General features: G+C 48.6%; 2 protein-coding genes and 1 pseudogene across 4 annotated transcripts; all 3 read right to left on the bottom strand.

The window, feature by feature from the left end:
• Positions 1-48,663: 48,663 nt before the first annotated feature.
• On the bottom strand, positions 48,664-51,016 carry LOC125506330 (hydroxyphenylpyruvate reductase). The gene is made up of 2 exons (XM_048671174.2): positions 50,452-51,016; positions 48,664-49,570 (listed from the first exon to the last, which is right to left on the bottom strand). Exons 1-2 carry the CDS (start codon positions 50,881-50,883, stop codon positions 49,052-49,054), a joined length of 951 nt encoding a protein of 316 aa, XP_048527131.1. The 5' UTR covers positions 50,884-51,016; the 3' UTR covers positions 48,664-49,051.
• Positions 51,017-51,405: 389 nt separating this feature from the next.
• Positions 51,406-51,982, bottom strand: LOC125506329 (defensin Ec-AMP-D2-like). The gene has a single exon (XM_048671173.2). It carries the CDS (start codon positions 51,909-51,911, stop codon positions 51,657-51,659), a length of 255 nt encoding a protein of 84 aa, XP_048527130.1. The 5' UTR covers positions 51,912-51,982; the 3' UTR covers positions 51,406-51,656.
• A 3,137-nt stretch (positions 51,983-55,119) lies between these two features.
• On the bottom strand, positions 55,120-56,178 carry LOC125506328 (defensin Ec-AMP-D2 pseudogene; annotated as a pseudogene). 2 transcript variants are annotated; one of them, XR_015602993.1, is made up of 2 exons: positions 55,736-56,178; positions 55,120-55,657 (listed from the first exon to the last, which is right to left on the bottom strand). The product of XR_015602993.1 is annotated as a defensin Ec-AMP-D2 pseudogene, transcript variant X1 (transcript). The 2 variants fall into 2 exon arrangements; XR_015602994.1 differs by having other exon boundaries at positions 55,120-55,633.
• Positions 56,179-72,089: the final 15,911 nt, after the last annotated feature.

Here is a 72,089-nt window from a genome sequence, read left to right as displayed (position 1 = left end):
TCTAGTTCTTTGGGGGTGCCTTGCCTTGTCCCCGCCTTACGCAATGTGCGCCTGCCCAAGGATTTCAAGGGCCCGCGCAAGGTACCAAATTACACGGCGGATCAACCCCTAGAGACATGGGTGGAGAGCTATGAGATGGCCATGGAGATGCTTGATGTGGATGATGCGGCATGTGCGAAGTACTTCACCATGATGCTTGAAGGAACGGCCCGCACTTGGTTAAAAAGCTTACCGGCCAATTCTATCGGTTCATGGGCCCAATTACGAGCCCGGTTTATCAGTAACTTCAAGGATACATGTAAGCAGCCTATGTCGATAGTGGACTTAGCTGCCTGTGTCCAGGAGGAAGGAGAATCGACGACTCATTGGGTGCCCCAGGTCTCGCAGGTTCTGCATTCATCAGACCGCATCAACGCTGACACCGCGGTTATAACCCTAGAAGGCAATTGCCGGTTTGGGCCCCTAAAGCTGAAATTAGGACGGATGAAGCGCCATTGCACTGACATGGGGACCCTCATGGCTGCCTTGGTAAAGTATGCTGATTCTGATAGTACCAAGGATCCCGAGTCTGATGATGACAAGACAGGGAAGGGAAAGAAGAACAGCAACTCCAAAGGTCAGCAGCATCACTCGACAGGTAACGGTAGCAGAGGCAAGCGTAAAGCGGATGGCAACATGGACTTCGTGGCTAATACCAACGCGCAGGACAAGGGTCAACGACGCAAGGGTAAACCCTGAATCGCGGTGGAGCGCCTAACCCTAACCCGGACCGCTTAAATTATCTATTGAACCAGCCCTGTCCAAAGCATGGGACGAAGGAGGTGCCAGCAAACCACCTTTGGAAGGATTGCTTCATTATGCAGGAGTTCAAGAATTCTAATGCTTTCCGGTATGATCACGGCTCCGGCGGTGGTTCAGGATCCGGGCCGGGTTACGGTGGAGGAAATTCCGGTTCAGGATTTAATGGTAATCCGGGCGGACATAACAATCAAAATAATCAAAATAACCAGGGTGGTTACAACCAGCAGCAGCAATAGTCGCGTTACTAGAGCAACCCAAAGCAGTTGAATAGTGGGCAGTACCATGTCTTCACCACTAGCTTGGACAAGCGAGACCGGAAGGTTCAGAAGCGGGCAGTCAACTCTGTTGAACCGACCATGCCCCGTTACTTACGCTGGTGTGAGCAGCCAATTATATGGAGCAGAGAGGATCACCCACCCCAGGTTGATAACCCGGGTCAGCTAGCATTGGTGGTGGTGCCTCAGGTGGGAGGTTATAAGTTCACCAAGGTACTCATGGATGGAGGGAGCAGCATTAATATCTTGTACTATGAGACCTTCCGTCGTATGGGACTAGCAAATAAAAATCTCAAACCGTCCAATATGGTGTTCCATGGTGTGGTACCTGGCAAGTCAGCATATCCTGTTGGTAAGATAGCTCTGGAAGTGGCCTTTGGAGATGATCATGATTCTAGGTCGGAAACATTGACGTTTGAAGTGGTGAAAATCCAAAGTCAGTATCACGCCCTGTTTGGGCGACCGACCTACGCCAAGTTTATGGCACGGCCCTATTATGTGTATTTGCATCTCAAGATGCCGGGTCACAAGGGGACAATAACGGTTCACGAAAGCCAAAAAATCGCTTTGGAGTGCGAGGAAGGAGATGCGGCCTACGCAGAGTCGGTTTGTGCCACCGAGGAGCTGAAGTATTATAAGGACAATGTTGATCCAGCGGACATGACTTCATTAAAGAAGCCAACTACGAAGCATGATCCGGCCCTGAAGTTCAAATCGGCAGCAGAAACTAAGCTTGTTGACTTCATACCTGGCGATTCGTCCAAGCAGTTCAGCATCAGTGCCAACTTGGATCTGAAATAGGAAAGCGTGCTCATCGAGTTCATCCGTGAGAATCGGGACATTTTTGCATGGAAGCCCTCTGACATGCCAGGTGTACCGAGGCAACTCGCTGAGCACACCCTTAATGTGGATCCTAAATACAAACCGGTGAAACAGTTCCTCCGCCGGTTTAACGAAGATAGACGCAAGGCGATTGGAGAAGAGGTAGCCAGGCTCTTAGCAGCTGGCTTTATTATTGAAGTTTTCCACCCTGAGTGGCTTGCCAATCCGGTGCGGGTCCTTAAGAAAAACGGCACCTGGCGCATGTGTGTGGATTACATAGATCTTAATAAGGCTTGTCCAGCAGATCCTTTTGCCCTCCCCCGTATTGATCAAATTATTGATGCTACGGCGGGTTGTGAGCGTTTGAGTTTTTTGGATGCATATTCTGGCTATCATCAGATCAAAATGGCAGTTAAGGACCAGGAGAAGATGGCATTCATAACTCCCTTTGGAGCCTTCTGCTATGTGTCTATGCCCTTTGGGCTCAAGAGTGCCCAGGCAACTTATCAACGGTGTGTACAAAATTGTCTTCACAAGCAGATTGGCCGTAATGTACATGCTTACGTGGATGATATCGTGGTTAAATCAAGGGAGAAGGAGACTCTGGTTGACGACTTGAAGAAACCTTTGATAACCTGAGGACGTACAAGATGATGCTTAATCCGGCCAAGTGTGTCTTTGGTGTACCGGCAGGCAAGTTATTGGGTTTTCTGGTGTCCAACAGGGGAATCGAGGCTAATCCGGAGAAGATCACAGCCATCACCTCCCTGGCTAAACCGAAGTGTATCAATGATGTTCAACGCCTGGCAGGCCGGATTGCCGCATTAAGCCGGTTTATCAGCCGCCTTGGTGAGAAGGAAATCCCTTTGTATCAGATGTTGAAGAAGATGGATCAATTCGTCTGGAGTTCTGCTGCTGATAAAGCATTTGAGGACTTAAAGCGGCAATTGGCCAACCCGCCTGTGCTCGCCGCTCCCATTGACAAGGAGCCGTTGCTGCTAATGCTCGTGCGGTCAGTGTGGCTATTGTGGTGGAGCGAAAAGAGGCAGGCAAGGAGCATCCGGTTCAACGTCCGGTCTATTATATCAGCGAGGTACTCATTGAGTCCAAGCAAAGGTATCCGCATTGGCAAAAGCTGGTATATGGAGTTTTTATGGCAAGCTGGAAGCTTAAGCAATACTTCCAAGGGCACCCCATTACGGTGGTCAGTTCTGCTCCCTTGGGGGATATCATCCAGAACCGGGAAGCGACTGGCCGGGTTGCCAAGTGGGCTATAGAGCTTGGGCCGCACGGGTTGAAGTATGTGCCTCGGACGACGGTTAAGTCTCAAGCACTTGTTGATTTCATCAATGATTGGACGGAGCTGCAAGCACCTGAAGAAAAGCCGGATCACACATATTGGACCATCCATTTTGACAGATCCAGGCAATTGGAAGGCTCGGGGGCTAGAGTCGTATTAACTTCCCCATGAGGTGATAAGTTTTGTTACGTTGTCCGCTTAATGTTCCCTTGTACTAACAATGCAGCTGAGTATGAAGCCTTGCTCCATGGTCTCCGGATGGCTAAGGAGATGAATCTAAGTTGAGTTAAGTGCTTCGATGACTCGGACCTCGTGATTCAACAAGTATCTGGCACTTGGGATTCCAAGGACCCACTCATGGCAGCATATCGTCGTGAGGTGGATATTGTTGCAGGTCACTTTAAAGGCTATCAGGTGGACCACGTGGACCGACGAAAGAATGAAGTGGCGGACGCTTTAAGACGGCTGGGCTCTCAGCGCAAACCAGTCCCGCCCAATGTTTTTCTGGATGTGCTCCACAACCCGTCGGTCAAGCTCCCTGGTGAAGCGGATTTGGCTATTCCTGATCCGGAGGCTCAATCGGTGGCAGCTCTTCATGTCATTCTGGATTGGATGCTTCCTTACCTGGCGTACATGAACCGGGGCGAGTTACCAGAGGATGAGACTCTGGCCCGACAAATAATCTAGCGGTCCAAGTCCATGACTATTGCCAATGGCAAGTTGCATCATTGCAGTGTATCAGGGGCGTTTCAACGCTGTGTGTCTCCTGAAGAAGGCTGTGAAATTTTGCGTGAGATCCACGAAGGAGATTGTGGTCACCACGCCGGTTCAAAATCATTGGTGGCTAAAGCATTTCACCATGGCTTCTATTGGTTAACTGCTCATGCTGATGCGGAGGATCTGGTCAGACGATGTGACGGTTGCCAAAAGTTTTCAAGACGTGCTCATGTGCCGGCTCAAGAATTGAGAATGATTCCAATTACTTGGCCGTTTGCGACTTGGGGGCTGGATATGGTTGGGCCTTTCAAAAGGTCCAAAGATAAGAAGACCCACCTCCTGGTGGCGGTTGACAAGTTTACAAAGTGGGTGGAGGCAGAACCTGTTAGCAAGTGTGATGCGGCCACGGCGGTTCAGTTCATCAAAAAAGTGATTTTCCGGTTTGGCTTTCCACACAGTATCATCACAGATAATGGTACCAATTTGTCCAAGGGTGCCATGAAGGAGTTCTGCGAATGGGAGCACATCCGGCTTGACGTTTCATTAGTGGCACACCCACAGTCCAATGGTCAAGCAGAAAGGGCTAATCAAGAGATCTTGAGAGGCATCAAGCCACGGCTTATGGTTCCTTTGAAGAGAACACCGGGTTGTTGGGTAGAAGAGTTACCATCTGTGTTATGGAGCATCAATACTACACCCAACAGATCAACAGGATACATGCCGTTCTTCATGGTCTACGGAGCGAAGGCGGTTCTCCCAAGTGATATCCGTCATGACTCACCTCGTGTGGCGGCTTATGTTGAAGCGGACAACGAGACAGCACGACAAGACGCTTTGGACCTGTTGGATGAAGAACGTGACATAGCAGCCGCCCGCTCGGCGATTTACCAACAGGATCTTCGTCGTTATCACAGTCGCCGAGTCTGAACCAGAACCTTTCAGGAAGGAGATTTGGTGCTTTGGCTCATCCAAGATCAGACTGATATGCATAAGCTATCCCCACCTTGGGAGGGACCTTTCGTGGTCAGCAAGAATCTGCACAACGGGTCATACTATCTGATCGATATTTGAGAGCATAAAGACTCATGTACATCAGAGGAGGAGACCAACAGGCCGTGGAACATAGCTCATCTTCGGCCTTACAATACCTGAGCCATTGGCTCTACTTATGTACATATTACGAAGATGTATATATTATGATTAAATATAATAAACCGGAACCTCAGCTAAAGCGGGGTATCTGTTCTTTTACATCATGTGTGGTTACACGGAGTTGTTCTAAAGTGGCCTCCGGTTTACCCCTTGAGTTAGCTTTTCAAAGCATCATGTTATATCACTTGGGGGCTTGGTCGTGTCTGAACCAATGCAACACTCTTGATAGGCGAGAGCCACCAGATCACTTGGGGACTTGGTCACGTCTGAACCAGTCACGCCTCTTGATCGGCCTAAGACCACAGAATCACTTGGGGGCTTGGTCGAACCCGAACCATTGCCACGCCTCTTGATCGGCATAAATGACACGGTTTCATTTGGGGACCTGGCTGACTTGAACCATAGCTACACCTATCGGGAGCTTGGTCGTGTCCGACCATGGTAACGCCATCTGATCGGCTCAAATAAAGCCTCTTTTTGCAAACGGTTTTATCATTGCCTTTGCTTCACATTTTTCTTTAATATATATTTCTTTCTTTTTGTTGCGTTTTTTAAACCGACAAAGTTTTAAGCCGGTTCAAACTGTCAATTGACGGAACACGGTCCATTTTTAATCCGGAGACTATTTGCCCGGTTTGATTCTTTATAAACATCCTATTACGGAGTAACACGGTGTTTTATTATAACCCGGCACGGTTTACATGGTAAACCGGCATTATATATATACAGGAGCTGCTATCTCCTCCAACAGTGTGGGTTTATAAACCTCCGCTTCAAGATTGGCCAAGCCAACTTCATGCCCAACGATGGCAGAAAATACTTTGGACAGTTCATCACCCAAAGGAAGAACAAGTTGCAGTAATTATGCACGAAGGCATATCAAAATCAAGAGTATCGGCTAGCCTATTACAAGGCAACACGGTGCCCAAAATAAGATCATTGTTTTTTCGCAAAGGAGAAGCAGTTTAAACTAGCTTCCGGTTCAAGCTTGGTTACCAGCCTGGCCTGATGGTTGTGGGTCATCCCACGCCGCTTCAACTTCAGCTTCTCTACCCAGCGGCTGGAAATCAACAGTTGTCCAGTCGATTCCCATTAATGCTCGAAAGACAGCTTCATCATGGATCAGCAACGACGGTTCAATATCGGGAGCGTAAGTATGCTTACGGATTGGAGGGATAAGATTTTCCGCTTCAGGATTTGGTGCAACTACTCGCTTGTTTTGGTTGTCATATTGGGCTTGATAATGAGACAAGTCTGCTTCTTCAACCAATTGACAAGCTAGCGGATGCACCTCCCGGTTTATTGCTCGCAGATCCGCTTCACTAAACTCTGACCCGTCTTCCTTCAAGCTAGGATAGCCCTGAGCCGCTTCAACAGGATCAAAATCCGGCACCCAAGCTTTTGCCCGGATTAAGGCATTTATCGCACCGATTCGAGCAGTAGATTTCTTCAGCTCTTCAACCCGGGCAGGAAGCATCGACAGTCTCTTCAGAGTGTCCTGAATCAAAGTGGGCGCCGAATTGTTGTGGGATGCAGTAGAGATGATCCGCCGTGCACCAGTGTACAGTTGTTTGATCAATGTGTAGGCGGCTTTCAATTTCTTCCGCACATCTGACCCGAAGTGACCAATGCGTGTCCCTGAAATATTACAAAGGGTTAACAAACCAGCAGCTCTATAAGACGGCCGAATCAATCTAGAAATCAAACCAGCTTACCAAAGATAGTAGCGGTCATGGCATGCACGTGCCGCTTTATGCTGGTCAGTTCGTCCACCACCGGTTTCAGTGCAGCCTCGGCATCTTCTGCTCGTTTGGTTAAAGTGGATTTTTCAGTGGCCCAATCGGCCCGCTCCTTCTTGAAATCCTTCTTAAGCTGTTCCATGACGCTTAAGGCGCTGATCAACTCCTCTTTTTCTTTTGAGGTTTCAGTCTGTTGGGACTTCAGATTTTCTTGGAGATCGGCGACTTGGTTTTCTTTTGTCTTCAGCTCAGCCTGCATACAGACAGTTATATGATTCAGCAAGCAGTGCAAGAATTGAAGCACCAACCACATAACAAGTTATGCACTTGGCACTTGGGGGCTAATGCCTATTTGATCTTCATATTTCACTTGATTATAAAGTCCCAAGATCAATACAAGTATTCAACTTGGCACTTGGGGGCTAATGGCTATTTGCTCGAATAAATTCGGATGCTGCGATCTCAATTACTTAAAGTCTCGGTTTAACTACACCAAGTTGAACCGGCCCTTGGGGGCTACATCAGCGAATTCCGAAGCATTTGGATTTATATTAGCAAGTCCCGGTTTGAATGAAGATTCTAAAGCGGCCCTTGGGGGCTAGGAGAGTTAACAAAATTGAAATATCCAAGCAGGAAAAAGTACATGAAAGTTACCTCAAATTTCTCTCTCATCATATTCACCAGACCAGCTTCATAATCACGGCTAGTATACAGCCGGTTCAGGTAGCCAGAATGAAGATCTTGGGCATTCAGAGCAGCATAGGTCGCCAAGTCAACATTCCACTTGCCTTTGCCCATGGCAGCAAATTCTTCTTTGGCGGTATGCTTGGATAAAACAACAGGATTGCTGGGCTCTGTACGGCCAATGCCAGTAATTACAACTTCATCATCCTTAGCATCACTGGTTTGCACTAGCGCAGTCGGTTTGTCAGTAGGCTAGGATGGACTGGTGGATCTCCCAAACCGTATGGGGCTTGTGGGCTGGTTGACAGGGCTTGAGGTGTCAATAGGCCTCTCTTCAGCAATAAAATCGTCATCCTGCTGTGGTGGATCATTGGGTATATCTTCAGGAATAGCCGCTTCAAGATCTGGTGTTTTACCCGGTTCAGGGACGGCGTCCTCCTCGGCCGCTTTATCCAGGCGAGCCTTCTTGCTCGGCCTAGGCTTGGCCCTGAAAGGAATAACAAAGTCAAATACAGCATATGTTCCAAGGTGATGTACCAGAAATATTATGATAAGTATAGCTTACCCAAGCACCATTTTGAGCGGTGGCAGCTGAGTAGCCGATGACTCGCCAGAGGATGAGTGGGAAGTAACCTGATAATCGGAGTCAAATGGATTAAGAGGTTGACGAAAACAGCCCGCTTTAGGACAAGCACTGACAAGCAAATTAGAGACCTCTGAACGGCGTTTCCGAACCGGACTGTTCGGTAAACCGGCGGAGGTAACTACCTGGCCGCTGTGCCGGGTTGTGCGGCGAGCTTCATGCTGTTGGGTCTTCATAAGAAATTTGGGATCCAAGTAAGCAAGAGGATGAGAAAATTTAACCTTCCAGTTTGCCTGACGGATTTTTAGTGAAGGCAAAGGGTTTGAATCGGAAGAGAGAGTAATTACCTCTGCAGCATCAGCATGGCTGGCTTCGGCATCATCCTGACAAATGTCATCATCAATAAGGCGTATGAAAAATAAGCCAAGTGAGTCAAGCTCTACCTCAAGGTCCGGATTACCCACATCATCATCAGGGGCCGGATCAGAAGATGCGGTGGTTTTCTTCTTATGAGCAGGCCGTTTCACGACTTTAGTCTTTGGCCGGGTTGGTCTTTCCGGTTTGTCTGTTTTTTCTGGCTTCTCTTGCGGAAGCTTCTTGCTCCAAAACGGATCATTGCCCTGTTTAAACAGACATTGATATCAAATAATGACCAGATATATCAATAACAGGTTCAGTAAAAAGAAAAATCAAACTCTTACAGCTGGCGGTTTGTTGGTGGCACAGAAGGGAAGCAGGCCGGTTCGAGCACAGATGTGTTCCGGTTCATTCAGCATTTTATTCACAGCCTCTGTGATTTCTTCGTCGGTGAGCTGGATGTTAGCATGTCGCAGTGGGTCATCAACACTGCCAGTATACTCGCACATCAAACCGGAGCACTGACTAAGGGGCAGTATGCTCCACGATATCCAACAGCGAGCGAGATCAACCCCTGTTAAATCGTTGGCCATGAAGGCTCTGAGCTTGGACAGTTGAGGAGCGTATTTGATTCTCTCCTTGGCAGTCAACCTTTGCGGAAAGGGGTGTGTATTGCTAAGCCGCTCCGGACGAAAGCCAGGCAAAGGATTTTCACCAGCAGGGGAGGTGTCTTTGCAATAGAACCATGTTTGATTCCACTCTTTGGGGTGGCTGTGCAGTTTGGCGTGAGGGTATGTGACCTCTTTCCTTTTCTGAATCGCCACACCACCCAATTCCATATTGGAACCGTCAGTAAACTCAGTACGGCGGTTTAGATGGAAGCAGTCTTTGAACAACTCAACTGTGGGCTCCTCTTGAAAGAACACCTCACAGAGCACTTGGAAGTGACACATGTTTGTAACAGAGTTGGGGCCAGTGTCTTGTGGGCGGAGTTGAAAATCGGCCAAAACATCCCGGTAAAATTTAGAACCGGGCGGCTTAAAGCCCCGGGCTAAGTGATCTACGAAAACGACGAGCTCTCCTTCTTGAGGTGTGGGAGGGCATTCTTTGCCAGGGACCCTCCAATGGATGGTGTTTTTGCTTCCTAAAGCGCTGATCAGGACTAAATTATTCAGTTGAGTCTTTGTGACGCGAGAAGGAACCCAGTTGCACTCATATACTTGCTTGGCTATGATGAAATCTACAAGATAGGTGATTCCGGTTCAAGAATGCATTAATTAAAGTACACTGGTATGTGCAATGTTAAACCGGAGACTGCTCTATCTAAACCGGAGTTTTATGAAGAAATAGCATCTGGCGGTTCAACAAGGGGACTAATGGTATATACCGGTTTGGCAATTTTTTCTACAAAGTTAAACCGCCTGGTCTAAACATTGAAACAGTCGAGATTGTAGATGAGTAAGTATGCAAAAACAGGTTTCACAAGATTGTACTACAGCATTGGATCTGGAACATGTTCATAAAAGAGATAAAAATTCAAGGCCCAAAAGGAGCAGTGCCGAATCAATGAGCCATCGCTACGGATAAGATCTATGGTCTTAATATGCGAAAGTGAAAACAGAGGGTAAAAACTACTGCTACACAAAAGAAAAGATTCACAGACTCGTCTAAAGATCTAGCATATGAACAAGGAGCAGGCGATGAACACTAGAGAGCATGGAAACCCTAGAACAGATCTATAATGAAAAAGATAGAAGACTACCGGAGCTGAGGAAGACGCGGAAGGTCGCCGCGGTGCTCTGGTACGCTCAGGGTGATGCAGCGGCCAAGGTTGGTGCAATAGTTGACGGCGGCGGCGAAGCTCCGAAGCTGGGCGACGTGAGGAAGACGATGCAGAAGGGCACGAAGGGGAAAAAAGAAATGACCCTTTGGTCCTATTTATAAAGAAAGGGACATGTGTCAGGCGTGAGAATCAAGGGGCCGCGAATTTGGAAACGGAGTTGTCGCCTCGATTGTCGCAGATCTATTAAACAAGAAGGTATCATGGATAATTTCTTTATGACAGATGACGTCACTCCGGTTTACAGTAATCAGAGAAGATGACATCACGGCAGTTCACCAAACTACAAGAAGATGTTGAAGATGAAGTTTTTGCTAAAGGATTGACATGAACCTGCTCAAATCAATCTGGGGCCTAATGTTGGGGATATTACTACTGGGCGTAAACCGGCCTATCTGGGCTGGGTTAACTTCATCAATAGTTAAGTATGTTAAAGCCCATGAAGGTAGATGAGGGCTTAAAGCCCATGATCGGTTTAAGGCCTGTAGCCGTAAACCGGCGTCGGTATGTAAACTTGTATTGTAAGTTAGGAATAAGTAGAGACCAAACTGAACACGTATATGAGCCGGTGTTGGGACTCTATAAACCGACGGGCGTCACCCATGTATATAAGGGGACGACCCGACGGCGGTTCAAGACAACAGACAACAACTCGAGACTTAGGCGAAGCTTGTTTGCTCCCTAGTCATCGAAACCCCATCAATTCCATCACAACTAGACGTAGGCTTTTACCTTCATCGAAGGGGCCGAACTAGTATAAACTCTCTTGCGTCCCTGTGTCCGCTTTAACCCCTTCAAGCTAACCCGTTGCGATGGCTCCACGACTAAGTCCTTTCATGAGGACATCTGCCGTGACAAAAGCGGCGAGCCCGCCGGGAGGTGGTGGAAGCCCACACGAAGGAACCCCCGTGCAAGCTCAGTGCTACCCCTCCAGCCTGAGAACGCCCACACGCGGAGCGATGCCTCGACGATGATGTTGGCGGGGTACTGCCGTTCCGGCACGGTGGGCGGCTCTTGGAACGTCGGCCCGTTGTATTCCATCTTGCTCGCTTCGCTGAGTGTTTGCTTTGGCTTTTGGGGGGAGAAGAGAAGGGGGAGGTGCAGATGGATCTGTAGAAGAAGAGGCAATGAAGGGCGGTTTAAATAGCGGGGGAGACAAAGAGGATACACGCGGAAACGGCGTAGATTGTGACTCAGTGCGTGTGTGAACCGATGCGATCATCAATGTGTGAACGTGAATCAATGCGAGAATGCTCTGCGTTGGCGGCTGCCTACCTACCCCTTCTGCGTGCTCTGCGTTGGCGGCTGCCTGCCTCCCACAACTGAATCAAGCGGTAGCCGTGCGGTGTGAACCAATGCCTCGACATATGGACGCGAGCATGCAGCCTTCCCCTTCTGCCACCGGCACGTATGCCTGCGACGCGTGAAACGACGCTGCAGAGCGACTGAATCCACCGTCAACCATGCGGCACGGATCGATGCGTGCGTGTCGGCGTGCATGTATGCAATTAGGTCTAGGTCACTAGATGCGTGCGTGGCGGCGTTCGCACGCATAGCAGGCTACATCGATGCCAAAGTCGGGCATTCATAGCAAGTTGCGTCCATCGATAGCAGGCTTTTTTAATTTATTACCAACAAACTAACGGGCCCGTCCTATGAACACAAACACGGCCCAACCAGCGAGCCACAGCCACAGACAACAGAGTCCAACGTGGCCCCACAAGTCAGTCAATGGCCAAGACGGCAAACGTCTGCTATGAACATTTGTGAGAGTTTCAGCTAAGGGAGTGGGGAAAAGTGAGCAAAAGTTTGGAGCATGGGGAAAATTGAGCACAACTAAGGAATTGGGGGCACGGATGGAATAAGCCCTAAGTAATATGATTAATTGAACTTTAATTTATCATGAACTTAGTCCTAATAGTTTTTGCATATCTATGTCGTAGATCAATAGCTCGAGTATAGCTCCCCTATTTTATTTTTGATATGTTCCTAGAGAAAAATAAGTTGAAAGATGATACAAGCAATGATGCGGACTAGGTCCGTGATCTAAGGATTATCCTCATTGTTGCACAGAAGAATTATGTCCTTGATGCACCGCTAGGTGACAGACCTATTGCAGGAGCAGATGCAGACATTATGAGCGTTCGGCAAACTCGGCATGATGACTACTGATGTCTACTACACAACCTTCTTGTTGTAGATGTTGTTGGGCCTCCAAGTGCAGAGGTTTGTAGGACAGTAGCAAATTTCCCTCAAGTGGATGACCTAAGGTTTATTAATCCGTGGGAGGCGTAGGATGAAGATGGTCTCTCTCAAGCAACCCTGCAACCAAATAGCAAAGAGTCTCTTGTGTCCCCAACACACCCAATACAACGGTAAATTGTATAGGTGCACTAGTTCGGCGAAGAGATGGTGATACAAGTGCAATATGGATAGTAGATAAAGGTTTTTGTAATCTGAAAATATAAAAACAGCAAGGTAACGAATGATAAAAGTGAGCGTAAACGGTATTGCAATGCGTTGAAACAAGGCCTAGGGTTCATACTTTCACTAGTGCAAGTCCTCTCAACAATAATAACATAATTGGATCATATAAATATCCCTCAACATGCAATAAAGTGTCACTCCAAAGCCACTAATAGCGGAGAACAAACGAAGAGATTATTGCAGGGTACGAAACCACCTCAAAGTTATTCTTTCCAATCAATCCGTTGGGCTATTCCTATCAGTGTCACAAACAGCCCTAGAGTTTGTACTAGAATAACACCTTAAGACAAAAATCAACCAAAACCCTAATGTCACCTAGATACTCCAATGTCACCTCAAGTATTAGTGGGTATGATTATACGATATGCATCACACAATCTCAGATTCATCTATTCAACCAACACAAAGAACTTCAAAGAGTACCCCAAAGTTTCTACCGGAGAGTCAAGACGAAAACGTGCCAACCCCTATGCATAGATTCCCAAGGTCATGGAACCCACAAGTTGATCACCAAAACATACATCAAGTGGATCAATAGAATACCCCATTGTCACCACGGGTATCCCACGCAAGACATACATCAAGTGTTCTCAAATCTTTAAAGACTCAATCGGATAAGATAGCTTCAAAGGGAAAAATCAATCCATTACAAGAGAGTAGAGGTGGAGAAACATCATAAGATCCAACTATAATAGCAAAGCTCGCGATACATCAAGATAGTACCACCTCAAGAACACGAGAGAGAGAGAGAGAGAGAGATCAAACACATAGCTACTGGTACATACCCTCAGCCCCGAGGGAGAACTACTCCCTCCTCGTCATGGAGAGCACCGGGATGATGAAGATTGCACCGGAGAGGGATCCCCCCCTCAGACAGGGTGCCAAAACGGGTCTAGATTGGTTTTTGCTGGCTACGGAGGCTTCTGGCGGTGGAACTCCCGATCTATTGTGCTCCCCGAAGTTTTTAGGGTATATGGGTATATATGGGAGGAAGAAGTACATCGATGGATCGCCGGGCTGTCCACGAGGCAGGGGGGCGCGCCCCCCACCCTCGTGGGCAGCCCGGGACTCTCTTGGTCCAACTTCGATACTCTGTGGGCTTCTTCTGGTCCAAAAATAAGTTCCGTGAAGTTTCAGGTCAATTGGACTCCGTTTGATTTTCCTTTTCTGCGATACTCTAAAACAAGGAAAAAACAGAAACTGGCTCTGGGTTAATAGGTTAGTCCCAAAAATAATATAAAAGTGTATAATAAAGCCCATAAACATCCAGAACAGATAATATAATAGCATGGAACAATAAAAAAATTATAGATACGTTGGAGACGTATCAGCATCCCCAAGCTTAATTCCTGCTCGTCCTCGAGTAGGTAAATGATATAAACAGAATTTTTGATGTGGAATGCTACCTAACATATTTATCCATGTAACCTTCTTTATTGTGGCATGAATACTCAGATCTGTAAGATTCAAAAAAAAAATTTAATATTGACATGAAAACAATAATACTTCAAGCATACTAACAAAGTAATCATGTCTTGTCAAAATAACATGGCCAAAGAAAGCTATCCCTACAAAATCATATAGTCTGGCTATGCTCCATCTTCACCACACAACGTATTTAAATCATGCACAACCCCGATGACAAGCCAAGCAATTGTTTCATACTTTTGATGTTCTCAAACTTTTTCAATCTTCATGCAATACATGAGCGTGAGCCATGGATATAGCATTATATGTGGAATGGAAGGGTGGTTGTGGAGAAGACAAAAAGGGAGAAGATAGTCTCACATCAACTAGGAGTATCAACAGGCTATGGAGATGCCCATCAATAGATATCAATGTGAGTGAGTAGGGATTGCCATGCAATGGATGCACTAGAGCTATAAATGTATGAAAGCTCAACAAAAGAAACTAAGTGGGTGTGCATCCAACTTGCTTGCTCATGAAGACCTAGGGCACTTGAGGAGGCCCATTGTTGGAATATACAAGCCAAGTTCTATAATGAAAATTTCCAACTAGTATATGAAAGTGACAAAACAAGAGACTCTCTATCATGAAGATCATGGTGCTACTTTGAAGCACAAGTGTGGTAAAAGGATAGTAGCATTGCCCCTTCTCTCTTTTTCTCTCATTTTTTATATTTTTTACATTTTTTATTATTTTTTTATTTGGGCCTTTTCTCTTTTTTATGGCCTCTTTTTTTCTCTCTTTTTTTATTTTTCGTCCGGAGTCTCATCCCGATGGGGGAATCATAGTCTCCATCATCCTTTCCTCACTAGGACAATGCTCTAATAATGATGATCATCACACTTTTATTTACTTACAACTCAAGAATTACAACTCGATACTTAGAACAAGATATGACTCTATATGAATGCCTCCGGCGGTGTACCGGGATGTGCAATGATGCATGAGTGACATGTATGAAAGAATTATGAACGGTGGCTTCGCCACAAATACAATGTCAACTACATGATCATGCAAAGCAATATGACAATGATGAAGCATGTCATAATAAGGGGACGGTGGAAAGTTGCATGGCAATATATCTCAGAATGGCTATGGAAATGCCATAATAGGTAGGTATGGTGGTTGTTTTGAGGAAGATATATGGTGGGTTTATGGTACCGGTGAAAGTTGCGCGGTACTAGAGAAGCTAGCAATGGTGGAAGGGTGAGAGTGCGTATAATCCATGGACTCAACATTAGTCATAAAGAACTCACATACTTATTGCAAAAGTCTATTAGTTATCGAAGCAAAGTACTACGTGCATGCTCCTAGGGGGATAGATTGGTAGGAAAAGACCATCGCTCGTCCCCGACCGCCACTCATAAGGAAGACAGTCAAAAAATAAATCATGCTCTGACTTCTTCACATAACGGTTCACCATAAGTGCATTCTACAAGAATCACAAATTTCAACACAATTATTTCTCAAATTCACAACTACTCAACTAGCATGACTCTAATATCACTATCTCCATATCTCAAAACTATTATCAAGTATCAAACTTCTCATAGTATTCAATGCACTTCATATGAAAGTTTTTATTATATCCCTCTTGGATGCCCATCATATTAGGACTAGTTTCATAACCAAAGCAAACTACCATGCTGTTCTAAAGACTCTCAAAATAATATAAGTGAAGCACGAGAGTTCATCTATTTCTTCAAAATAAAATCACCACCGTGCTCTAAAAAGATATAAGTGAAGCACTAGAGCAAATGACAAACTACTCCGAAAGATATAAGTGAAGATCAATGAGTAGTCGAATAATTATGCAACTATGTGAAGACTCTATAACATTTAATAATTTCATATCTTGGTATTTTATTCAAACATCAAGCAAAACTAAATAAAATAAAATGACGCTCCAAGCAAAACACATATCATGTGGTAAATAAAAATATAGCTCCAAGTAAAGTTACCGGTGAACGAAGACGAAAGAGGGGATGCCTTCGGGGCATCCCCAAGCTTAAGCTTTTGGTTGTCCTTGAATATTACCTTGGGGTGCCTTGGGCATCCCCAAGCTTAGGCTTTGCCACTCCTTATTCCATAGTCCATCGAATCTTTACCCAAAAATTGAAACCTTCACAACACAAAACTTAACAGAAAACTCGTAAGCTCCGTTAGCGAAAGAAAACAAAACACCACTTCAAGGTACTGTAATGAACTCATTCTTTATTTATATTGGTGTTAAACCTACTGTATTCCAACTTCTCTATGGTTTATAAACTCTTTTACTAGCCATAGATTCATCAAAATAAGCAAACAACACATGAAAAACAGAATCTGTCAAAAACAGAATAGTCCGTTGTAATCTGTAACTAACGCAAACTTCTGGAACCCCAAAAATTCTAAAATAAATTTATGGACGTGAGGAATTTATCTCTTAATCATCCTCAAAAATAATTAACTAAATATCACTCTCCAATAAAAAATGGCAGCAATTCTCGTGAGCGCTAAAGTTTATGTTTTTTATAGCAAGATCAACAAGACTTTCCCAAAGTCTTCCCAACGGTTCTACTTGGCACAAACACTAATTAAAACATAAAACTACATCTAAACAGAGGATATATGAATTATTTATTACTAAACAGGAACAAAAAGCAAGGAGCTAAAATAAAATTGGGTTGCCTCCCAACAAGCGCTATCGTTTAACGCCCTTAGCTAGGCATGATGATTTCAATGATGCTCACATAAAGGATAAGAATTGAAACATAAAGAGAGCATCATGAAGAATATGACTAGCACATTTAAGTCTAACCCACTTCCTATGCATAGGAATTTTGTGAGCAAACAACTTGTGGGAACCATAATCAACTAGCATAGGAGGGCAAAACAAGCATAACTTCAAAACTTTAAGCACATAGAGAGGAAACTTGATATTATTGCAACTCCTACAAGCATATATTCCTCCCTCATAATAATTTTCAGTAGCATCATGAATGAATTCAACAATATAACCATCACATAGAGCATTCTTTTCATGATCTACAAGCATATAATTTGTATTACTCTCCACATAAGCAAAATTCTTCTCATTCGGAATAGTAGTGGGAGCAAACTCAATAAAATAACTATCATGAGAGGCATAATCCAATTGAAAGTTAAAATCATGATGACAAGTTTCATGGATATCATTATTGTTTATAGCATACAAGTCATCACAATAATCATCATAAATAGGGGGCATGCTCTCATCATAATAAATGTGCTCATCAAAACATGGGGGACAAAAAATATCATCTTCATCAAACATAGCTTCCCCAAGCTTGTGGCTTTGCATATCATTAGCATCATGGATATTCAAGGAATTCATACTAACAACATTGCAATCATGCTTATCATTCAAAGATTTAGTGCCAAACATTCTAATGCATTCTTCTTCTAACACTTTGGCACAATTATCGGGATCCTTATTTTCATGAAAGACATTAAAAAGATGAAGCATATGAGATACCCTTAATTCCATTTTTTTGAAGTTTTGTTTTATAGACTAAACTAGTGATAAAACAAGATACAAAAAGATTCGATTGCAAGATCTAAAGATATACCTTCAAGCTCTAACCTCCCCGGCAACGGCGCCAGAAAAGAGCTTGATGTCTACTACACAACCTTCTTCTTGTAGACGTTGTTGGGCCTCCAAGTGCAGAGGTTTGTAGGAAAGTAGCAAATTTCCCTCAAGTGGATGACCTAAGGTTTATCAATCCGTGGGAGGCGTAGGATGAAGATGGTCTCTCTCATGCAACCCTGCAACCAAATAACAAAGAGTCTCTTGTGTCCCCAATACACCCAATACAATGGTAAATTGTATAGGTGCACTAGTTCGGCGAACAGATGGTGATACAAGTGCAATATGGATAGTAGATAAAGGTTTTTGTACTCTGAAAATATAAAAACAGCAAGGTAACGAATGATAAAAAATGAGCGTAAACGGTATTGCAATGCGTTGAAACAAGGCCTAGGGTTCATACTTTCACTAGTGCAAGTCCTCTCAACAATAATAACATAATTGGATCATATAACTATCCCTCAACATGCAACAAAGAGTCACTCCAAAGCCACTAATAGCAGAGAACAAACGAAGAGATTATTGTAGGGTACGAAACCACCTCAAAGTTATTCTCTCTAATCAATCCGTTGGGCTATTCCTATAAGTGTCACAAACAGCCCTAGAGTTCGTACTAGAATAACACCTTAAGACACAAATCAACCAAAACCCTAACGTCACCTAGATACTCCAATGTCACCTCAAGTATCCGTGGGTATGATTATACGATATGCATCACACAATCTCAGATTCATCTATTCAACCAACACAAAGAACTTCAAAGAGTGCCCCAAAGTTTCTACCGGAGAGTCAAGACGAAAACGTGTGCCAATCCCTATGCATAGATTCCCAAGGTCATGGAACCCGCAAGTTGATCACCAAAACATACATCAAGTGGATCAATAGAATACCCCGTTGTCACCACGGGTATCCCACGCAAGACATACATCAAGTGTGCTCAAATCCTTAAAGACTCAATCCGATAAGATAGCTTCAAAGGGAAAACTCAATCCATTACAAGAGAGTAGAGGGGGAGAAACATCATAAGATCCAACTATAATAGCAAAGCTCACGATACATCAAGTACCACCTCAAGAACACGAGAGAGAGAGAGAGAGAGAGATCAAACACATAGCTATTGGTAAATACACCCTCAGCCCCGAGGGAGAACTACTCCCTCCTCGTCATGGAGAGCACCGGGATGATGAAGATGGCCGCCGGAGAGGGATTCCCCCCCCCCCTCCGGCAGGGTGCCGGAACGGGTCTAGATTGGTCTTCGGTGGCTACGGAGGCTTATGGCGGTGGAACTCCCAATCTATTGTGCTCCCGGAAGTTTTTATGGTATATGGGTATATATGGGAGGAAGAAGTACGTCGGTGGATCTCCGGGCTGTCCACGAGGAAGGGGGCGCGCCCCCCACCCTCGTTGGGCAGCCTGGGACTCTCCTGGTCCAACTCCGATACTCCATGGGCTTCTTCTGGTCCAATAATAAGTTCCGTGAAGTTTCAGGTCAATTGGACTCCGTTTGATTTTCCTTTTCTACGATACTCTAAAACAAGGAAAAAATAGAAATTGGCACTGGGCTCTGGGTTAATAGGTTAGTCCCAAAAATAATATAAAAGTGTATAATAAATCCCATAAACATCCAAAACAGATAATATAATAGCATGGAACAATCAAAAATTATAGATACGTTGGAGACGTATCAACTACTTGATAGTTTAGTGCTCCATGCTTTACGGCTTAGAACCGGGACTTCAAAAACGTTTTGAACGCCAAGGAACATATAAGATGTTCCAAGAGCTGAAATTGATATTTCAGACTCATGCCCGAGTCGAGAGGTATGAGACCTCTGACAAGTATTTTGCCTACAAGATGGAGGAGAATAGCTCAACCAGTGAGCATGTGCTCAGAATGTCTGAGTACTACAATCGCTTGAATCAAGTGGGAGTTAATTTTCCAGATAAGATAGTGATTGACAGTGTTCTCTAGTCACTATCACCAAGTTACTGGAACTTCGTGATGAACTATAATATGCAAGGGATGACGAAAACGATTCCCCGAGCTCTTCGCGATGCTGAAATCGGCGAAGGTAGAAATCAAGAAAAGCATCAAGTGTTGATGGTTGACAAGACCACTAGTTTCAAATAAAAGGGCAAGGGAAAGAAAGGGAACTTCAAGAAGAATGGCAAGCAAGTTGTCACTCCCATGAAGAAGCCCAAAGTTAGACCCAAGCCTGAAACTAAGTGCTTCTACTGCAAAGGAAATGGTCACTGGAAGCAGAACTGCCCCAAATACTTGGCGGATAAGAAGGATGGCAAAGTGAACAAAAGTATATATGATATACATGTTATAGATATGTACTTTACTAGTGTTCATAGTAGCCCCTGGGTATTTGATACTGGTTCAGTTGCTATAATTAGTAACTTGGAATAGGAGTTACAAAATGAACAGAGACCAGTTGAGGGCAAGGTAACGATGTGTGTTGGAAGTGATTCCAAGGTTGATAAGATCACCATCGCATACTCCCTCTACCTCTAGGACCAGTATTGGACCTAAATAAATGTTATTTGGTGTTTGCATTGAGCATGAATATGATTGTTTCATGTTTATTGCGATACAGTTATTCATTTAAGTCAAGAATAATTGTTGTTCTATTTACATGAATAAGACCTTCTATGGTCTTACATCCAATGTAAATGGTTTACTGAATCTCGACCGCAGTGATACACATATTCATAATATTGATGCCAAAAGATGCAAAGTTAATAATGATAGTGCAACATATTTGTGGCACTACAGTTTAGGTCATATTGGTGTAAAGCGCATGAAGAAACTCCATGCGGATGGATTTTTTGGAATCACTTGATTATGAATCATTTAATGCTTGCCAACCATGCCTCATGGGCAAGATGACTAAGACTCCATTCTCAGAAACAATGGAGCGAACCACTGACTTATTGGAAATAATACATACCAATGTATGCGGTCCGATGAGTGTTGAGGCTCGCGGCGGGTATCGTTATTTTCTGACCTTCACAGATGATTTGAGAAGATATGAGTATATCTACATAATGAGACACAAGTCTGAAACTTTTGAAAAGATCAAAGAATTTCAGAGTGAAGTGGAGAATCATCGTAACAAGAAAATAAAGTTTCTACGATCTGATCGCAGAGGCAAATATTTGAGTTACGAGTTTGGCCTTCATTTAAAACAATGTGGAATAGTTTCACAACTCATGCCACTTGGAACACCACGGAGTAATGGTGTGTCCGAACGTCGTAACCGTACTTTATTAGATATGGTGCGATCTATGATGTCTCTTACTGATGTACCACTATCATTTTGGGTTGTGCATTAGAGACAGTTGCGTTCACGTTAAATAGGGCACCATCTAAATCCGTTGAGACGACAGCAAATGAACTGTGGTTTGGCAAGAAACCCAAGTTGTCGTTTCTTAAAGTTTGGGGCTGCGATGCTTATGTGAAAAAGCTTCAACCTGATAAGCTCGAACCCAAATCGGAGAAATGTGTCTTCATAGGATACCCAAAGGAGACAGTTGGGTACACCTTCTATCACAGATCCGAAGGCAAGATATTCGTTGCTAAGAATGGATCCTTTATAGAGAAGAAATTTCTCTCGAAAGAAGTAAGTGGGAGGAAAGTAGAACTTGATGAGGTAATTGTACCTTCTCCCTTATTAGAAAGTAGTTCATCACAGAAATCAGTTCCAGTGATTCCTACACCAATCAGTGAGGAAGCTAATGATGATGATCATGAAACTTCTGATCAAGTTACTACTGAACCTCGTAGGTCAACCAGAGTAAGATCCGCACCATAGTGGTACGGTAATCCTGTTCTGGAAGTGATGTTACTTGACCATGATGAACCTACGAACTATGAGGAAGCGATAATGAGCTCAGATTCCACAAAATGGCTTGAGGCCATGAAATCTGAGATGGGATCCATGTATGAGAACAAAGTATGGACTTTGGTTAACTTGCCCGATGATCGGTGAGCCATTGAGAATAAATGGATCTACAAGAGGAAGACGTAAGCTTATAGTAGTGTTACTATCTACAAAGCTCGAATTGTCGCAAAAGGTTTTCGACAAGTTCAAAGTGTTGACTACGATGAGATTTTCTCACTCGTATCGATGCTTAAAAGTCTGTCTGAATCATGTTAGCAGTTGCCACATTTTATGAAATCTGGCAAATGGATGTCAAAACTATATTCCTTAATGGATTTATTAAAGAAGAGTTGTATATGATGCAACCAGAAGGTTTTGTCGATCCTAAAGGTGATAGAAAAGTGAGCAAGCTCCAGCGATCCATTTATGGACTGGTGCAAGCCTCTCGGAGTTGGAATATACGATTTGATAGTGTGATCAAAGCATATGGTTTTATACAGACTTTTGGAGAAGTCTGTATTTACAAGAAAGTGAGTGGGAGCACTACAACTTTTCTGATAAGTATATGTGAATGACATATTGTTGATCGGAAATGATGTAGAATTTTCTGGAAAGCATAAAGGAGTGTTTGAAAGGTGTTTTTCAAAGAAAGACCTCGGTGAAGCTGCTTACACATTGAGCATCAAGATCTATAGAGATAGATCAAGACGCTTGATAAGATTTTTCAATGAGTACATACCTTGATAAGATTTTTAAGTAGTTCAAAATGGAACAGTCAAAGAAGGAGTTCTTTCCTATGTTGCAAGGTGTGAAGTTGAGTAAAGACTCAAAACCTGACCACAGCAGAAAATAGAAAGAGAATGAAAAGTCATTCCCTATGCCTCAGTCATAGGTTCTATAAAGTATGCTATGCTATGTACCAGACCTATTGTGTACCTCACCATGAGTTTGGCAAGAGGGTCCAATAGTGATCCAGGAGTGGATCACTGGACAATGGTCAAAATTATCCTTGGTGGAATAAGGACATGTTTCTCGGTTATGGAGGTGACAAAAAGTTCGTCGTAAAGGGTTACGTCGATGCAAGCTTTGACACTGATCCGAATGACTCTAATTCTCAATCTGGAAACATATTGAAAGTGGGAGCAATTATCTAGAGTAGCTCCATGCAGAGCATTGTAGACGTAGAAAAATTTGCAAAAACATACGGCTCTGAATGTGGCAGACCCATTGACTAAACTTCTCTCACAAGGAAAACATGATCACACCTTAGTACTCTTTGGGTGTTAATCACATTGCAATGTGAACTAGATTATTGATTCTAGTAAACCCTTTGGGTGATAGTCACATGGAGATGTGAACTAATCACATAAAGATGTGAACTATTGGTGTTAAATCACATGACGATGTGAACTAGATTATTGACTCTAGTGCAAGTGGGAGACTAAAGGAAATATGCCCTAGAGGCAATAATAAAGTTGTTGTTTATATTTCCTTATATCATGACAAATGTTCATTATTCATGCTAGAATTGTATTAACCGGAAACTTAGTACATGTGTGAATACATAGACAAAACAGAGTGTCCCTAGTATGCCTCTACTTGACTAGCTCGTTAATCAAAGATGATTAGGTTTCCTAACCATAGACATGTGTTGTCATTTGATGAACAGGATCACATCATTAGAGAATCATGTGATGGACAAGACCCATCCTTTTATATTAGCATAATGATCATTTAGTTTTTCTGCTATTTCTTTCTTCATGACTTATACATCTTCCTCTGACTATGAGATTATGCAAATCCCGAATACCGGAGGAACACCTTGTGTGCTATCAAACGTCACAACGTAACTGGGTGATTATAAAGATGCTCTACAGGTATCTCCTATGGTGTTTATGGAGTTGGCATAAATCGAGATTAGGATTTGTCACTCCGTGTATCAGAGAGGTATCTCTAGGCCCTCTCGGTAATGCACATGACTATAAGCGTTGCAAGCAATGTGACTTATGAGTTAGTTGTGGGATGATGCATTATGGAACGAGTAAAGAGACTTGCCAGTAATGAGATTGAACTAGGTATGATGATACCGACGATCGAATCTCGGGCAAGTAACATACCGATGACAAAGGGAATGACGTATGTTGTTATGCGGTTTGACCGATAAATATCTTTGTAGAATATGTAGGAGCCAATATGAGCATCCAGGTTCCGCTATTGGTTATTGACCGAAGATGTGTCTCGGTCATGTCTACATAGTTCTCGAACCCGTAGGGTCCGCACGCTTAACGTTCGATCACGATTTGTATTATGAGTTATGTGATTTGATGAACCGAAGTTTGTTCGGAGTCCCGGATGAGATCACAGACATGACGAGGAGTCTCGAAATGGTCGAGACATAAAGATTGATATATTGGAAGGTTATTTTTGGACACCGGAATGGTTTCGGAAAGGTTCAGGCATTTTTCGGAGTACCTGGGGTTACCGGACCCCCCCCCCTGCGGGGAGTTAATGGGCCTTCATGGGCCCTATTGGAGAGAGAAGGCGGAGGCCAGGTGGCGTGCTCCCCTTGGGCCGTCCGCATCTCCTCCCCCCTTTATATACATGGGAGGGGGCACCCCAAAGACACACCAAGTCTTCTATTAGCCGTGTGTGGTGCCCCCCTCCACAGGTACACACCTCGGTCATATCGTCGTAGTGCTTAGGCAAAGCCCTGCGCTGGTAACTTCATCATCGCCCTCGCCACGTCGTCGTGCTAACAGAACTTTCCCTCGTTCTCAGCTGGATCAAGAGATCGAGGAATGTCATCAAGCTGAACGTGTGTTGAACACGGAAGTGCCGTACGTTCGGTTCTTGGATCGGTTGGATCGCAAAGACGTTCGACTACATCAACCGCGTTACTAAAAATGCTTCCGCTTTCGGTCTACGAGGGTACATGGACACACTCTCCCCTCTCGTTGCTATGCATCTCCTAGATAGATCTTGCGTGATCGTAGGCAAATTTTTGAAATACTACGTTCCCTAACATCAAGTACATTAAGGGTAAAGAAAATGTTGTGGCGGATGCTCTTTCCAGCAAATGCATGCTTTTCACCAAACTTGAATTGAATGTTATTGGCTTTGAGAACATAAAATACGTGTATGCGCATGATGCTACTTTTGCTATTCCATATGCCAAATGCTTGACGCATACGTCTTGGGAATGATATTACATCAAGGATGATTATCTTATGAATTAGCTAACAAAATATGTATACCCGAGTCTTCTCTTTGTGTGTTACTTTTGTAAGAAGCTCATGGAGTAGGACTTATGGGTCACTTTGGGTGTGACAAGACATTTGCTACGCTCTCCACGAACTAATTTTGGCCCAACATGTTCCGCGTCGTCTCCCGCTTCACCAACCAATGCTCCACATGTCGCAAAGCTAAGTCTAAAGCTCAATCCCATGGTCTCTATATGCCACTTCCTATTCTGTATCACCCATGGGAAGATATTAGTATGGTCTTTGTGCTTGGTTTGCCTAGAACCCAAAATAGAAAGGATTATGTGTTTGTTGTTGTGGACCGTTTCTCTAAGATGGCACACTTTATTCCATGCAACAAGATAGACGATGTTTCACATGCTGCAAATCTATTTTGTAGGGAAATCTTGCGTCTACATGGAGTGCCCAAGACTATCATGCCAGACTGCGACGTCAAGTTCCTAAGCTACTTCTGGAAGACGTTATGTGCCAAGCTCAATATCAAGCTCTTGATCTCTTCGGCATATGCTACTTATTGAGCTTGCGTTGGTTTTTCTCTTGAAGAGGAAAGTGTCATGTAGCAAAGTAGAGATAAGTATTTCCCTCAGTTAGAGAACCAAGGTATCAATCCAATAGGAGACAACGCATAAATCACCAATACCTGCTGAGGGAGTCCTGGATTAGGGGGTCTCTGGACAGCCGGACTATATCCTTCGGCCGGACTGTTGGACTATGAAGATACGAGATAGAAGACTTCGTCCAGTGTCAGGATGGGACTCTACTTGGTGTGGAAGGCAAGCTAGGCAATACGGATATGTATATCTCCTCCTTTGTAACCGACCTTGTGTAACCCTAGCCCCCTCCGGCGTCTATATAAACCGGAGGGTTTTAGTCCATAGGCCAACATACAATCATACCATAGGCTAGCTTCTAAGGTTTAGCCTCTTCGATCTCGTGGTAGATCAACTCTTGTAATACTCATATCATCAAGAACAATCAAGAAGAATGTAGGGTATTACCTCCATCGATCAAGAGGGCTCGAACCTGGGTAAACATCGTGTCCCCTGCCTCCTGTTACCATCCGCCTTAGACGCACAGTTCGGGACCCCCTACCCGAGATCCGCCGGTTTTGACACCGACATTGGTGCTTTCATTGGGAGTTCCACTGTGTCGTCACCATAAGGCTTGATGGCTCCTTCGATCATCGCTAGCGATGCGGTCCAGGGTGAGGCTTTCCTCCCCGGACAGATCTTCGTATTCGGCGGCTTCGCACTGCGGGCCAGTTCGCTTGGCCATCTGGAGCAGATCGAAAGCTACGCCCCTGGCCATCAGGTCAGATTTGGAAACTTGAACTACACGGCTAACATCCGCGGAGACTTGATCTTCGACGGATTCGAGCCCATGCCGGACGCGCCGCACAGTCGCGACAAGCAAGACGTAACTCTGTCGTCGGACAGTGTTCGGGAGATCGCATCCGCAGCTACTCCGGCCGTTAATCCGGAGCAAATCACGCCATCCGAGAGCGGAGGGATAGACCCCGCCATGGAGACCGCACTCTCAGTGGCGATAGAGCCAGATACTGACTTCACCCCTTTCGAGAGCCGCGTCGCCGAACCACTAGATTTATCCCCGGCCATGGACTCCGAGCCGCCTACATCCGTGCCTGTCGAATCCGACGGGGCGCCGATCATGGAGTTCACCTCCGCGGATATCTTTCAGCACTCACCTTTCGGAGATGTGCTAAATTCATTAAGGTCTCTCTCCCTGTCAGGAGAACCTTGACCGAACTATGTCCGGCTAGAATGGGATGCGGACAACGAAGAAATTCGCTGCCCACCCACCACCCACTTAGTAGCCACTGTCGACGACTTAACCGACATGCTCGACTTCGACTCCGAAGACATCGACGGTATGGACGACGATGCAGGAGAAGAACAGGAACCACCGCCCACAGGGCGCTGGACCGCCACTTCATCACATGACATATACATGGTGGATACACCCAGAGAGGGCAACGGCAAAGAGATAGCGGAGGATGCCCCCTCCAAGCAACCCGGACGCCGACGTCAGCGGCGCCGCTCTAAGTCCCGCCATAGCAAAAACAGCGATAACTGCGCAAGAGGAAATAACAGTCCAGTCGACTCTAGAAGAAACGACGACTGCACCACCCCGGTGGCAGAGCATGATCAAGATGCAAACTGCAAACATAGTACGGATCCGACATCCGACAACGATGACGCCAAGGATAAGCCTCATCAAACCCCGTCTGGGGAAGAAAACAGTCCGGACGAAGATGCACACATCATCCCGGAAACGCACTTGGAGCAAGAAAACCTCCGCAGAAGGCTTATTGCCATAGCGAGGAGCCTGAAGAAACAGAAGCAAAGTCTCAAGGTCGCACAAGATACGCTCAACAGCAAGTGGAACAAAGTAACAAAGTATGGTGGAAGTTACCATAAAAATAGCTATCCAAAGCGCAAGCTATTACCAGAATTCGACGACGAGGCCTTAGAGCCCATACAGCTAAAGAGTGATACGGCCAACTGGCCGGATCCACCACCTTGCGAACGCGATAGAGCGGCTAACAAAGTCGTGCATAAGTCAACACACGATCTACATGAGAACTTGCGTCAAAAATCCGGTGCGACCAGATCTATATATGGATCTAGGAAGCACGCTACGGTACAAAACCAACACCGAATACGACAACCATCTGAATACCATGGCGCATCCCAATATAGGGGTGCCGCACACCCCTTATGTTTCACTGATGAGGTGCTGGATCACGAATTCCCGGAGGGATTCAAACCGGTGAACATAGAGGCGTACGACGGGACCACAGACCCTAGAGTCTGGATAGAGGACTTCATCCTCCATATTCATATGGCTCGTGGAGACGATCTCCATGCCATTAAATACTTGCCCCTCAAGCTTAAAGGGCCAGCTCGGCACTGGCTGAAAAGCCTCCCCGAAAACTCAATTGGAAGTTGGGAGGAGCTCGAGGACGCTTTTCGGGCCAATTTTCAAGGGACTTATGTCTGACATCCGGATGCAGACGATTTAAGTCATATAATCCAACAGTCCGGAGAGTCCGCCCAAAAGCTTTGGAACAGGTTCCTCACCAAGAAGAACCAAATCGTCGACTGTCCGAACACCGAAGCCTTAACAGCTTTTAAACACAGCGTCCGAGACGAATGGCTCGCCAGACACCTCGGTCAAGAGAAACCGAGAACAATGGCAGCCCTAACAAGCCTCATGACCCGCTTTTGTGTGGGCGAGGACAGCTGGTTGGCCCGTAGCAGCACCACCGACCCAAGCACATCCGAAGTCAGGGATGGCAATGGTAAACCACGACGCAACAAAAACAAGTGTCGAAATAAATAAGGTAGCCCAGATAACACGGCGGTAAACGCTGGATTCAGGGGCTCCCGACCAGGTCAGCGGAAAAAGGGCCTTTCAAAGGCAGCAGAGAAGGAAAATCTGGCCTAAACAAAATTCTTGACAAACTCTGTCAGATTCACGGCACCCCAGACAAACCTGCAAATCATACCCATAGAGAATGTTGGGTCTTCAAGAAGGCCGGTAAGCTAAACGCCGAACACAAAGGGGAAGAGACACCAAGCGAAGACGAGGATGAGCCTTGCTAGCAAAGCGCCGGAGGACAAAAAAAAGTTCCCACCAGAGGTTAAAACAGTAAACGTGATCCATGTGACAAAGAGGAGAAGCAAGCATGCACTCTGAGGCACACGCGCCATAGAGCCCGTCACCCCTAGGTTCAACCCCTGGTTGGCCTGCCCGATCACTTTTGATCATAGGGATCATGAGACAAATATCCGGCATGAAGGACTGACGGCCTTGGTGTTAGACCCAATAATAAATGGGTACCATTTCACACGAGTCCTCATGGACGGCGGCAGTGATCTAAATCTGATATATCAGGACACAGTCCGCAAAATGGGGATAGACCCGACACAAATAAGCCACAGTAATACTACCTTCAAGGAAGTAATACCAGGCCAAGAGGCCTGCTGTACGGGCTCTCTACTACTAGAGGTGGTATTCAGTTCTCCCGATAACTTCCGAAGCGAAAGGTTAACTTTTCACATTGCCCCATTCCGAAGTGGCTATCAAGCACTACTCGGAAGAACGGCTTTCGCTCGTTTTAACGCAATACCGCATTATGCTTTTCTCAAGCTTAAGATGCCCGGTACACATGGCATCATCTCAGTCAGCGGAAATATTGAACGTTTCCCACGTATGGAAGAGGACGCAGCGGCTCTAGCAGCCGCAAACTAGGCGGCCTCACCAACCAGAAAAATGGCAGGTCGTCAAGACCATGGACACGGTCAAATGAATCCGGCGTTCCATCATATATACATGAGATTGGTTTGATGATCAAACCCTCATAAACGATACCAGGGGCTTCCCGCGTGTAATCAGGGCCAGCCCGGCTCAACTTGGCTTCTCTTGAATTTTGATAGTTCATTGACAATAACCAATTCTTTTTTTTTGGCACGGCAACTTTCACTTAAGTTCTTTCCTTTTGTAGATGACAATCGTGCTACACCCGTCCAGGACACGGCACAACAGAGACACAGGCGCAGACGTGCAGCAGGGACCCGCCCAAAGTTTTCTTTTTAGATTAAGACCCTGCGTAAACCTTTTTTACTGTCTCTTGTTGCTCACATCCTCCGGATACTTCACACAACCGAGAAGGATTCTGGCGTTATTGGCATGTGGCCACGTCAGGATTTTGCACATACCTGGACACATGGGGTTTCTTATTAAGGGCGTTGTTTAGCCCGATATATGTTATAAAGACTGAACACCTTAGGGAGTGTTCGGCGTCGCGAGTTTGGCCCTATATGCATCAGCTTTGAATCATGTCTTTGGTCACATGTTGGGTTTGCCCGGCTCCCACGTTTTGGTACCTTACGTTCTGTTATATCGGCTAAGGTAGCACTGGGAGAACTACTGTGATTTTGCCCTGGTTCATCCGGATGAGCAGCTCAGTAGAGAAATCCGAAAACTGAGTGTCATGATATAGCGAGAGACTGGTCAACCACTCGATGACTCATCGGAATCTTCGGGATTCCTACGCATTAACGAAGGGCCGTTTCCCAGTCATGTACGTATGCGCCCGTATTCGGACGAGCGCAGAAGTACCAGGGGCTATATAGTAGCCCCACCGTCAAACTCCTATGGCTAAGTGAAAGTGTTAAAGCAATATAGTCCGATTGCCTCGTTCGCTGCACTATCACCTCCTTAACGGACCAAGACGTTGGATCAAGTGTGGATATGCATTTTCTGCGAACACCCCCGCATTATATGCGTGGGGGCGGAAGCCGATGACTGCAAACTTTCAGGTTATATACATATATACATAAACGGCCGCACAGGAGGCATCATAGTACTTTCAGGCAAAAGTATAAATACAGCCTTGAATTCAGTAAAACATTGTTTTTACAATGGGAATACATGTCACTAGAACATACTCCCTCCGTTCCAAATTACTCGTCGTGGTTTTAGTTCAAATTTGAACTAAAACCATGATGAGTAATTTGGAACGGAGGGAGTAATATTCTTCGAGCACTGAGCCTCTATCAAACAAGCGCCTTCAAGAACTTCTTCAAAGTAGTGCTCGGCAGCCACTCGGCCTACGGTCGAACCCTGTGTCGCAACAGTGGTGGCCTCCATCTCCGCCCAGTATGTCTTGACATGGGCAAGGGCCATCCACGCACCCTCTATGCATGCCGATCTCTTTACAGTGTCGATGTGTGGCACAGCACCAAGGAATTGTTGCACCAAACTAAAGTAGCTATTCGGCCTTGGCCCTCCCGGCCATAGGTGATCCACAACGGACCTCATGGCAAGTCCGGACAACCTATGGAGCTCGGCCCACTTGGCCAATCGCTCATTCAACAGCAGCAGACGGACTGGAGCGTGAAACTGTGACCAGAACAGCTTTTCCACTTCGGGACCTTTCTGATCCTTGAAGTACTCGGCTGCATCAGCAGCACTTGCAGGCAAATCCATGTAGGCGTCTGCAGAACTCCATAGCCGGTCCAGAGGAGCATACTTCGGATCTTCGAACTTAGTCCGCAACAAGAAGGGCTTCCCAAACACGATATTTGAAGCTTGATTCAGCTCCTCCTTCGTCGCTCTAATTTTGGAGCGGGCTTCCTTGGCAGCCACCAGGGCCTTCTCCAGGTCGGTCGCCTTCGCCCGGTTTTCTTCTTCAAGAAGCTGGTAACAGTCAGCGGCATCTTTTAACTCTACAGCCATCTTGGCTATTTTTTCCTTGCTCTCGCAATGCGCGGCCTGTTCGGCCCTTAACTCTTCGGCCACCTTTAGAGCGGCCGCATTGCTACTCCTTGCTTGCTCCTTGGCTCGGGCAAGCTCCGCCCGAAGGGTCTCCACGGTGGCGGCTCCATCTGCAGTCACAACATATTAAAGATACTGGCATCATGCTACTCTTATTATGTGACGATCACCAAAGAAATCACTCACCCTATGCCTCGTCAAGCCACTTGTTGACAAGCACGATATCGGCATCTGCCGCATCAAGTTGCCGCTTTAGCTTGGCAAACCCATTAGTCCGGCTAGCCACCGGAGCTTTAGCCACCTACACATAAAGGCGGTCTGGTTATTACCTGGGACTATGATTCTCTGTTTGCCGCCGTTTTTGACGACAACCAGAGTCTCAGGGGCTACTATCTGCATAGGTCATACCTAACGTATGTGGTACTGTTAAAAACATACATTATTGCACGTACCTCGAAGCCTTTTAGCAGACTCATAAAGGCTTCATGCAAACCGCTTTCAGCGGATGAAATCCTTTCAATTACTGTACCCATTAGCGTACGATGTGCTTCCAAGACGATCGCTTGCCCCAGAAGATCCTTCAGCGCGTCCGACCGCACACTGTACGGACCCTTGTTGTTGCTCTCCTTAGGAGTCGGATACTGGGGATTCCGGGTAGCCAAAGGGTTATCCTCCGGCCTTAGTGGATCCAGAGATACCCTTCGCGACGACACTTCAAGGTCACCCGCTTCATGAGGTGGGGTGTCTGGGGGAGGCGTTTCGCTCTCCATCATCTCCGGAAGAAGATCCCCCGAAGATGAACTCTATCGAGAAGGGCTACGATCCGGACTACAATTTATAAGCATCGGTTATTGCCTTCAGAAGTAAGGTAGGATGTTTCCACTATTAAGTACTTTTCGATTACTTACAGCTCGGTAGAGGGCTGATCCCCGCGCGGACATTGTGCGGCAAGAATACCCTCCGAGGCAGGACCCTCTGCCGGAGATTTCTTCTCCCGTTTGGAAACCTTAGTTTCCGGATCTTCACAGGTAGTCCTCTTCCTTCCCCGGGGAGAGAGAATGTCAGATTCTTCCCTTTGATTGTCCTCCCTCGCGGAGGTGCTCATTCCCCCGGCTGGAATAAGTAGCGAGTGAGGCCCGCTTTCGCCCTCTTTATTCGCCCCATCATCTTCCTTTGAGGGCACTGGATAAGGCTCCGGCTCGAGCATTGCCGGTGTCAAAACCGGCGGATCTCGGGTAGTGGGTCCCGAACTGTGCGTCTAGGCCGGATGGTAACAGGAGGCAGGGAACACGATGTTTTACCCAGGTTCGGGCCCTCTTGATGGAGGTAAAACCCTACGTCCTGCTTGATTAATATTGATGATATGGGTAATACAAGAGTAGATCTACCATGAGATCAAGGAGGCTAAACCCTAGAAGCTAGCCTATGGTATGATTGTTGTATATGGAGTTGATTGCCTACGGACTACAACCCTCCGGTTTATATAGACGCCGGATAGGGTTAGGGTTACATAGAGTCGGTTACAATGGTAGGAGATCTTGAATATCCGCAACGCCAAGCTTGCCTTCCACGCCAAGGAAAGTCCCATCCGGACACGGGACGAAGTCTTCAATCTTGTATCTTCATAGTCCAGGAGTCCGGCTGAAGGTATAGTCTGGCTACCCGAACACCCCCTAATCCAGGACTCCCTCAGTAGCCCCTGAACCAGGCTTCAATGACGACGAGTCCGGCGCGTAAATTGTCTTCGGCATTGCAAGGCGGGTTCCTCCTCCAAGTCCTTCATAGAAGATTGTAAACACCAAGAGTAGTGTCCGGCTCTGCAAAATAAGCTTCCACATATTGCCATAGAGAGAATAATATTAACACAAAACAAATCTGCTGACGTATTCCGCAGTGCGTCATCACACTACAGCCAAGTCCTTCACTTGAATCGTTTTCACTTTTCCACCTTAGCGTGTTTTGCGAGGCGGTTTCCTTGGCAAGTCTTGTCAAAGCAGAGATTGTGTACCCCCCTTTTACGGGATTCTCATCAATACGGACGTGGGTAACCCAACCGCGCCACTTATCACGGCTCTTGGGAGGCAAGCGAGTTTTACTAGGCAGGTGGGGACGCACAACCGCATCCGCCCATATAAGGGGACAAGGATCCACCTTTTTACCTACGCCTTCTTCCTCCTTTGCCTATCCATATCCGGCGCACCCGAGCTCCAGCGCCCAAGCCCGCACTTCCCACCTCAACCTTCTCCAGCAATGTCCGGAGCAGGAGGCAAGTGGATGGTATCCTCCGCCACGGAAGGCAAAGTCAAGAAGCTAAGGAAGGCCGGATACCTGTCCAAGGACATCGCGCACCGGCTTCCCAAAGAGGGGCAGCTTCTCCCCACCCCAAGGCCCCATGAGAGGGTAGTATTTCTCCTCCACTTCCTCCGCGGACTGGGTTTTCCACTCCACCCATTTGTCCGGGGGCTCATGTTCTACTACGGCCTGGATTTCCACGATCTGGCTCTGAACTTCATCCTCAACATCTTGGCGTTTATCGTCGTGTGTGAGGCTTTTCTCCGCGTCCGCCCTCATTTCGGCCTCTGGCTCAAGACCTTCAACGTCAAGCCCAAGGTGGTGCGCGGCAGCCAGGCGGAGTGCGGAGGCGCCATGGCGGGCAAGATGGCCAATGTCCTATGGTTCGAGGGCTCTTTCACGGAGACCCTAAAGGGATGGCAATCCGGGTGGTTTTATATCACTGAGCCGCGCGATCTGAAATGGACCGCAGCCCCCGAGTTCCGATCCGGACCCCCCCACGCGGCTTATGTCCTGGAAAGAGACGGGCCTGTCGTGGGGTGACGAAAAAGAGGTGACCGGATTTCAAACATGCATCCAGTCCCTGGTGAACAAGCCAGTCCGGCTTGTTAATGTAATCCAGGTTATGCTCGTCCGCCGGATCCTCCCATGCCAGCAACGGGATTTTAATCTGTGGGAGTTCGACTCGGCGCAGCATCAAACCCTCAGCAGGCTCTTCGACACGACGTATGAAGATGCCTGGAAGATGCTATTCAAGGGCGCCGAGGCTCCCGCATCCGCTTTCGAGGACCACGGATACAGCTCGCAGTGTCACGCTAGTGAGGTATGCCATCTACACCTTTTACAGGATGTTAAGCTTTTTTTCATAGTTTGACTCTATGCGGGATCTAAACTCCCTTACCTTTGAGAGGCTTGGCGGGCGATATCCGGACCGATTAACTGTCCGGCTCCGCTGCCCGAAGACCCAGCCCCAGCTCTACTAGCGAAGCTGCTGGTTCCGGCGCCTTATGTGGTGCCGGAGAAGAAGGTCAAGAAGAAGAAGACCACGGGGACTCGAAAGAGTGCCCGCAACGTGGTGGTGTCGGACTCGTCATCTGACGATTCCGAGACGCCCTCCTCCCACGAAAACGAGGAGGAGGAAGAAGAAAACTCTCCCCCCCAGCGGAGGGAGGAGAGAAGAGGAAGGCCGCCCCAACGGGGGAGGCCGAGGGGTCTAGGAAAAGGAAGGCCCCCCCGCCGGACTACGCCCCCAACGCTGAAGAGGGCAAAGAGGAGTGGCCAAACAGGGCCAAGCGTCCAGCGAAATCGTAAGTTCGGATATCAGAATAACTCATGATGTTCCTTTGTTGCACAGCTTTCCCTAATGTCGAATGTAATTATGCAGTCCGCCCCGGGCCGAATTCGACGAATCGTTGGGCAGCTCCCTGGACTCATCGGACGTGAACTCAGTTCCGCCCGCTATCTCCCCTCGCACTGCAGACGACGCCGAAGTGGCGTCGCGACAAGCTCTGGGGCAGGAGGAGGTGGTCCCGGAGGAGCCGCAAGGCAACCTCCCGGACTCCAGGGGTGAAGGGGATAAGGCTCCCTAGGGCTCTCAGTCCGGCTTTGTGCCGGACACCGCGCCGGAATCTTCCACAGTTCCCGACCGCGGTAGGCGAACTCCTTCCAAGAGGAGCAAGCCTTCTGAGCCAGCGGCCTCCGTCCAACCGGAGGTGCCGGACAATCTGCTGGAGGTGCTTGACGATGCCTCCATCGACAAGGGGCACCATACTATTATGAGTACGGTGATCCAGAAGGTTCGGTCCGCCAAGAGCGGACTGACTGAAGCTTGCGCTAGCCTTCTAACAGGCTTCGAGGTAAGTAAAAATATGTAAAAATATTACCGCATAGACAGTAGCCCCTGATGCTCTATTTGGCGTTTGGAAAGAAAAGCCGAATAGAGGATCTATTAAATATCGCAGGAGTCTAACAAAAAAGAGTCAATATGCGTATGCAGGCTTCGCTGCTATCCACCGCCGCACTGACTGCGGAGGTGGGTGTCCTGAAGCGGGACCTCGAGCGGACCGAGCAAGAGCTCAGCCTTGCCAAGCGGCGGCTCGAGGAGGAAGAAGGTAAGAAATACCTTACAGAAAAAGTGCCTATAAAAAGGCTTAATTGCAAAAGGAGTAACAGGATTGTACTGCTTATTGTAGGGGCCACGACTGAGGTGGCGACCCTTAAGCAGGCGCTGTCTGAGGCCGAAAAGAAAACGGCCGCGGAGCGCACCTAGCGAGACAGACCTGGGGCTCAGGTCGGCGAGGTGCAGCAAGAGCTTCAGGCTCTCATGAAAAAACATGAGAGTTTGGAGCTGGAGTCGAAGGCGCAAGCATCCGAGCTTGCAACGGCCCTAGAGGCTGCCAAGTCTGCCAAGGCCGAAGCCCAAAAGGCCCTCCAAGAGTTGGAGGAGATGAGGAAGATAGCAGCGGGTAAGGCATTCTTTATGCAAAGCAGAAATGTAAAAGTGAACTACCTGTTACTTACCCGAATCCGGAGCTCTCCAGGGGCATTCACAGATCTTCCCCGCAGCGTATCCGACGCTGCCGCATTCTACCGAGCTGAAGAGGGTAGCTCGACGGAGAAGGTGTTCTGGTCTCAGTATTCTGAGGCCGGACACCCTGTGCCCTTGAGCGACCAGCTGAAACAGCTGGTCGAGCTCCACAAGGCGGCCGAGCAGGCCATGAAGGGCTTCATAGTTCAGCTGTGGTCCGAAGAGGCCCTGCCTGGGAGCTATTTCGGGCTAGTGCGGCGGCTGGTGGAGGCCTGTCCGAGGCTTGAGGTCATCAAGCGCTCCGTCTGCATCGGAGGTGCCCGTCGGGCCCTTGCCCGTGCAAAGGTGCACTGCGGTAAGCTGGACGGTGAGAAGCTTGTGAAGGACGGGCCGCCACCGGGGAAGGAGCATCACGAGCCCGAGAACTACTACAAGGATGTTCTTGCAGGTGCCCGCCTTGTGGCGGATGAATGTACCAAGGATGTGATATTTGAATGAACTCGCTCGTGTTTATCCTGTGCGCTGAAAACTTGTTCATATGCGCTAAGCAATGCTTATTTAATTTAAAATATTACTTTCTGTGCGGCCGTTTATCAAAAATTGAGAGATGGCCAGTCGTCGGCTTCTGCCCCCGTGCCACTAGTGCTGGGTTGTTCAGGATAAACCTGAGCGCTCTTTTTCCCATAGTTGGGTCCTTTGAGGGAGGCGCTCAGCACAACGAACCAGGCAAACGGACTATAATGCTTGAACACTCTCACTTAGCCATAGAACTCTATAATTTTAAATTTCGGCGAAGCCCCTAGTTTGGAAGACCGAGTTCGGGGCGCTATCCATGCCTTGGCCGGACAAAGCCAGCTCCTCGCTCGAAGCAGCATAAGCCTTTAGGGACTCGAAAAACCTCTCGAACAGCGACCGGTCTCTCGCCACATCATGACAGTTAGTTTTAGCTTTCTCCACTGAGGTGCTTAACCCAGCTGAACCGGGGCACAATCGCAGTGGTTCTCCTAGTGCTACCTTAGCCGATAGAGCGGAACGTAAGGCACCAAAACATAGGAGCCGGGCAAACCCAACTATTGACCCAAATCATGATTCGGAGCCGATGCATATAGTGCTATAAGTTCGGGGTGCCGCACTTGTGAAAGTGTACGGACTTCTCACACCATTATGAGGGGTAGTGAAGCCCCTGGCGTGTTTGCCGTACCATGGTGTACGGGTGCAATCATGTCATTTAATAAACATAAATGTGAAAAGAAGATAATGCAAAAAATAGACAAGGAGCTAAGCATTGTTTATAGAGAGGCTATTTATCAAAGCCGAACGATACAAATAGTGCGGTAAGCAAAAGATATTGGACTATTCAGTATGTCCTGACCAGGGGCAGGCCGCGGAATTGTATTTAAAACAGGTATACCGCTTGTAACAGAGACCACCTGGGAGTTCCATAATGCGGCATGGCTTGTCTGCCTCCCTGGTTCTTGCATCGTTTGTGCGGCAGTCGAATTGCCGAACAGGTCGTCCAAAGTATGGAGTCCTGAAAGTAAGAAAAAATTAAAAAAAGAATCCGGCAGCCCCTAGTACGTTTTAAGCTGTATTTTGACGTGCTGTTATTGTGCCCCTTCCCCTGTGCCCATGGTATTTCGAGGGCGTAGTTATGTACGCGAGGTACTGATTTCGCTATGTCGCGAAAGCTGGGGTTGGGGCCGGCTTGCTACGCTTGCTCAGAGTGTGCCAGGCGGTCCTGCTATGGGTTACTCCGGGCGCGCTTGGCAGTGTCTGGCTTTTTAATGGCCAGACTGGAGAATTGCCTGAGAAGGCTACTTTGTACCTCCGCTGCGAGAACCGTCGTATGCTCCTCCGTATGGAGGGAGCGTTCGGTGTTTCCGTTGACCATAATTACTCCTCGAGGGCCTGGCATCTTGAGCTTGAGATATGCGTAGTGCGGCACCGCATTGAACTTTGCGAATGCGGTTCGTCCGAGCAGGGCGTGATAGCCACTGCGAAACGGGACTATATCGAAGATTAACTCTTCGCTTCGGAAATTGTCCGGGGATCCGAAGACCACGTCAAGTGTTACTGAGCCTGTACAGTTGGCTTCTACACCTGGTATAACGCCTTTAAAGGTCGTTCTTGTGGGCTTAATCCTTGAGGGATCTATGCCCATTTTCCACATTGTGTCCTGATAAAACAGGTTCAGGCTACTGCCGCCGTCCATGAGGAATCTTGTGAGATGAAATCCGTCGATGATTGGGTCGAGAACCAATGCGGCAAAGCCGCCATGATGGATGCTAGTGGGATGGTCCCTTCGATCAAAAGTGATCGGGCAGGAGGACCATGGGTTGAACTTTGGGGCGACTGTCTCCATCGCGTATACGTCCCGTAGCGCATGCTTCCGCTCCCGCTTGGGAATGTGGGTTGCGTATATCATGTTCACCGTCCGCACTTGTGGGGGAAAGCCCTTCTGTCCATTGTTGTTCGGCGGCTTGGGCTCCTCGTCGTCGCTGTGCAGCCCCTTGTCTCTGTTTTCGGCCCTTAACTTGCCTGCCTGCTTGAACACCCAACAATCCCTGTTAGTGTGATTGGCTGGCCTTTCGGGGGTGCCATGTATCTGGCACAAGCGATCGAGTATTCGGTCCAAACTGGACGGGCCCTGAGTATTCTTTTTGAATGGCTTTTTCCGCTGACCAGATTTATAGCCTTTGAATCCGGCATTGACTGTTGTGTCTTCATTGTTGTCGTTGTTAACGCGGCGTTTTTGCTTATTCCGACGTGTCCGGCCACTTTTGTCCTTGGTATCCGAATTACCAGGGTTCTTTGATAAGTTGTTACTGCGAGCTAGCCAGCTGTCTTCTCCCGCGCAAAAGCGGGTCATGAGTGTCGTGAGGGCTGCCATGGATTTCGGCTTTTCCTGTCCCAGGTGTCGGGCAAGCCACTCGTCGCGGATGTTATGCTTGAAGGCTGCTAGGGCCTCTGCGTCCGGAAAGTCGACTATTTGGTTTTTCTTTGTTAGGAACCGTGTCCAGAATTGTCTGGCCGATTCCTCTGGCTGCTGAATTATGTGGCTTAAGTCGTCGGCATCCGATGGTCGCACGTAAGTGCCCTGGAAGTTGTCGAGGAATGCGGCTTCCAGGTCCTCCCAGGAACCGATTGAGTCTGTTGGCAAGCTGTTAAGCCAATGCCGGGCCGGTCCTTTAAGTTTGAGCGGGAGGTATTTGATGGCGTGTAGATCATCGCCGCGTGCCATGTGGATGTGAAGGAGATAATCCTCGATCCATACCGCCGGATCTGTTGTGCCATCGTATGATTCGATGTTTACGGGTTTGAAACTCTCTAGGATTTTATGATCCATTACTTCATTCATGAAGCATAGCGGGTGTGCGGCGCCTCTGTACTAGGCTATATCACGACGCAGCTCGGAAGAGCTATGTCTGTTGTGTTCGGCCCGGCCGGATTTGTTGTATCCGGAGTGAAGATCATTGTCACATGCCGTAGGGCGCCTACACGATCCGTAGATCGATCTTGTTTGTCTTGCCTTATCCTCCAGTATGTCTTGCAGGTCGGGCGCATTTTCCCGTGCCTTAGTTGAGCGGCGTCGGGGCATGACTTGGGTGGACGGCCGAGAGGCCTCTCTGTCGTGGCCGCGAGGTGGCCGGTCTGCTTCCTCCTCTGATCAGGGTAGCGGCCTGCGCTTCGGGTAACTCTTGGAGGGGCGTTCGAGTTCATACTCTTCGGCCGCAAGGACTTCAGTCCATCTGTCAGCTAGCAAATCTTGGGCAGCTCTAAGCTGTTGCTGGTTTTTCTTGAGGCTGCTTGCCGTGGCTAGAAGCCTGCGTTTAAAACGCTCTTGTTCGGCGGGGTCTGATGGTATGACGAATTCGTCGTCATCGAGGCTTGCCTCGTCTTCGGAGGGAGGCGTATAGTTATCATCCTTGACCTCTCGGTCTGCCGCTCTCTCATGAGGGCTGGCTTCTCCATCTTCCTGTGCCGAATCTTGCTGAGGTGGGTGTTCTTCGGCGCTATCCGGGGTAGTATTATCTCCTGTGCCGGAATCACCGTTTTTGCTTTGGCGGGATTTAGAGCGGCGCCGCTGACGCCGGCGCTTTGGCTGTTTCTTGGGGGCGTCATCCCCCACTATTCCATCGCCATCTCCATCTTTTGGAGTATCCACCATATATATGTCATATGACGAGGTGGCCTTCCAGCGCCCTACAGGTGTTGGTTCCTGTTCGTCTCCTACATCGTCGTCCATGCCGTCGATGTCTTCGGAGCTGAAGTCAAGCATGTCGGTTAGATCGTCGACAGTGGCTACAAAGTGGGTGGTGGGTGGGCTTTGAATTTCCTCATCGTCCGTATCCCACCCTCGCCGACCGTAGTCCGGCCAGGGCTCTCCTGATAAAGAGAGAGACTTAAGAGAATTCAGGATGTCGCCAAAAGGCGAATGCTGAAAGATGTCTGCGATGGTGAACTCCATTATCGGCGCCCAATCGGATTCGATTGGCAGGGGCGCGGGGGGTTCGGAGTCCGGAGAGGAGTCCGGATCCTCGGAGTCACGGGTCGTGCAGAGTGCGGGGCTAGCGTTCGGCTCGATCGCTTTCGGGATCGCAGCCCCCGAGGTGACGTCCAACCGCTCATCCTCGATTGGCGCAATAGGCCCCGAGTTAGGGGTCGGAACCGATGCGTGTGCGGCCTCCAGGACACTGTCCGGGGGCAGAGCTAGATCATGCCCCTCGAGATAGTGCGGCACGCTTGGCCGTGGCTCGAGCCCGTCGAAGATCAAGTCTCCGCGGATGTCAGCCGTGTAGTTTAAGCTTCCAAACCTGACTTGATGGCCAGGGGCGTAGCTTTCGATCTGCTCCAGGTGGCCGAGCGAATTGTCCCGCAGAGCAAAGATCTGTCTGGGGAGCAAAGTCTCACCCTGGACCGCATCGTTGTTGATGATCAAAGGAGCCATCGGGCCTAAAGGCGACGACACAGAGGAACTCTCAATGAAAGCACCAATGTCGGTGTCAAAACCGGCGGATCTCGGGTAGTGGGTCCCGAACTGTGCGTCTAGGCCGGATGGTAACAGGAGGCAAGGAACACGATGTTTTACCCAGGTTCGGTCCCTCTTGATGGAGGTAAAACCCTACGTCCTGCTTGATTAATATTGATGATATGGGTGATACAAGAGTAGATCTACCACGAGATCAAGGAGGCTAAACCCTAGAAGCTAGCCTATGGTATGATTGTTGTATATGGAGTTGATTGCCTACAGACTACAACCCTCCGGTTTATATAGACACCGGATAGAGTTAGGGTTACATAGAGTCGGTTACAATGGTAGGAGATCTTGAATATCCGCATCGCCAAGCTTGCCTTCCACGCCAAGGAAAGTCCCATCCGGACACGGGACAAAGTCTTCAATCTTGTATCTTCATAGTCCAGGAGTCCGGCTGAAGGTATAGTCCGGCTACCCAAACACCCCCTAATCCAGGACTCCCTCAAGCATCTTGTCCAGTACCGGATTGTCCAAGCCCTCAGGAAGGTGGCCGAACACCTGATCATCATCGCCTTTGTTATCCAGTCATAGTCAAAAAGCGGCTCTTTAGAATGATGCCATGATAAATAAAAGGACGGTAGGTTCGACATGGGATTATTTACTTGGGCAGCGGGGCGATTGCAGCTCAGACCCACGTCATCGGTGGTGTCCGGACACTCTACTTGGGGTCCGAAGAATGATTTGTACATCTCTTCGAGCGTTATGCCGAGGAAATGTTGAATAGCTCGCGGTCCTTCCGGGTTGAATTCCCACATGCGAAGGGGCCGGCGTTTGCAAGGCTGGATTCGACGAACTAGCATAACTTGCATTACCATAACCAGACTGAAATCTCTCTCAAAGAGATCTCGGATGCGGCTCTACAGTATTGGCACGTCCTTTGCTGGGCCCCAGCTCAGCCCCCTGCTAATCCATGACATCAGTTGCGGTGGGGGGCCCGACCGAAAGGTGGGGGAAGCTACCCACTTGGCACTTCGGGGAGCTGTGACGTAAAACCACTCCCGCTACCACAATCCGAAAACCTCTGGGAAGGAACCCTCTGGCCATGGAGCGTTAGCGATTTTGCTTATTAAAGCACCTCCGCACGATGCGTGCTGCCCCTCGATCATCCTCGGCTTCACATCGAAGGTCTTGAGCCACAGGCCGAAGTGAGGGGTAACGCGGAGGAAGGCCTCACATACGACAATAAATGACGAGATATGAAGAAGGGAATCCGGGGCCAGATCGTGAAAATCCAGCCCGTAATAGAACATAAGACCCCTAACAAAGGGATCCAGAGCGAGGCCTAGTCCTCGGAGGAAGTGGGAGATGAACACAACGCTCTCATTGGGTTCGGGAGTAGGGACGACCTGCCCTCGGGCGGGCAGCCTATGCAAAATTTCGGCGGTTAGATAGCTGGCCTCTCTCAACTTCTTGATGTCCTCCTCTATGACGGAGGAAGGCATCCACCGACCTTGAAGGTTGGATCCGGACATAGCTGAAGGTCCGAAGCACCTGACCTGAGCTTTGGGTGTTAGAACTCGAGGCGGGAGAAGGATTCGATTGGGCGCGGGAGGGAAAAAAGAGAAAGCCTTGTCCCCTTCATAAAGAGGGTGAATATCATGCATCCTCCTCCTGGCCATTTGGGACTTACCTAAGATCTAGGAGTCATACCAACAGGCACGGTTGGGTTACCCACGTTTGTATTAATGAGAATCCCGTGATAAGGGGGGGCACGATCTCTGCTTTGACAAGACGTGTCAAGAAAACCGCCTCGCGTTATGTGTGGAGCTAGCTGAGAAAAACGGTTCGAATAATAAGCGGGCCATGGCGTGATGTCATGCTGTCAAAACGTGTCAGCGGATTAGATTTGTGGAAATATTATTCTCTCTACGGTGGTATGTGGAACTTATTTTGCAGGGTCGGACATTGTCCTTGTATTCAAACTCTTCCATGGTGTATTCGGAGGAGGAACCCGCCTTGCAATGCCGAAGACAACACTGCACGCCGGACTCATCGTCATTGAAGCCTGGTTCGGGGGCTACTGAGGGAGTCCTGGATTAGGGGGTCTCCGGACAGCCGGACTATATCCTTTGGCCAGACTGTTGGACTATGAAGATACGAGATTGAAGACTTCGTCCCGTGTCCGGATGGGACTCTACTTGGCGTGGAAGGCAAGCTAGGCAATACGGATATGTATATCTCCTCCTTTATAACCGACCTTGTGTAACCCTAGTCCCCTCCGGTGTCTATATAAACCAGAGGGTTTTAGTCCATATGCCAACATACAATCATACCATAGGCTAGCTTCTAAGGTTTAGCCTCTTCGATCTCGTGGTAGATCAACTCTTGTAATACTCATATCATCAAGAACAATCAAGCAGGACGTAGGGTATTACCTCCATCAAGAGGGCCCGAACCTGGGTAAACATCGTGTCCCCTGCCTCCTGTTACCATCCGCCTTAGACGCACAGTTCGGGACCCTCTACCTGAGATCCGCCGGTTTTGACACCGACACCTGCACAAACAATCAAACAACTTACACCCAGCGCGATAAAGGGGTTGTCAATCCCTTCACGGTTACTTGCAAAAGTGAGATCCGATAGAGATAGATGAAACTAAACAAACAATAAAGTAAATATTTTGGATTTTTTGGTTTATAGATCAGAAAGTAAAAGATTGCAAAATAGTAGATCGGAAACTTGTATGATGGAAAATAGACCCGGAGGCCATAGGTTTCACCAGGGGCTTCTCTCAAGATAGCAAATAATACGGTGGGTGAACAAATTACTATCGAGCAATTGATAGAAAAGCACAAAGTTATGACGATATCTAAGGCAATGATTATGAAATATAGGCATCACTTCCATGTCAAGTAGACCGAAACGATTCTGCATCTGCTACTATTACTCCAAACATCGACCGACTCCTGCCTGCATCTAGAGTATTAAGTTCATGAAGAACAGAGTAACACATTAAGTAAGATGACATGATGTAGAGTAATATACTCGAGCAATATGATGTAAAACCTATCTTTTTATCCTCGATGGCAATAATACAATACATGCCTTGCTACCCCTGCTGTCACTAGGAAAGGACACCGCAAGATTGAACCCAAAGCTAAGCACTTCTCCCATTGCAAGAAAAACCAATCTAGTTGGCCAAACCAAACCGATAGTTCGAAGAGAATTACAAAGATATCAGATCATGCATACAAGAATTCAGAGAAGATTCAAATAATATTCATAGATAAGCTGATCATAAATCCACAATTCAACGGATCTCGACAAACACACGGCAAAAGAAGATTACATCGGATAGATCTCCAAGAACATCAAGGAGAACATTGTATTGAGAATCAGAGAGAGAGAGAGAGAAGAAGACGAAGAAGAAGAAGAAGAAGAAGAAGAAGAAGAAGTCATCTAGCTACTAGCTATGGACCCATAGGTCTGAGGTAAACTACTCACGCTTCATCGGAAGGGCAATAGAGTTGATGTATAAGCCCTCCGTGATCGAATCCCCCTTCGGTGGGATGCCGGAAAAGGCCCCAAGATGGGATCTCGGGGGAACAGAAGATTGCGGGGTGGAAAAGTGTTTTCGTGGATGCTTCTGGTGGTTCGGGAATATATGTGAATATATAGGAGGAAGAAGTTGGTCAGGGGAGTCACGGGGGGCCCACAAGGAAGGGGGGCGCGCCCTCCCTCCTTGTGGTCGCCTCGTGGCTCTTCCAACTTGATCTCCAAGTCTCCTGGGTGTCTTCTGGTCCAAGAAAAATCATCATGAGGGTTTTATTCCGTTTGGACTCCGTTTGGTATTCCTTTTCTGCGAAGCTCAAGAGCAAGGAAAAAAACGGAAACTAGCACTGGGCTCTAGGTTAATAAGTTAGTCCCAAGAATAATATAAAATAGCATATTAATGCATATAAAACATCCAAAACAGATAATATAATAGCATGGAAATAAAAAAATATAGGTACGTTGGAGACGTATCAAGCATCCCCAAGCTTAATTCCTGCTCGTCCTCTAGTAGGTAAATGATAAAAACAGAATTTTTGATGTGGAATGATACCTAACATATTTATCCATGTAATTTTCTTTATTGTGGCATGAATGCTCAGATCCATAAGATTCAAAACAAAAGTTTAATATTGACATAAAAACAATAATACTTCAAGCATACTAACAAGGCAATTATGTCTTCTCAAAATAACATGGCCAAAGAAAGCTTATCACTACAAAATCATATAGTTTGGCTATGCTCCATATTCATCATAAAAAATATTCAAATCATGCACAACCCCGATGACAAGCCAAGCAATTGTTTCATACTTTTGATGTTCTCAAACTTTTTCAAATTTCACGCAATACATGAGCGTGAGCCATGGATATAGCACTATAGGTGGAATAGAATATGGTGGTTGTGGAGAAGACAAAAAGAAGGAGATAGTCTCACATCAACTAGGCGTATCAACGGGTTATGGAGATGCCCATCAATAGATATCAATGTGAGTGAGTAGGGATTGTCATGCAATGGGTGCACTAGAGGTATAAGTTTATGAAAGCTCAAAAAAACTAAGTGGGTGTGCATCCAACTCGCTTGCTCACGAAGACCTAAGGCAATCTGAGGAAGCCCATCATTAGAATATACAAGCCAAGTTCTGCTGGAGCCTAGGGCTGGAGATGGTGGTGGTGGTGCCTAGTGAGCTAGAGGTTGGAGGAGGAGCAGGGGAGAGGGGGAATGATGCGGAGCATCCTATGGTCATTCCCATGGATCTACCATCGTCTCACCAAGTGCCAAGAGGACCGATCACACGAGCACAAGCTAGAGCTCTCAAGACCGAGGTGACATCTCTCCTTGGTGATATTCCATATGACTCACTCGAGACATGGCTACTACCTAAATCCGGAATGTTGTGCATGATTAGGTATCAAGAGGACCCTCTCGGGGATGCGTACGAAGGCGAACAAGTCCCCAAGTTCATGGATGAAGAGAACCAACGGAAGGGGCCGAGAATAGGTCCCAGGACCCGGACATCTGGCCATGACCCCGGACATCTAGCCCCTGGAAGTGTCACCAGCAGCCACCCAGCCGTCAAGGTATAGGGCCCGGACATCCGGCCCAGGCCCCGGACATCCAGCCCGATGCGAGCCCGGACATCCGTCCCCAACCCAAAAATCTAACATCCTTCACAGAACCTCACCGAAGCCGGCCCCCGCCAGCCCGGACATCCGGCTTAGGCCCCGGACATCCGGCCCGATGTGAGCCGCCGGACATCCGGACTCCAACCCGAAAATCCGGACCACGCCTCTCCAGAGAGCACCGAAACTGGACCCTGCCAGCGAGACATCCGGCCCTCATGCCTCGGACGTTCAGCACCTCGGGAAGGCCCGGACATCCGGCCCGACGCCCGGACATCTGGCCCTTGTTTGCACACAGTGTAAAAGGGCCGAAGCCCATGTATCCATATGCCCCCCTAGACTATATATACTCTTCTCCCCAACGTTTTAGGGTTAGCAGAGATTATAGCTCATTGAGATTAGAGCTTTGCTCATCCATTTGTACCTCTACTCCATTGGAGACCAAGGCTTCCGCGGAGAAGATCCCCCAAGTGGATTAAAGACCCCGCAAGGAAAGATCCCCTTGTGGATTCAAGCCCCCATCTCCTCATGGATTGGGAAGAACTACTAACCGTTTGTATCGTCCCTTGTTGTGTTTGGATCATGTGTCTCATTGTGTACTCGGATCTAGCACATGTGTAATTGAATCTTGTTGATCTGAGTGGTTTCCTCTCGTTTCCCTTGTGTTTTCCCCTCGTGTGCTCTTCGTGTTCTTCGTGGGATCCGCTCCAATCATGAAAGATCGGCCCCTAGGGTTCCACCCTACATCAGGGAAGAGGAGGACGAGGAGGTTGGACGGCGACGTCCATGGAATGGGACAAGTGAGGGGAGCAACTCGGGTATGTTGGTCTACTATCTCCCTAAGTGTGAAAGTGGACGTTTGTCAACTATCTCCCTAAGTGTGAGAATGATTTCATAACTTCTGATAAAAGGGGCATTCATTCACGGGCCTCCTAGGTGTGTTGTTCCATCTTCGATGCCAGTATATGACGTGTTTGATAGCTTGAATCAAAATCTATCAGCTTCGCTGAATGTGACTTTTGGCAACTTGGGACTGTTTGTTGTGTGAAAACACTATTGGACCTGCATAGCACGATGCTTAAATCATCTCCAGACCTGACTTTGTAGGAACGCTCGAATCAACCATTTTTTCAAAGCAACGCCCGAGCAATGCAACTTGAGTATAAGTAGTGGCTCTGGTAGTGTGAGCCTGTAGGTGAGGTTTGCACGTGTTATATTGCACTCGTCCTCTTTGCTCCACTTCATATGATCCCTTTTAATCTAAACAACGGTGATTTGATTCAAAATAAGCTCTACAGGAAAAGATGCACATGTTCCATTCAGACGTACGGTTTCTAATTTCATGGACTGTAAGTCATCAGTTTCATGTTAATGTTTGGAGGTTTTTAGACGAATTTCGGAAAAATCTTTGTCCCAGACTACGACTAGCTTCTTTTCGCCCTTTCACATGACTTTCCTATTGGACGTTTTCTGTTTCGACGATCGTAGAAGAGTTGATCTACAATCCTTACTGGACCACATAAACATGTTCATGTGTACATGTTATGAACCGATGAATTTTGAGAAAATCTTCAACATTAACAGGAAAGTCGTGTGAAACTGCCAAATGAAGTTAGTGGTCGACCGGGACGAAGATTTTGTTGAAATTCATTAGACCACTAACTTTCGTATTGGACGTTTTCTGCTTCGACGATCATAGGAGAGTAGATCTACAACCCTTACTGGACCACATAACATGAAAATCTACTCGTTCATGACCATTTGAAAAAAATTTAGACCACTAACTTCATCTCGCTGTATCACACGACTTTCCTGTTATGTTTTCTGTTTCGCTGGTCGTAAACGAGTAGATATACATTTCTCTACCGATTGTACAAATGTATCACACCTGAGCGTCATTCGCGTAAAAAAATATTCGTTCCATTTGATTTCTTTACCATTTAATGAGCATCCAAGGGCTGCCACTCATACCTTTTTCTAGCTCGAGACGGCCTTTCTTTTCTTCCTTCAGCGCCCGTTTCCACGTGAGGTAAGTTTACCATCAGTGCGGACATAATGAAATAGCAGAACGTTGCATCCGAAGAGAAAATGCGTATTACCAAACAACCATGTGTGTGTTTTTTCTAAGTTAGGTTGAGGAGGATGGAGGCTACCAAACTTTATGCACAACATGCATAGCCAGGCCCAACTCAGCCAAGCTATTTAAAAACGCAAAAAGCTTGCAAGCTACCAAACACATCCATACTCAATAGCAACATTTACTCAGCCAAGAAAATCGGGCATATTACATAGCATGACATTGGCATCGACAAAACATAAACCACGAAAACCCGGATACAAGATGATCCCAGAAGAAATCAAATTTATCAAATAGGTCTCGCAAAACTGCTTACCGATAAGAACCTGCAGATATGTCAAAAGAGATATTGAAAGGGAAAACATCTTATCGTGCTTCTTCAAAATAAAATCAAGAAAAGGGGAAGAACCTGGGACTCTACATCGAGTGATGCATACAACCATATACTCCCTCCGTCCGGAAATACTTGTCGTGGAAATGAATGTATCTAGGTGTATTTTAGTTCTAGATACATCCATATTTATCCATTTCTCCGACAAGTATTTTCGGACGGAGGGAGTATTATTAAATATTGATAAAGCCAAACAAACCGGCTTACAAAGAGAGAAATTGTTTTTGAGGCCATCCACATAGAACATACCTTGAGATAACAACTTCAAATAACAGGAGGCATATAAAACACATTATAATGCCCGTTGGTGCTTGCGACCAGAGATCATCATATCAGATAACAGGTGTCAGCAGTGGTTTCTTCAGAACATGCGCCTCCAGGTTATCGAGAACCAGGTCCGCCATCGCCTTGCGCGTCTCGTGTGTCCCGCTCCCCATGTGTGGTACCAGGACAACATTGTCAAGTGTGAAGAGGGACTCGGGCACATTGGGCTCATCCTCAAACACATCGAGGCCTGCCCCACCAAGGCGCCCCTCAACGAGGGCAGAAACAAGCTCAGGCTCATCAACATGAGGGCCACGCCCGATGTTTATGAGCACACCCTTGGGTCCGAGTGCCTCGATCACCTCACGGTTGACAATGTGGCGAGTCTGTTCATTCAATGAGCAAGCCACCACGAGGACGTCGCTGCTTGCTGCCAATCCAACTACAGAAGGGTAATAGGTGTAACTGGGGTAGTCCTTCTTTGTTCTCTGGTAGTAGTTAACTGGGCAATCAAAGGCCTCCACTCGAGTGGCAATGGCAAGCCCTATCCTGCCCAGCCCAATAATGCCCACTCTTTTGCCACTGAACTGCAGAAGGATAAACAAAATCCATGAGAAAATCAAATAACAAATCATGTTCTATGTGCATAAACAAGTAAATCACGTTACACAAAGATAAGAAAGAAAACATCTAAAACGAAAGGCGGAGTTTGCACACTCTGAACACACAGACAGATGCATATATTCCTGTAAATATGCAGCTCAAAACATGTGCTATTAAATTCTTTCGAGACAGATCAACCATTGCCATGCATGTTTCTTCCGTGTCAGTTCCTACATGAGGGACCAAAACAACATTATCTAAGAGCAGGTACAAGCTCAGGTTGATCCGTATGTGCTTCACGGATGCCTATGAGCACACCCTCTGGTCCTAGTCCATCCATGATTGTACAACTAAAGTGTGATGGGTCTTTGCATCAAGGGAACATGCTACAAGAAGCACATCACAGTTGCCTCTTGCCTGCCAGGTCAACAACATTTGTAAAGAACCTGTACTTTGGAAATTAATGGCTTGTGTGATCATGAATGATAACTGATTGAGCAACCAAATGCGTCAGCTCCTTTTGCTACAGCTAAGCACATCGTGCCAAGCCCAAGAATAGGAGCTGTTTAACCACTGAACTGCACAATAATAACATTTTTTTCCCGAGGGAACTGCACAATAATAACTACTACAGTGCTAAGTGCATTCTATCCTTGAGATAGGTGCACCTGAACATTTTTCACAAACTGCAGGTGCTACCGTCCGGTCCCTGCATCAATTCCATAACCTAGTACGTATGAGGTAGACATTATAGGAGCGAAACTACGACCATATATGAGCAATCCTATATAAATCAAAATCACTTATTAGAAGGCACTGGAGTATAAACGGAAGTCAACGCTAGCCAAGCATATAGGAAACTAACTCGCGTGGTGAGTGCGTAGTCCCCCTTGGCCTTCCACAGGCCGGCGCGCACGAAGCGGTCGGCCTGCGGGATTCTCCGTAGCGCGGCGACGGCGAGGCCGACGGCGAGGTCGGCGACGTCGTCGGTGAGGACGTCGGGGGTGTTGGTGACGCGGATCCCGCGCTCGCGGCACTTGGGGAGGTCGACGTGGTCGATCCCCACGGAGAAGGACACGACGATCTCGAGCGACGGCAGCGCGTCGATGAGCGCGGCGAGGGCGCTGTAGCCGGGGTAGGCAACGACGGCGCGGATGGCGGAGGCGTTGGCGCGGAGGAACTCGGCGCTGCCGTCGGGAGGGGCGTCCCAAAGGCGGATGAGGCGGAAGCGGCGGTCGAGCTCCTGCTCCAGGTAGGCGTTCACGGGGTGCAGCAGCAGCACGCCCAGGGTCTCCATCGCCGTCGCCGTCGCCGTCGCGAACGCCGAGAGCAGCAGTAGCGGCAGGCGGGTGGGTTGGTGGTGGCAAAAAATCTTATATAAAACCTGGTACGCGACTACAACGCGCACTATACCTAGGAACAACCTACGAAGCCTGCCATAAACTCTCTTCTGCCCCCTGAATCCAACTGGGGGGGGGGGGGGGGGGGGGGGGGGGGCAGCAACTAATCTCGGCCCAATTACATTGCTCCACATCAGCCCCAAACATAAATACGTAAAAACTGTACGTACGTAGGACCGTATAACGTAGGGGTAGCGCGCACGTACACTCTGCTCTGTAGACTTCCCCGCGTGCCAAGATTTTTCGTGACCAACGCCTTGCCCTGTCCCTGCAAAAAAAAACGCCTTGCCCTGTCTGCAGCAGTGCGCAACATCGCCCCCTGTTTTCCTGAACGGGTGAAAATGTGTCGGTTTGCCATTATTTGGCTTGACATGAAAATTCAGGTGGGCAGTTCAAAAATGAAAATTTAAACCCACATATCGAACGGGCAACACAAGGAATAATTATTACTCCATCCGTCTCATAATATAAGAGTGTTTTTAGGAAGTAGTATAAAGTAAAAGGGGACCTGCGTTTCTTATACCAATCACAGCATGCCATGACAGACAGGCCGAGGTTTATTCACGGACACAGTACTACAATACACGCACAGAGGTGCGAGCAAGCCAGCATGCACGCAGGCAGGCTGCAGCTAGGCGGACGTACGGACGAAGTAGAGGCAATAGGTTGGTCACTGGCGGCAGTGGGTGGTGCAGAAGCAGCGGTGGCGGAAGCCGCGGCACTTGCCGCCGGGGAAGCCCTCGGTCTTGCAGACGTTGGCGCAGTTGCGGTGGCGCACGCAGGGGCCCCTGAACCTGTGGCTCTTCGCCTCGCACGTCCGCGCCTCAGCCACCGCCACCGGGCCTCCCATCTCCCCCGTGGCCGCCAGCAGCAGCACCAGGAGGAGCGCCGCCGAGAGGAGCTTGCGTGAAGCCTCCATCGACATCGATTACTGCTTGGTATGAGTGTATCAGGGTTGTGGTGGAGTGATGGAGCTGCTGTGTGTGAGCACACCGGCTTATATACAGCGAAATGCACAAGCTACCGATGCCATGGGGTCAAACCGAACGCGATGCAGCTGCATCCAAATGAAAAAGGCGACAAATATGTGCCGCAAGTAGGTCGGTAGGAGTACGTGCAAAGAGCCAAAGGTCGGTCCGGTGACGCCATGGATTGCTACAAGAAACTGACGTGGTCTGCGACGTCGACGACGACTGGATTGCTGTGAGCTAGCGGGTAGGAAGCGGCGAGCGGTTTATCACGAACGCATCGATACGGACGGTGGACACGAACACGATTCTTCTAGCGTCCCCGCCAGGTAGGTAACAGCAAATGAATCCATCGTTGGGGCAAGCTTTGAGATGTATGCTACACTGGACCATTTATGTCCATGCATTTTAATTTTGACTACCACCTATTGTGTGTTTTGTAGATTTGTACATATGCTCCCGTAAAAAAGGAATAGATTTGTACATATGCTAAAGCGGTATACTCTGCCGGATGCTTAGAGATTTTCTTCTACAAAAATATGCTGCCTAGTGCTGGCCGATCTCGTTTTAAAAGTATCACAGCTCTCAAGGTACAATTTTTTTCTAACAGTCCGTGTGGCCCCTACAAGTTCTTGAATTTATAGTTTTAGTCCTTGTTTCATTTGTTTTTGGGTGATGGTGGTTCTTGATGTTTACACTCCTTCAATTTTTTTTAGTTCGGAATGCTTGGCTCTGATACTTAGACCGATCTATATTCGTTGCGTATGTGAGGATTGGAGATATAGGAGGGAGTGGTTTTTCACTCTTTCAATCTTGTTTAGTGAAAATCCATATTATAGTCAAAGCTTATTTTTGTGATCATTATTATGTATCACAGCAAAAAAGTCAAAGAAAAATATTGAGTCATGCGTGGCATAATAAAATCTGAGGGATGAAACACATAGGCAAAAGGCGAGTGTTTGGTTTGGTGACAGCTAGATGCATGTAGACATATTTAATTAATTGGTGTAATAAGATTGCAATACTTTGTCACACAACCAGTTTTGCAAGCTCGTTAGAGTTGCCGCATGTTTGATTTGCAGCAACCCCCCTAATCTGAGCCCAACAATTTAGAAAAATGTGGCAACATCTATCCTACTTAAAATGAACACAAGGTTTTATTAAAAAAAATCTCATCGATTTTCTTTTGAACCGCCTCAACTGGTCCACGCCTTATTGGTTTAACTAATAGAATCATGTTTTCTTTGGTAAATCAATAACTACTGATTCAATTGCGACATTTAGTATGTAACTATAATATAACAATAAAATGTTCGATAAATGACAACGGTTGGGTGGAAAATATTGCGCCTCATTACAATGCACAACCAACTATCTAGTTTACTTTATATGTGACAATATATGGACCAATTTTGATCGTCGGACACAAGTAGCAGATAAAATTGGGAAAATTCGAATCTGAGCCCGAGCTCATCTGCACCTGCGCTCACGAAAAAAAATTAAAATAAATACTAGAAAAATTCAAAAGAATCCAAACAAATTTTGGGTGGTGGACAATTTGATGCGTGAGGTACGCTCCAATTTTCAAAACATTTGGACTTCTGTGCAGCTCTCAGTAAAAAAGACAAATCGGAGGTCTGTAAAAATGTGTACTGTTCATGTACTGTTCTGGTCTGATTTTTCTTTTTTGCTGAGAGCTGCACAGAAGTCCAAATGTTTTGAAAATTGAAGCGTGCCTCACGCATCAAATTGTCTACCACCCAAAAAAATTGGAATGTTTTGAATTTTTCTGAATTTTTTACGATTTTTTTTTGACCGGGTGCAGATGCACCCGGGCACCGAAACGCCGTTCTCATAAAATTGTGACAATGCTGACAAAGTTAATATATGAACCGCAATCCTCCCCTGAAGGGGGTCCGTCCATAGGTGAATTATAGGGGCCTCTTGGGCTTAGATTTCTTCAGAAGGGGCCATTTTGTGCCAATTCGTCAATAAGAGAGAAGCCAGCTATGGTTTTTGCTGTCAAAGCTCCTAATTAGCGCTCGTTGCGCTTGGTAGCGAGGCAGCGCTCACGTGCCCCCTTGTGTGGGCTGGGCTAGCTATGCGAGCGAGCAGCTCACTCATCAAGCGCACACGCCTAGTCACTCTTCATGATTGACCTGGTCGACCAGTTGACCGTTGACTTTTGGACTGAACATAGTTTCTTTTTTCAAATTTGAAAAAAACAATTGTGGCTCGGAAAAAAGTTCATGAATCCAGAAAAAATCGCAAATTTAAAGAAAAAACAATTATTGCAAAAATAGTTCAGTTTTGGAAAAGTTCATGAATATGAAAAATGCTTCTGGATTTTAAATATGTTCACGAATTTATAAAAAAGTAACCAATTTGGAAAATGTTCAAGGATTTCAAAAAGTTTCTGCTTTTTTTAATTTGTGTTTAAAACACATTAAATGCAAAATGAAGAAAAAAGGAAAATGAAAAGTGAAAATAAAAAGGCAAGCAAAGAAAAATCCGGTCAGAAGCTTCCCAAAAATGGTTTGATGCTTCTAGAAGCTTCCTATAAGTGGCCACAAAGCTGCACAAAAATCAGGAATGTTTCAATGCGTTATAGGTCGGCCCAGTTGGTTTACATACGGAGACGTCTTTAACCAGCGCGGCTGAAGCACCGAAAAAATTGGAATCTTTTGTAAACACACTCACATGTATATTTTGTCCTTTGCAAAATTTCACAACATTTTACTTTCACATGTGGCGTACAAAGAAAAGAGAAATATGTATTTTTCAAATGGGCCTCTTTTTTCTTTTGGGCCAGATATTTTTTCTGTACAGCTTACACATTACATTTTTTCAAAACAAAATTTCACGGATCCGTAGTGCACATATACATGTTTCCACAGATTTATTTTTTTATTTTTTTATAACTTCGCGCCACTAGACGCCGGGACCTTTTACGCGTGGCCAGTCCATCGTGCATGAGCATTGAGCAGCGCCGGGTACGTGTCAGCTGTCGCGTTCCTTGCTGCACACATGCCTCGATCACACATTTCTCAAACAAACAAAGAAACATGCATCGATCAGACGGAAGTAGCATGGGACATGCACGTCGTTTCGTGTGCAGAGCAAGTGAGTGACCGATTGAACACGCTTACACGCGCACAACACAAGTGAAAGGAAACATGGGACCTCACTGCAACTTTGAGGACGAACCCAAACATCGAACGGACACAAGCACAAGTTGTTTCTTATACCCAGCTCGGCCTGCCAGGAGAGACAAGCTTACGACGCGTTTGGTTCGTGATTTTTCGGCCGTCTTCCGATAACACTGCCTTCTGAATACGTTACCTCCGTTTGGTTGGGCTGGCCCGGTTTCAGGTCCCCTGCAATCAGAAAGCGCTCGTTCACAAAACCCAATACGGCCCCTGTCGACTGGTATCCAATAACGGCCTCGCTTCGTCTCCTTCCGCTCTCCTCGCGTCGCCTGGTCCCCTCCTGTTCCTGTGTCGTCCCGCAGCCGCAACGAGCAACGCAGCCGTTCTCCCGCCGGCCGCCGGAGAACCACTCCTCCACCACGAGACCTGTACAAGCAAAGCGGGCGACCTCCCCTCGCCGTCCCTCTCCTCCGCCATAACTCAGAGCAGCAGCGCCTGACCCCAACCTCTCCTCTTCCCTTTCACCTCCACTAAAATGGCAAGCCAAACCTTGACTGAACCAAACAAATCATGTAATCACAAAAAACGTCACCTAATACGGAGTATCCTGATTACAATGCTCAATACGTTACCTGTCTCCAACCAAACGCCTCGTTAGGTTTATTCATGGACATGGACACGGCACACGCACAAAGGTGCCAGCATGCATGCAGCTAGGCTACTAGCGGCAGTGGGTGGTGCAGAAGCAGCGGCGGCGGGCGCCGCGGCACTTCCCGTCGGGAAAGCCCTCGGTCCGGCAGACGTTGGCGCAGTTGTGGCCGCGCAGGCAGAGGCCCGCGAACCTGTGGCTCAGCGACTCGCACCTCCGAGCTTCCGCCACCGCCACCGGGCCTCCCATCTCCCCCGTCGCCGCGAGCAGCAGCACCAGGAGGAGCGCGGCGGAGACGAGCTTGCCCATCGATCTATTACAGCTAGTGTACGAGTGTGTCTGGTGGGGTGTCGACGGAGCTGGTGCGTGTGAGCACTGAGCACCCCCAGCTTATATGGCGGCACGCCGCACGCGCAACCGATGCCAATGGGGTCACACGAGTCACAACCAACGATGGATGCAGCAGTCGGAGTGTACGTCATCTCAAAGAGGAAAAGGCCGCAACCCGCAAGCAGGGTAGGGTAGTATCCCACGTACGCGCGTGCTTCAATTGCCACCGTCCGCTGCTCCAGGACACGCACGGCGCTGGAAGCTTGCTAACAGAACTTTGTGCGCAAGCAAGGTGGATGGATTGCTACAACAAATCCGCGTGGTCTGCGACGCCGATGACTGGACGGATGGCCGCTCCCTCCCGAACGCATCGACACGGTCGGTGGACACGAGCACGACTCGTCTTCAGAGTTGTTCTAGTGCAGTGGAGGGAGAAAGTTTGGCCCGCGTGTTTGCATCGCAGCTTGCCCTGCCCGGGACACATGTGCAGATCTCAACGATGCCCGGGAACGGTTTGGCCGGAAGTGGAGCCAGGCTCACAAGTTATGGTCGCGCCATGCACACCTGCTTGTTGATGTTAGAGCATCTCCGGCCGTTGACCCTCAGGTGGCGATTTTACGCGTCCCCTGGGGGCGAGCCAGCGCTAAAATCGGCGCTCCAGGGTCGCTCCAGATGTGGTTTTTTTTATTATTTCAAAAAATCTGAATTCGGTAAAGTTCGGCTAAATTCGACAATCTGACATTAATATACAACATGTTCGGCGTTACATAAATTATTTAAAAAAAGACATCTACGGGGCGAAGAAGTCGCTGAGCGCGGCGAAGTCGCCGACGTCGCCGCCGTCCTTGTCGTCGTCGGCAGCGTTCTCCTTCTTGACGGCGCGGCCGCCCCTGCTGGACCCCTGCCCGGCGTCTCCAAGGCGGACCGGTGGTGGCGGTGGCGCGTCGTCGTCGTCGACGACGACGACGCCTCCCTCGTCCCGTCCACGGCGCCGAGCTTCAAACTGCTCGTAGGCGGCGCGCTGGCGCTCCAGTTCCAGTTGTGCCCAGTCATCGCGCGCCCATTTGAGGGCCGCCGCGTCGTCGAGCTCCTCCTCCTTGACGCCGCCGGCGAGCCCGGGCTCCGTCTTCACGACGGGGAGCCCCGGCTCCGACTTGACGGCAGCGTGCCCCGGCTCCGTCTTTGGCTTGACAAAGCGCGGAGGAGCCGAGGAGGGGGCGCGCCTGCCACCATCGTTGATGACGATGCCGGCGCTGCGGGTGTGCCGGCCGAGCGGCGTCTCCGCGGCGGGCTCGGCCTTGACGCCGAACAGCGCTGGCGAGCCGGAAGAGTGGGAGGAGGAGCGGGAGGACGAGGAAGAAGAGGAGGAGCCGAACCTCCTGGGCGCCCACGGCCCGGCGCTCCGGCAGGGGGGTGTCGTGGGTCTAAGACTGACAGTAGAATGGGGGTAGGTATGAGGAGGCAAGATCCTAACTATGGAGTAGTTGTACACACGAGTTTACGAGTTCAGGCCCTTCACAGAGGAAGTAACAGCCCTACGTCTCGGTGCCCGGAGGCGGTCGACTGGATTGTGTATATGTGTGTGTTTACAAAAGGATGTGAACCCTTGTCCCAGAGGAGGGGGGTGGCTTATATAGAGTGTGCCAGGACCCCAGCTCTCCTCCGTTACATAGGATTCAATGTACATTAAGAGTGGAACGTTACTGGTAACGCCAGCAATTAAGTGATATAAACGATAATTAAGTCTATGAGTAAACACCCGACCGTTGTTGTGTAGAGTGGCTTTAGGTCTTCTGTACGTCGAGTGGTTACTATGACGGTCGAGTGTCATTGATTTTTCCGAGTGGAATGTCTCTGGTCGAGTGGATGATGGTACCCTTCGAATGCTTCTGGCTTTAGGGCGATGACCTTGGGAGGGCGTCTAGGTCAGGCCTATGACCCTACCCTAGGTACATAGCTTCATCATTAGCCCCCGAATGGTTCGGGGCTTGAGTGGAGAAGGAGTTGAGAATTCTTACGATTCAATTTTCGTGCTTCGGGAACGTCTTATTTGCGATCAAGCGAACAATTATGATGATCCCAACTTCTTCTCAGTCGCCTTGATCCATTGTTGGTTCTGCTGAGTGAAATTTTGCTGCAATGATCTAAGTGCTGATATGGAAAAGATCCTCCGCCTGACAGGTTGCCTTGCTGCGCGCGGATATCATGGGATTTTGTATTTGGGGAAGCGCGCGAGACGGAGGAGTCCGCAGTAATCGGATAAGATCAGGCGAGACCGCCTCGATCACCGCGCCACCTTTTTCGCCACGTACCTCGCGCGCGACTGTTGCGGGATTTGATTGGATCGTCTGGCCCCACAGGTCAGCCACTCGGAAGCGGCCCCATATAAGGTGCCAGATTGGATTTTGTGCACATTGCTTCTCCATTCTCCTCCTTTCTCCTTTGCTTTCTCCGCCATCTCCATCTTCGCTCTTAGGTCCGCTGCTCCGTTCGAGCTTCGCCTGCGACCATGGGGAAGGAGAAGACGGTGGCCTTGGAGCGTGCAAAGAAGGCGACGGCGAAGGCGAAGGGAAAGAGGTCCAACCGGGGTGGATCCCCATCGAGATCCGGCCTGCCGCGCGGCTGGATCCAGGGCGACTGGATCCGGTCTACGATCAGCCAAGACGACATCGATGATCTGGTCAAGGGGGGGGGGCTGATTCCCCATGAATCGGCGCGGCTCTCGGAAGGAGAGACCGAACCGCATCCGCGTGATGGTGAGTGCGTTCTCCTCGCAACTCATGTTGACCGTGAATTTTCTCTACCTCCCCATCCTTTTTTCTGGGGATTCTTGAACTTCTTTGGAGGACAACTTCACCATTTCAATCCCAACTCCATCGTATATCTTGCCGCCTACGTGTCCATGTGCGAGAACTTCTTAGGTTGTAGGCCACACTGGGGTCTTTTCAAGCACATTTTCACTTGCCGTTCTCAGTCGGTCAAGAAGGCCAATCCGAGTGACGAGAAAATGCGCGTGATTCAGATGTGCGGGGGTCTTGGGATTCAGATGAGAAATAAAAGCACTTTCCCAGCAATGATCCTTCCCGAGTCGGTCCGAGGTTGGCAGTCGACCTGGTTTTATTGCAAAGACCAGCCGACTCCAGGTCAGTCGACCGGGCTCCCTGCTTTTTTCCATGGCTCGGGTTGAGAAGCCCTCCGCATTGAAAGTGATCCCAGAGGAGAGAGCGCAGGTGAAGGTGTTGGTCGAGCGGGTGGTCCAGCTCGTTCGGGACGGCGTGACCGGTATGGATCTGTTGGAGGTATTCCTCAAACGACGCATCCAGCCGCTCCAAGCTCGTGATCATCCAATGTGGATGTACTCGGGCATTGAAGATTCCACTCGGATCCACCCGGAGGAGGTCGACGAGGATACGGTGGAGAAGTGGCTGAGAGGCATCACAGGCAACAAGGATAACCCCATGGGGTCCAGGAGGGTCGCTCCATTCGACCATTTGCGCCAACCAGACCAGGTCTGACTCTGAATTGCCGAGTACTTTTTTTATTAATCATGTAACCGCCTGTCGATGACTGATTGCTTTTTGCTTTGCTTGTTATCTTTCAGGCTCTTATTGAGATGTACTCAATGCCCAACAGAGAGCAGGAGCAGGACTTGGAGGAGGAGGCGAGTGGAGGCGATAGCGGCGAGTGGCACTCGGACGAGGAGGAGGGTGAGGAGAGCGGCGACCCGAGTGACGAAGAAGAGGTTGACTCGCCTCCTCGCAGAGAAAAAAGGTCCAAGCACGCTCATGACCCGGAAAGCCTCCATGACATGGTGGCCGCACCGACTGGGCAGTCTACGAAGCATCCCCGGACGTCCTCTCCGTCGATGACTGAGAGGACATCGAAGCAATACAAAGTTGCACCTCCTCCAGCACCGAAACCACCGAGGGCTGCCTCATCCAAACCTCCGAAGGCTTTGCCCAAGATCAAAATGGTCATTCCTACTATCTCTGGGTAATAATCCGACCTGATTCTTTGGTTGACTCGGTGAAACAAACGTGACCGACTGAATATTGAAATTTGCATAGCTGCTACCTCTGGGACTTCCACCCGCTAGTACGAAAACGAGGATATGGAAGATGTAGTCACATCCAACCCGGGCACAACTCTCGTGATCTTGTTCTTGATTATATGGTCGATTAAATTCTGGTGACTCATCTAGGGTCGACTGATTTCTTTGCAGCCCTTCCCAATGTCATTGAGCTTCCAGATGATGACGAGGACGTGCCGCCGAGGCCCAGGAAGAAGAAGGCAACAACTGGAAAGACATCCCAGTCGGAGCCGGTGGCGGAGCCGGTAGTTCAACAACTCGAAGATGCGAGTAAGGTTTCTGTAACCTTTGCTGACCCCGTGTCGAGTGTGCGCCCCGCATCGTCGACTGCCCCAGCGCTTGCTTCAACCATCCAACTTCATGCCTCGGATCTCTAAGCCGCTGTGTCTGGACCGTCTGTCCCCTTCTTTGTCACGCATCGTGTTCCAGAAAGCGAGTCGAATGCCGCTGCAAGGCCATTCGTCAGGCTGACATAATGATGGAGCGGGTGAAGGCGGTGCACGAAAGCAGTCAGGTTGCTTATGACGCCAGCGCGGCTCTTCGAGCCAATGTCCAGGTAAGTTGACTTCCGGCTGAACTTGTTCTATTAGGATATGCCACACGAATATTTTCCTTCGCGCAATCTCTCATTGTCTTGCACTTCGAGACTGTACACCCACTGGGTGTTTTGTCATCTTTATCATTTTCACTCTTCCACTCGGCCTGGTCGAGTGTGGTCTGAACCAGTGGGAGCACGCTAAGTGCACCCACTGGGTGTAGTCCCCGAGACCGCAGTCGACTGCTGGCAGTCGGTTGGGGTCTAAGCACTACTTTCTTTGTTTTTTTACTCGGTATGGGTGGACCAGCCGAGTGGAACCCAAACCAGTGGGGGCACGCTAAGTGCACCCACTGGGTGTAGTCCCCGAGACCGCGGTCGACTGCTGGCAGTCGGTTGGGGTCTGAGTAGTCTTGAAGTTTTATTCACTTGGAAATAAATAATCTTTGATCATGTCTTTTACTCACTGTAGAAATCTTGTACGCTTATCTCCAAGTTCGCCGAATTTGAGGAAAAGCAAAGGCAACTCAACCTTGACCTGGAGTTGGCTCAGCAGAACTTAAAGAAGGCTCAAGATGAAGTCGCTAGTACGGAAGGTAACGGCCTGTCGACTGCTTATCTTGACCATCCTTCAAGTTACCCCTTCGTTCTTCTGTTTGATCTAAATGTGTATTTTGCAGAGAAAATGAGGCTGGCCCTGGAGAAGAAGGACTTGGACCTTGCAACTGCGCAGCAGGAGGCTCGGGAGAAGACGGCCCTTGCTGACCAGAAACTGGCTTCAGACGGAGCGCTAAAGGAGGAAATCAACAAGTTGAAGTCGTCTCTCACTGAATCCAATCGAGAGGCGACTCGTCTGAAAAAAGATAAAGTGGCTCTGAACAATCGGCTGGAAAGCATGACTCGTAGGAGGAACGATTTGGAGGCTTATCTGAAAGCCCTCGCCAAGAAACTCTTTCTTATGCTCGAAGGTACCCCATTTTACTCGACTGTTTTACTATTTGCAAGTTAGTCTTGACCGGTCGACTCATTAACTCCTTGACTCTGCAGAATTCTGCCAAAACTTTGAAGAGGAGACTGGATGGGTCGAGACGCGCTTGGATCCTATCCTTTCTCCAGTCGGCGATGAGGCTGCCATGAATGTGCTTCGACTGGAATCCCGTGTCGCTAGTGTTACTGGTTATCTTGCTCGTCTGAAGGTAGCGGTTTCGCGCATCGACTCATCACTCTGGCCAAGGGCAACGCTTCAGAATGATCTCGAGTCTCTGATGACTCGGCTCAATGAGGTCCCCGGTCGAGTGCAGGAATGGAAGAAGTCCTCTGCCCGATGTGGCGTTGACGTGGCTCTGTCGCTGGTTGGGGTCCACTGCAAAGAAGCTCGAGAAGAGAAGCCGGCGGCGATCAAGGTCGCCAACACCAAAAGGCACGACTTCCAATCCTTCATGGAGACTTTCATTGTTGCTGCCACTCGGATTGCGGACGGGATCGATTTGGACGAGTTCGTCGAGCCTGCAAGCCCTCCTCCTGCTGAGTGAACGAACTTGATACGTAAACTTCCTTTAAATTTGCCTCGGAATGCCGAGTGATTTTTGTAACCGTTAAACTCCTTCGGGCCTGATGCCCGAGTACTTTTATCTTCATCCTGAAACTTTTGAGGTTTTATCCGATCTTGGTTTATCTTCTGCATGCCATCGAGTGGAGCTTATCCTTCACTCAGAATATTTCTTGAAATGTAGCTCTGAGGGAGATACCTCAGTCGACCTGCGCCTCTCCATCCTTGCGGATAGTGATGGAGCGCACGTTGTACTTGTGGTGTAGCTCCGAGGAGAGAGTTGCAGTCGACCTGCACCTCGTCGTCCTTGCGGATAGGGATGGAGCGCGCGTTGTACTTGTGGCGTAGCTCCGAGGAGAGAGTTGCAGTCGACCTGCACCTCGTCCTCCTTGCGGATAGGTATGGAGTGCGCGTTGTACTTGGGGCGTAGCTCTGAGGAGAGAGTTGCAGTTGACCCGCACCTCGTCGTCCTTGCGGATAGGGATGGGGCACACGTTGTACTTGTGGTGTAGCTCCGAGGAGAGAGTTGCAGTCAACCTGCACCTCGTCGTCCTTACGGATAGGGATGGAGCACGCATTGTACTTGTGGCGTAGCTCCGAGGAGAGAGTTGCAGTCGACCTGCACCTCGTCATCCTTGCGCGTTGTACTTGTGGCTTAGCTACGAGGTGAAGGTTGCATTCGACCTGCACTTCGTCATCTTTGCGGATGGGGATGGAGCGCATGTTGTATTTGTGGTGCAACTCCGAGGAAAGAGTTGCAGTCGACCTGCATCTAGTCGTCTTAGGCGAGTACTGTACTACAGCTAAGCCCCCGAGTGTGAGGTTTTCTCATCACTCGATAGGATTTTTAATACTTAGGCGAGTACTGGACTGCAGCTAAGCCCCCGAGTATGAGGTTTGCTCATCACTCAGTAGGATTTTTAATACTTAGGCGAGTACTGGACCGCAGCTAAGCCCCCGGGTGTGAGGTTTTCTCATCACTCGGTAGGATTTTTAATACTTAGGCGAGTACTGGACTGCAGCTAAGTCCCTGAGTGTGAGGTTTGCTCGTCACTCGGTAGGATTTTTAATATGTAGGCGAGTACTAGACTGCAGCTAAGCCCCCGAGTGTGAGGTTTGCTCATCATTCGGTAGGATTTTTAATACTTAGGCGAGTACTGGACTGCAGCTAAGCCCCCGAGTGTGAGGTTTTCCCATCACTCGGTAGGATTTTTAATACTTAGGCGAGTACTGGACTGCAGATAAGCCCCCGAGTGAGAGACTTGCTCACCACTCGGTAGGATTTTTAATACTTAGGTGAGTGCTGGAATGCAGCTAAGTCCCCGAGTGAGAGACTTGCTCACCACTCGGTAGGATTTTCAACACTTAGGCGAGTACTGGACTGTAGCTAAGCCCCCGAGTGAGAGACTTGCTCACCACTTGGTAGGATTTTTAATACTTAGGCGAGTGCTGGACTGCAGCTAAGCCCCCGAGTGAGAGACTTGCTCGCCACTCGGTAGGATTTTCAATACTTAGGTGAACGGATTCGCAGCTAAGCCACCCACTGGGGGATTTTAGACACAAACGTAAGTAATCGACGATCATTTTAGAAGACTATAAAACTCTTGTCTTTGATAAACAAACTACAAATGTGCTTCTTATTACATCTCAACAGACTAAGTGCTTAAGTATAAAAGGGGCGGAGTAGCTCCGCATTCCAAGCGTGCGGCTCGTCTTTCTTGTGCTTGACGTTATAGAGGTGGTACGCTACGTTGTGGAGCACTCTGGTGACAACGAAGGGGCCTTCCCACGAAGGCGCAAGCTTGTGTGGTTTCTGCTGATCCACTCGAAGAACCAAGTCTCCCTCTTGAAATGTTTGACCCTTTACGTTTCTGGCATGGAATCGACGTAGATCTTGCTGATAAATGGTCAATCGGATCAAGGCCGTCTCCCTTTCTTCCTCCAGGAGATCAACGGCATCTTGTCGTGCCTGTTCTACTTCTTCTTTTGAGAAAAGCTCGACTCGGGGCGCATTATGAAGCAAGTCACTCAGAAGTACAGCTTCGGCTCCATAAACCAAGAAAAAAGTAGTTCTTCCAGTCGACCGATTGGGAGTTGTCCTCAGTCCCCACAATACTGATGGAAGTTCATTGACCCAGGCCCCTGCTGCGTGTTTGAGATCACGCATCAGTCGGGGTTTCAGTCCTTTGAGAATCAATCCATTTGCTCTTTCAGCTTGCCCATTCGACTGGGGGTGGGCGACTGAAGCATAGTCGACTCGAGTACCTTGAGAAGCACGGAAAGTCCTAAACTCATCAGAATCGAAGTTTGACCCGTTGTCAGTGATGATGCTATGTGGAACACCATATCTGAATGTTAACTCTCTGATGAAACTGACAGCAGTGCTAGCTTCAAGGTTCTTGATAGGCTTGGCTTCAATCCATTTGGTAAACTTGTCGACTGCTACAAGCACATGAGTGAATCTGCTCCTACCAGTCCTCAGAGGTCCAACCATATCTAATCCCCAAACAGCAAAAGGCCAGACAAGTGGAATGGTCTTCAGGGCCGACGCAGGCTTGTGAGACATGTTGGAGTAAAACTGGCAAACTTCACATTTGTCGACTATTTCTTTTGCCATCTCATTTGCTCGTGGCCAGTAAAATCCCGCTCGGTATGCTTTGGCCACAATGGTCCGAGAGGACGCATGGTGACCACAGGTCCCTGAGTGGATGTCATTGAGGATCACTCGACCTTCTTCAGGTGTTATGCATTTCTGGCAGACTCCAGTCGCACTTTCTCCGAACAACTATCCTCTTATCATGGTAAAGGCTTTGGATCAGTGGACGATCTGTCGAGCCTCTCCTTCATCCTCTGGGAGTTCTTTTCTAAGAATGTACGTGATATATGGTACTGTCCAATCGGGAGTGATGACCAAAACCTCCATGATCAAATCGACCACGGCTGGGACCTCGATTTCAGTCGGATTAGTGGCACTCTTTGGTTGCGGGGGCTCTTCAGTGAAAGGATCTTCTTGAACTGAAGGTGTATGAATATGTTCCAGGAACACATTGCTGGGAATGGCTTCCCTCTTGGAACCTATCTTTGCTAGATCATTAGCTGCTTGATTTTTCAGTCGGGGTATGTGATGGAGCTCCAACCCCTCAAACCTCTTTTCTAACTTTCTCACTGCATTGCAATAACCAGTCATAGCTGGACTTCTGACATCCCACTCCTTCATCACCTGATTGACCACTAGATCCGAGTCTCCATAGACCATGAGGCGACGGACGCCGAGTGAAATGGCCATACGCAACCCGTACATGAGTGCCTCATATTCGGCTTCGTTGTTGGAAATGTCAAAGTGAATCTGAAGAACATAGATGAGTTTGTCACCACGGGGGGATACCAACACCACCCCAGCACCGGATCCATTCAGCATCTTGGAGCCATCGAAGAACATGGTCCAATGCTCCGAGTGAATTTGGGCCGGAAGTTGCTGTTCAATCCACTCGGCGAGGAAATCTGCTATTGCTTGGGACTTGATAGCTTTCTTTGCCTCAAACTTGATGTCCAGGGGAAGGAGTTCAATCGCCCACTTCGCCACTCGACCAGTTGCATCTCTGTTGTTCAGAATCTCTGATAATGGAGCGTCGCTGACGACTGTAATGGAATGATCAGAGAAATAGTGTGCAACCTTCTTCGTGGTCATGTAAATCCCATAAACAAGCTTCTGATAGTGCAGATATCTTTGCTTCGATGGAGTCAGAACTTCAGAAACGTAATATACTGGGCGCTGAACTTTATAGGCTTTTCCTTCTTCTTCCCACTCGACCGTGAGTACTGTACTGACAACTTGTCCAGTGGCTGCAATATAAAGCAGTAAAGGCTCTTTGCTGATTGGTGCAGCAAGCACCGGCTGGGTGGAAAGCAGGCTTTGAGCTCTGCAAACGCTGCATCAGCTTCGGGAGTCCACTCGAACTTATCAGACTTCTTCATCAGTCGGTAAAGAGGCAATGCCTTTTCACCGAGGCGAGAAATGAATCGACTCAAGGCGGCCAAGCAACCAGTAAGCTTCTGGACATCTTGCACACGCACAGGGCGTTTCATCCGAAGTATAGCACCAACTTTCTCTGGGTTAGCGTCGATCCCTCATTCGGAAACGAGGAAACCGACTAACTTTCCGCCAGGAACTCCCAATGTGCACTTTAATGGATTAAGCTTGATATCATACCTTCTGAGGTTGGCAAAGGTTTCAGCAAGGTCAGCCAGCAGGTCGGAACCCTTACGTGACTTGACCACAATGTCATCCATGTATGCTTCCACATTCTGACTGATTTGAGTGAGCAGACACTTCTGGATCATCCTCATGAATGTGGCTCCGGTGTTCTTTAGGCCTAATGGCATGGTGACATAACAGAAGCATCCGAATGATGTGATGAAAGCCGTTTTTATCTCATCGGGTCCATACAGTCGGATCTGATGGTACCCGGAATAGGCGTCCAAAAAAACAAACGCTCACACCCCGCAGTTGAGTCGATGATTTGGTCGATGCGGGGGAGAGGAAAATGATCTTTCGGGAAGGTCCGATTGATATGCTTGAACTCAATGCACATGCGAAGTGAATCGTCCTTCTTGGGGACCATGACTACATTGGCGAGCCACTCGGAGTGGTAGATTTCTCGGATGAACTCAGCTGCCAGGAGCCGAGCCACTTCCTCACCAATTGCTTTTCTCTTCTGGACGGCGGACCGTCGGAGATGTTCCTTGACAGGTTTCACTTTCGGGTCGACTCGCAAACGATGCTCAGCCAGTCCTCTGGGTACACCCGGCATGTCAGAAGGTTTCCATGCAAAGATGTCCCAGTTCTCACGGAGGAACTGGATGAGCGCTTCTTCCTATTTGATGTCGAGTGTCGTTGAAATATGAGTCGGAGCAGCATTAGGATCGGTCGGGTGGATATGAACCGGTTTCGTTTCTCCAGACGACTGAAATGCAGAGTCTGTGGCAGGCTTCTTAGCTCGCAGCAAATCACTCGGATCTGCATTTTTCTGGTACTCTTGCAATTCTACTACTGCCATTTGTGCATCGGCAATTTTTGAGCCCTTATGGAAGCACTCTTCTGCCTTCTGTCGATTGCCAGTGATAGTGATCACCCCTCTGGGACCAGGCATCTTCAATTTGAGATACACGTAACATGGTCGAGCCATAAAACGTGCATAAGCGGGCCTTCCCAGAATAGCATGGTAAGCACTCTTGAAGTCCACCACTTCAAATGTCAACCTCTCCTTGCGGTAATTCTTGGAATCGCCAAAAACCACATCAAGGGCGATCTGGCCGAGTGACTGGGCCTTCTTGCCAGGTATAACTCCATGAAAACTCATATTTATTTCGCTAAGCTTGGACATCGGAATGCCCATCCCTTTCAGAGTTTCAGCATAAAGGATATTTAGACCACTGCCACCATCCATCAGTACCTTAGTTAGTCGAGTGCCTTCAACAACAGGGTCGACTACCAGCGCTTGCCTCCTAGGGGTGGCTATATGTGCTGGATGATCCGACTGGTCGAATGTGATGGCAGTCTGGGACCATTTCAGATAACTGGGTGTTGCCGGAGCAACCATGTTCGCCTCTCTGTTAATAACTTTCAATCGGCTTTTGCTCTTAACATCAGCAAAAATCATCAGAGTGGAATTGACATTGGGAAAACCATCATCATCTTCTTCCCTTTCCTCACCCTTGTCCGACTCCTTCTCCTTCTCCTTGGGTTTGTTTCTCTCGAAACTATTGGATCAGGAGACGACACTGTCGAGTGGTGTGCTTAGGGTAAATGAGATTCCCCTCTTCATCTTTTTTGGTACGAATGTGGCATGGTAAATCCAACACATCATTCCCATCTTGATATTTAAATTTCTTGGGAGTCCAGGGCCCTTTGGGCTTCCCCTTTAATTTCCCTTGGGCCACAACTAAAGCTTCACCAGGGGCAGCTGGTCCGTCCTTGCGCTTCTGTTTCTGACTGGAATTCCCTCCTCCAGTTTCTTGGGCGACTGTTTTGTGCTTGCCACTCCGGAGTCGGTCTTCCTTCTCACCATTGGCATACTTGGTGGCAATCTCCATTATTCGGCTTAGGGACATATCTCCTGTCCGACCGAACTTCAGATTCAACTCTCTGTACATAACACCTACCTTGAAGGCACAAACTACTTGGTGATCTGACACATTCTTCATTGTATGGTGCAGTGTGATCCATCTCTGGATATAATCTCTCAAAGTTTAATCCGGCTTCTGCATACAGGACTGCAGCTCTGTCAACCCCGTCGGCCTTTTGCATGTACCTTCAAAGGTTCTAACAAACACTCGGGCAAGTTTTTCCCAACTATATATACTGCCATGTGCTAACTGATTCAACCACGCTCTGGCTGAGCCCTCCAACATCAAAGGAAGGTGCTTCATGGCCACTTCATCATTGCCGCCACCGATCTGCACAGCCACTCGGTAGTCCTCAAGCCAAGTGGCAGGCTTGGCTCTCCAGTGAACTTGTTGACTCCAGTCGCCAATCTGAATTGGGAGGAATCACTGCTGCTCTGATGGCTCTGCTGAAACACTCGGGACCTGAAACATGCACCCTGCTTCCAGTCTATAATCTCTATCATGGCCCTCTGTGTCTGCCATGTTCCTGTCAACCAGACCTTGAACGAGAATAGATCTCGCATCAAAGCCTGGCTCTCTGGGGTCGACGGGAATTCTTCGTTCGCCGCTATGGGGGCGTCTGTCCTCTTGCCGCTGATGCACGTATGACCCACTCCTCGGAGGAGGCGTGGGCACTCGACGACGGTCATCGTGGTCGAGTCGATGATCATACTGCTCATGGTTCCTGTACTGATCCTGCCGGTGCCCATGTCCCTCACGCCGCGGAGGCGATCTTGGGCTGTGAGCAGATTGGACAGTGTCTGTCACCACAAATCGGCTATGAATCCTATTTCGCGACTGAGATACTGCTGTATTTTGTTCTCCTGCTGCCCGGAGTAAAGCCCGGATCTGCATCAAATCTCGGCCAGCTTCTGACTGGGAAGGCTGAATTGACTCCGCTATTCGGGCTGCAGCTGTGAGATTCAGGATCGGAGTTTGGTATACCTGAGTCGGGGGCAGAAAAAGTTGGCGTCAACTGGACTCAGGAATCCGCTGCCGAGCACGCTCGTCGAGTGCGCGCTGGAGGTTCTCCAGTCGAGTGCGCTCAGCCAAGTTGGCTAGGCGCGCCTCCTCCAAGGCCCGGGCCTCGGGGGTTTCTCCAACAATAGGAGTGTGAAGTGCATCCACATTGCGGCGGCGAAGATCTTCCCTCTGCTGCGAAGAGAGGGGTTCAGGGCGGTACTCTTCGTGGACGCACGACGGATCGCCGACGCCATCGCCACCGTCGTCGCGAGGGAAGCCAGGAGGACTGCGCGGTCCATTGACCATCAAGACTTCCGCCGCGGGGTCACTGCTATCGCACTTGGATGCAGTCTCGACGGAGCCAGTCAGTAGGTCAAACAGGCCATAGAGAGTTTCATCGGGCTCGATCGCCGCGATTTGTTGGGTGGCCGATTGGCGGGCCACCGCGTGCCTCACCCATCGCTGAAGTCGTGACCGACCGGATCGCTTGCGCCGGCGAGTAGCGGGGAGCGAGGACACCGTAGGAGCCGACTGATACTGAGTCGACGGATGTCAAATAAGGACGCCGCGGACGCACGCGCGGAAGTGCGTCGCCCCGCAGATGGGGAGCGCGTCGACGTCGAGTGGAGCCTCGTGGAGCCAAGCGGAGCCGTCGGCGATGAAGACGAGTGCGCCAAGACGGATCTCACGGCCCTCAGCCAATCCTTCGCCAGAAACCATGATGATGGGAATCGGAAAAATTGCAACTTCTCCAACAAACTGCTAAGACACCTGCCCCATGGTGGGCGCCAACTGTCGTGGGTCTAAGACTGACAGTGGAATGGGGGTAGGTATGAGGAGGCAAGATCCTAGCTATGGAGTAGTTGTACACACGAGTTTATGAGTTTGGGCCCTTCATGGAGGAAGTAACAGCCCTACGTCTCGGTGCCCGGAGGCGGACGACTGGATTGTGTATATGTGTGTGTTTACAAAAGGATGTGAACCCTTGTCCCAGAGGAGGGGAGTGGCTTATATAGAGTGCGCCAGGACCCCAGCTCTCCGCCGTTACACAGGATTCAATGTACATTAAGAGTGGAACATTACTGGTAACGCCAGCAATTAAGTGATATAAATGATAATTAAGTCTATGAGTAAACGCCCGACCGTTGTTGTGTAGAGTGGTTTTAGGTCTTCTGTACGTCGAGTGGTTACTATGACGGTCGAGTGTCATTGATTTTTCCGAGTGGAATGTCTCTGGTCGAGTGGATGATGGTACCCTTCGAGTGCTTCTGGCTTTAGGGCGATGACCTTGGGGAGGGCGTCTAGGTCAGGCCTATGACCCTACCCTAGGTACATAGCATCATCAGGCGGGATGGCCGCCGCGGCAGGGTATGCCAGTGGCGGGTTATTGCCGCCCTCGAGGTACTCCAGCACCTCGTGGAGCGTGCGGCCTGGGACGCCCCACCAGACGCGGCGGTCGTTGCTATTCTTGACGCTGCCGACCACCGGCGCCCCGTTCGTGGACGCCAGCTGCTGCGTGCCGTCACTGGAAGTAGTCCGCCCACGCCGTGTGGTTGTCGGCGACGTATTGGGGGAGGATGCGTTGTTCCTCCGTGAGGGACGCCCGCACGTGGTCGACCTCGGCGGCAAAAACGCCGGGGCGCGTCGACGTCGAGCACCGAGGGGATGGGGACGTCGCCGTTGCTGAGCCTCCACCCCATCGGCCCGGCGCGCATGTCCGGCTGCGTCGGGATGTTGGCCTCGAAAAGCAGCCACCCCTCGCACTCCTGGAGCGAGCGGCGGCCAAAGCCGTTGGCCGCCGCGGCGTCGCCTGGGAAGCGCTCGGCCATCGCCGGGGAAGGGGAGGGCGGGGGAGCTCGGCGGCGCGGACGAGAAAGAGCGAAGACGGGGGAGCTCGGCGGCTAGTTTGGGCTCGGGCTGGTATGGCCAACGGCGAGGGGGAGAGGCGGGTTTTATAGCCCGCGCCGTGTGTACGCGTGGCGGGAGGGGAGGCGTCGTCGCGCCGCCCGTGACGTGCCGCCTGTGAGGAATCAATGGCAAGGCTGACCGGCGGCAGCCTTGCCATTGATTCCCCATGGGAAACCTAGGCGTTCTGGGGGAAGATGAGGCGTCGTCTCGCTGACGCGGCTGGCCCGTAGTTCTTCGCGTCAAAAACGCTCGCCCCGGCGCCCCGGGCACCCCCCAGCGCGCCAGGTTTGGTCTGGGTACGCCGGCGTCAATTTCAGCCCAAGCCGGTGAAAAACGAACTCCTGAAACACGACTGGACCATTTTTTGGGCGCCGACGCGAAAAAAATCTGAAGAGGGCTTGTTGGGATGCGGCTGGAGATGCTCTTAAAGATACTGCGGCTGAACTTCCTGAATTTCGGTTCAGGCTTGTGAAACAGAGGAGGACACTGAGCAGATCACCAACTTGCATGAGCTGCTAGTGCTAGGAGCGGGTGTAGAGAGAGGACAATGCTTGGCTGCTTGAGGCCCCTTTGTTTATTGCTGAGTTGCTCAATCATGATTGTAAAGATATCGAAAATATTAACACCCACACGTGTGGGCGTTTGCATCTCGCCCACACACGTGGATCCGCGTTCGTTTGTAAGCGCACGAATCTTGGCATGCTTCTAGTGCCAAGTAGGACTGAGCTGGTGTGTGGGCATTCACCTGATCGTCCACACGGCCGTTTCATCACACGAGAGGGGCCCGTGTGTGGGCG

The sequence above is a fragment of the Triticum urartu genome, chromosome 5A, assembly GCF_056163025.1.
Source record: "Triticum urartu cultivar PI428250 chromosome 5A, HENAU_Tu73, whole genome shotgun sequence".
Classification (NCBI taxonomy): domain Eukaryota; kingdom Viridiplantae; phylum Streptophyta; class Magnoliopsida; order Poales; family Poaceae; genus Triticum; species Triticum urartu.
Note: the sequence above shows the minus strand (reverse complement) of the source record. Positions and strands in the feature narration are given on the sequence as shown.

Excerpts from the sequence above, each read along its gene's own strand:
- LOC125506329 (XM_048671173.2), bottom strand. The coding sequence starts at position 51,911 with ATGTCGATGGAGGCTTCACGCAAGCTCCTCTCGGCGGCGCTCCTCCTG.
- LOC125506330 (XM_048671174.2), bottom strand. The coding sequence starts at position 50,883 with ATGGAGACCCTGGGCGTGCTGCTGCTGCACCCCGTGAACGCCTACCTG. Across the intron at positions 49,571-50,451 it reads ACTACGCACTCACCACGCGA|TTCAGTGGCAAAAGAGTGGG; the intron begins GTTAGTTTCCTA and ends ATCCTTCTGCAG.